The sequence below is a fragment of the Protomyctophum bolini genome (assembly GCF_963924005.1).
Source record: "Protomyctophum bolini genome assembly, chromosome: 5".
Lineage (NCBI taxonomy): Eukaryota > Metazoa > Chordata > Actinopteri > Myctophiformes > Myctophidae > Protomyctophum > Protomyctophum bolini.
In genome coordinates, this window is record NC_137866.1 from 11,030,153 (window position 1) to 11,091,100 (window position 60,948).

Genomic DNA, 60,948 nt, shown 5'->3' on the forward strand with positions numbered 1-60,948 from the left:
GGTTGATGTGGATGGTTCAGTTTAATTCATAATTGATTGATGACATTGATTCCCATTTATTTATTTGTATATGAAAAAAGGAAATTAATGACATATTTTTAGATATTATTTTGGCGTTTTTTGCTTTTATTGACAGGGTACAGTAACTAGACAGGAAAGGGGGAGAGAGATGGGGAGTGACACGCGGCAAACGCCATCGGGGCTCGGGAGTCGAGCCCGTAGCACACCGGTCCACAGTATGAGAGGCCTGCTCTGCCGGAAACAGCGAAAAAAAGTTATGGCCATTTTTGTATACCACACCATAGACAACGTATAAAGGCAAGATTTTCCAAATTTCATTATGCTTTAAGTAGCATGCATGTGACATGTCAAACTAGGGGGTTTTCATGACTTCTTACACGAAAAACACTCCTTGGCCTAAATTCGGCCATAGCCACTTTCGTGCAAAACTAATGCTTGGAATGGATTCAGAATCATGAAAAACCCCTAGTTTGACCTCAGACATGTGAGGCGTGATAATGTACTGATGAGTTAAATCTCACAGCTCTATGACCAGCAATCAATTCACTTCAAGAGCAATATTGTATTGAGCTGTGAGATTGAACTCATCAGTACATTATCACGCCTCACATGTCTGAGGGTTCAGTTGAGCTGACGATTGAGACGGTAGGTGGTAAGTTATTGTGAGGATAAACATTCTTTTTATTGTTTTCACACCCTGGTCACACTACACTCCCATGTGTCTCCGCCTGCCTTGACTGCTGGACTGTTTTTAAATATTGCAATAACTCTGACATAGTTTTGAGGTTGCATGTGGGCTTTAATGGAGCACACAATGAATATATTGTCTACTAAACTGCAGTGTGAACTTAATATCTGTGTCGAGTGGAGATTGGATACAGCATGTCCGTTAATTTCAAATGGCAATGGAAGTAGGCCTACTTCAAACCTGAAACCACCCATTTCCATGTTCTGCAGTATTCTCTGTGCAGGCAATAAACACATCAAAACTAAACTAAAGGAATTGGGAATTGGCTATACTAAATTGGGGAGAAAATGTTTTTCGTTTTTCTTTTGTCTTGATATAATTACGATATGTTTCAATATTGTTTGGGTAACAGGTAACTTATGTGTATACGTGTATGTAATAAGTTGAAAGTTGAAAGTACTATACTGTGGTCGGCTGGCTTTTTTATGTGCGTATGCTTGGTAGGTATATATACTGATGTTGATGGTGACATAATTAAGATATGTTTCAGTGTCGGGTGAATTAAAGGTAATGTCTGTGTATACATGTATGTAATCTGAAACCTATCTTCATTACGTCACCATCAAAAGCCAGTTATAACCGGGCATTGATACATATCTTAATTACGGGTGCATGGCGGTGCCTCAGGGGTAGAGTTGTTGGATGGTAACCGCAAGGTTGCCTGTTCAAACACTGGGCTCCCCCAGAGATGCGTGAGACCCGGGCATGACAAACCCCCCTCAGGGCCCCATGGAGACAAAAGAGTATAAGAGTAGAGTAGCAGGAGGACGGCGGCATACCGATATTGTTAGGGTTAGGTGAGTATTTATAGAGAAAAACAGAAGTGACTTAATTGAGGTGTGGTCCTGGCTCCTGAAATTAATATTAGGTCCAAATAATCACAGCAAAACAGAATGAAGAGGCTATTTTCCCACACAACATCTTTGTTATTGCTGCCTGGTGACAGACAGCCATGGGAAGATGAAGCTTTCATGTCTACGAAGTGTGTCTTAAGCTGCAGGAGTGCCATGTGACCGCCATGTATGGATTCCCTTCTCCAGTCCACATGGGAATCTCCAGGGATTTTGGACTGAGAAAGGAATGTAAATGTGGTGCATATCCAAGAAAGCAGGGATATCTATTTCCTTTTATAGTATGGAGATGGCATAGTAACCAGTATTTAAATAAATAAACACTGTACAATACAGTGCAAGTACACAAGGCATCTTAACTGGTGCAGGTCAACCCTGCAGGAATTTGACTTAATTGCATCGATATTTTCTGAATGTGACACCGAGCTTGAATGTCACATTCCAGAATCAACAAACCAACATCAAAGATGCTGAGGTTGAAGCAGATCATCCTCTCCCAGAGCGCTGAATCTCTGCACTTGACCCACTTTTCTTCCAGGTTCAAAATCCTATAACATAAAGCAGTGATTCTCAAGCCTTCTAATGTCAAGGACCCCCAGTTTGATATGCATTAGATTAGGCCACAAAGCCCCCTTTGATATGATTTTTCTTTTTATCTCTGGGAATGGCTGAAATGTCTTAGGGTTGACAACAGCTATACAGCAACTTACAATGGGCCTGGTCTACAAGATTTGTATGTACCTGTCAAAATACTTCTACAAACACAATATTTGCCAATCTCGCAATTTATTGGGTTTAATCCTTTTTACCTCCTTTGCCAACACGAGAGATCTCGTGTTTCTTTAATCTAATTGAATCCAGAATTAATAGTATTTTATTTACCGTTTTTAGCTTCCGGTGGCACCCATGTTGTGATGTGATATCCAGAGAAAAAGAATCCTGCACACTGTCTTCACTTGAGTTTAGATTTTATTGAGCAACGTTTCGGTCGTCAGACCTTCATGCCGTCATGCCTGATGAAGGTCTGACGACCGAAACGTTGCTCAATAAAGTCACAAAAAGCCAAATCTTTACAAGTTCCAACCCAGCTATTACCCATTCTACAAATCGTGAATACAAATTTCAATCAAACACCAATCTACACTGTAAAATCCTAACTCTAAGACTGTACAAATGGAACCAAATGTACACCCTGTACACTCTCAACATTGAGAGCAAAGCACCTTCATAGACCACGGTATGCAGCTACACTGTCATGACTTTATAGATGCAGTCTGAGGCAAAGAACAACTCAAGGATGGCCGAAATAAATCCTGTCTTTTGGTTTAGAATTGACTCTGGCCTTTACCAGACACGTGGTTCAGTCAGTGTCTTATCACCCATCCGTTTTTCTAGCTCTCCATCCCATTTCCCTCGATCTCCCCTCCCATCTAACCAGTCACAAAATTAATAATACTTTCCCCCACTCCACTCCCCTAATTATGTTCTGTATCTGCCTGGTTTCACTGATTCTCCACCAATTTCCTTGGAGCTTCCTGAAGGCTGAGCTGAAGAAAGGCTCTGTACAGCACAGGGAAATGAGAGCGGGTAGGAGGAAGCCACATTTAAAAGGGAAGCCCAAGTAATTATTGAGGATGGGTTTTATCTCTGCATTTGCAATCGCACTTGTGATCGGGAAGTGATGATACTGTAATTGCATAGCCTGATACTTTTGTTTTCAACAATAACAATTAGCACGTGTGCCAACACTGCATTGATCCAATTGATACATAGCCGATGTTTATAAATTAGCATTTACAAAGAACGAACGACACGATTTGGAACATCAATACTCTTTGCACATGCTACTAAGGGGGGTTCGAGGTGGGGGTAGGGTGGGGATTCGGGAGCGTTACATGCTGTTCAGCGTTGCTTCCAATTATTGTTAAGCTGAAGCAACAGGCTAGCATGCATAGAAAATGACATTCAGTGTTCCTCCTCATTATCCAGTAGCTTTTTCATAATGCTGTATGCAGTCACAGGGGAGAGAATTTAGGCAAATTGCACAGTTCGTCATCATTAACATGGGTTATATTGGTCTCCTGGTGGCACTGGCATCACAAATAGCCCTGAACTGCATCACATGGCGTAAATCCTTGACCATACCAAACCAGCCTAATTCTATTTTTTACAGGCTAACAATAACAGCTTTGCTCATAAGGGGGTGATCCATAATTGGTGAGTAGGCAGTTGAAGAGGTTGTTAAAACGGTCTGCGGGTGCGGTGCCTTGGACATGTATTCGCCCCTTATTGCTCATCAACATACAGTGTGGTGTCTAAAATGTCAACATGAGTTTGACCTTTCGAGAAATCTGAAAAACCTGATTATTTCTCCCTGTCCTTCATGGGCTCCCTCCCCTGCATGGATGGATCTATGAGCCATGTGTGATATACAGCGGAGCATTTGCGCGGGCCAGTATTAGGTACACTGTAATCTTATTTAGGACTGGTGTTGTATGACAGTAGGCTCACCCCTGAAAGCTGCAGCAGGAGGCCTGAGGCTAATGTCAGACATTACTCTCCTATAGTGGAGCTCCTTTCCAGCCCACAGACACGCACGCACAGCCTTTCTAATCGCCCTCGAATGAAGGGGGAACCGCCACAGAGAGTTGATGATGAAAACTAATCCTCCAACTACTACAGCCAGCATGAATGGAAAACACTGTGCTGCATATCTCCGGAACAAAGAGCACGTATAAGCAAAATATAAGCCAGCACTAGGAAGGCAGTAGCCTACTAAATGATGACCACACTGTACACATTACGGTTTGTAGAATACAGAAGCGTGCAAAATGTTATCGCAAGCTGAGGAGTTGAAAAGTGTATAACGTTTTTCATGTATAGTGTTGCATGCTGCATGCATAGCCGATACACAGCATGGTATGGTCTACTCCAGGTATTACAACAAGCCTAATCACTATATTTACAAATGCTTATGGCTCAGGAAGTAATAGGGGTCTTGTAAGTAAACTAATGGACGTATGTCGTTGAAAAAGGACTCTACAATATATGTGAAAGAGCGATGGGAAAAAGAGATGGGCATTGATATAAGTGATGAAGTATGGATGAATACATGGAAAACGCAATCAACGACCACTAATTCCTTGATTTGGAGAGACTTTTGTTGGAAAAACCAGATTCGCTTCTTTATTACTCCAAAACAGAAGTCCAAACAGACTGGCAACCATATGGACTGTTGGAGAGAATGTGGAGATGATCATGCACATGTCTTTTGGTCTTGTCCTGTAATTCAACCATTTTGGAAGGTGGTGACAACACTTATCTCAAACATTATGGGTTTTGGAATAGATGATTCATTCACATCATTGTACCTAGGGTTGGGATTTGTTAGGATTTTAACGGTTCCGGATCCTTACCGGATCCCTCTTAACGGTTCCGGTTCCTAACGGTTCCCTTAACGGTTCCTAATATTATTTCTTTCCCTGCTCTGTGGTGGTGACAAATGTTGTGTCTTTAATGTTCAGATTAATTTAATATGAAGGACCCCAGTTACCCTAATGGAAACAAGCCATAGTGCTTTCTTGGGTTATAAAATCCTCTTAGCAGACCTTGTATTGAACTGTAGGCTAAGTTCCTGTGCTTTTTTCTGCAAACTGTTTATAAAGTAATCAATGTATGGAGGTATATATGCACTTAAAGGCTGGGCTCTCAACACCCAGATTAATTTAGAGCCAAATAAAAAGCAGTTGAGTTGCTTATAAATTGTAAAAATAAGTGAAGACAAATTGATTAAATTAGAGTTAAAAAAAACAATGTAACTGTTTTCATCTCAGTCTACTATATCTGTTTTGTACTGTATCTGTTCTTTTAGTTTTGAGTACGTTCTGTCTTCTGATTGATATATTTGATATTGCTGTATTTAAATATATATATTATATTTTGTGTTTTGTATTTCGGCTACATTGAAAATGAGGGCCTGACCGTACTCCAAGTTTAGATGATGATGATGATGATGATGATGATGATGATGATGATGATGATAGCTTATAGATTGGATATTTTTGTACAGGGAAATACTAGATCTGACATAGAGCCCTGTGGGACACTGGTCAACCAATAAAGCAATGCAACAGCTACTAAAAATTGATCAAGGGCTGAATGTCTTAAATGTAAATTTAAATTGAAGATTTTAAATTGTCCGCATAGAGGAACAAAGAGAGCAATAGAATTATATTTTATTGTGTGTGTGTGTGTGTGTGTGTGTGTGTGTGTGTGTGTGTGTGTGTGTGTGTGTGTGTGTGTGTGTGTGTGTGTGTGTGAGTGTGTGAGAATTGTTTTAATTGTTTTTCTCCCTCTAACTTATGGTCTATAAGATAAAGGGTGAGAAACCTTAAACATGCAAAAGAAATGCAAAGCTGAGCGCAATGTGTTTAGTTTTTCTTTGAGGCACCACGTTCGGGTAGATTTCAATGTAAATTACCATGGGCCACACAATCTCAAGGTCTGCAATGGTGTACAAATGGTTCAAACACTCTTGTCTGATACAATGCCTGAGCGAGCGCTCTCATATTGCCTTCTGGGAGAGATTTTCATTGAAGGCTTGACTTGACATAACTCAAGTCATCCATCATTGCCTTTTCTAGAATGCCCCAATATCACTGCAATTCCAGTTAGTATTTCGGTAAATACGATAGTATCCCGAGCAGTGTTTCGTTTATGGCGAAAAATGTTCGTCGACTACCTTTTTTCACTGACAGTGTGTGTGTGTGTGTGTGTGTGTGTGTGTGTGTGTGTGTGTGTGTGTGTGTGTGTGTGTGTGTGTGTGCGTGCACCGTGCGTGTGTGCGTGAATTTGTGTGTTGTATTTCTACTATCAAAATGTGCGGTCCAAATTAACACTTGTCCTGAGACTGTGTCTGCTTTAATAATAATAATGTTAAAGGAGCAACTTGGACACTCAGGCATGAAGGAAGCATGAGTTCAAGTCCGTTGCTCTCCCCTTGTCCCCATATATGGGGACTTGGTTGGTGGAGGGTGTGTAGAGCCCAGGATCACATTAGATGATTGACACAGGGGTGAAATATATATAAAAATAATAATAATAATAATGTTACTACTGTCTGGTTTAGTGTCCCACTGAACTGCAGCAGTTCATTTCCTCGCCTTTGACTGATTGACTGAGCAAATATTGTTTTAGATCCCAGTAGGAGCTGAGCTAAGCAGACAACACAGTGGGGATGAGAATTGCCATTTGATCTCTGCCCATCACATTTGAATATAGATGGGGCTTAAAATGACGTTTTTTTACCCAAGACATTTCACTGGATGCGAGAGAGTTGAGCCAGAAAGCAAAGCTCTCTGTCTACCGAGCAATCTTCGTTCCTACTCTCACTTATGAAGTGTGGGTCATGACCGAAAGTATAAGATCGCGAATACAATCGGCCGAAATGATAGAGATAGGGTGAGAAGTTCAGTCACACGAGAGAGACTCGGAGTAGAACCGCTGCTCCTTCGCCTGTAAAGGAGCCAGCTTAGGTGGTTCGGGCATCTGGTTAGGATGCCTCTCGGGCGTCTCCCTAGGGAGGTCCTCGACGCACATCCCACTGGGAGGAGACCCCGGGCAGACCAAGGCGCAGTTGGAGGAAACACATCAACTCACTGGCCTTGGAATGTCTCGGAATCCCCCAGGAGGAAGTCACTAATGTTGCTCTGGAGAGGAAAGTCTGGAGCACTTATTTACGCATTTATTATGAAAACGTGTGTTTTCGCAAATACGTGTGTCATGTCACACCTCCATATATGGTCACGCCTTGTGACATCACGCCTCCATATATGGTCACGCCTTGTGACATCATGCCTCCATCTCCATATATGGAGCTGACCTGTTCTGACATTCCATATGTTGATCCTACCCCACCCGTCCTTCCTCTTTGATGTCTCTCTCTGGACTGATACCTGCATCCAATCAAACTCTGGGGGCCGCCCAAAAGTTATTAGTGCAGCCTCGCCCGGCAGCCAGTGAAAACTAGAGTTCTCAACAGGCAAGACACTGTACACTCGCCCCTCAGGGCGTCTTACTGGTAATAATGAAAAACAAAATGTAGGAAACAAAGGGACCCATAAAAATGAGTCGCGACCCACGAATGGGTCCCGACTCACTGTTAGGGAACCAGTGCCTTAAACGGTTTTGTCAGTTATACCACAGGTTGAAGGTCGACTTGGCAGCATGCTCTGTATGAACCCATTAGGGTCACTTTATGTTTAATTAATTACGTTTCGGTGCACAGTTCACCGCAGTTGACCTTGTGACTAAGCAGTTTTCTTTTCTGTTCCTAGAAGTTTGAGGGTTGAAACTGCATCGCTTATGGTAAAGGTGAAGTTGGTACCCCCTGCTATAATTGCTGAGACTTCATCTTTGATTCTATCAGTAACAGCGAGTGTGCACTGAACCGTTGCTACTGGGCGTCATTTTACATCCAATCATGAAATTCAAGTCACTGTGAAGTACTGAGTGTGAAGAACTGAGAGCGTACAAATGGAACCAAATGGAATTTACGGGTCCATTTTGTTCCGTTTACATAGTCTCAGAGTTAAATGAACACCCAGGATTTTACTGTGCATCCTCCTATACACTTGACTGGTCACACTTTTCCGAATGGGAAAATTGGACAGATTTCCAGTCTGTGCTGTATGACCGTGGTTGTTATAGTGTAATAGAATTGTCTGTCAGTGGCCCTTCCGACTTGAACAAAGTGAGTAATGTACACACCCTAACCAATCAAAAAGTGAGCAGAGAATATCGCCAAGCCATTCGAATAAGCCATTATGAGCCTCAGGGCCCTTTTCCCCTCATATAATCCCTCACAGACATGTCAAACAGACAATATGTCCTTAAGTGAGTGTTCTTGCTAGAATTCCCAAGCTTCAGTGATAGCAACTACCAGAACCATTATGAGTTCTCCATTTGCCAGGTTGAGCACAAATGTATTCTCTGCTCTGGGAATCCAAGCTGCTAAAAGAAGGAAGGGGGAAAAAAAAGAAAAAAAAGAAAACAATCAGAAATACTGTAACAATGTAAGCTTCTTCCCAGAGAGATGTCAAACAAGCCTTGATGTAGGCCTACACTTCAATACACAGTGCGTATAACACTATGTGTGCCATTTGTGATGTGATGTGAAAAGGTGTGACTCATGATGATCTATAATCTATATCCAAGGTGTAGTTTATAAATATTGATTTCTCATGCATTCCTCCCATCCGTTACCCTTAGGCATGCATCATGCTGTGACACATGGGCTTGCTGCCACCTCTGCTGGGTGACCATATGGTCCCCTTCCTGCAGCGGATATTATGGCTGACCATCAGATCATATCATATCTCACAACCTTCACCACCGTGTATCATCAGTGGTGGAAAAAGTACTCACATTTTGTACTTCAATACTGCAATAATAGAAATAAGTAAAAGTCCGCAATTAGTAAAAGTAAGTACTGGCTTAAAAATGTATTTAAAGTACCAAAAGTACAGTTTTCAAATGTGTACAAATGGAATGGAAATTGGAATTTGAAAATACTCGAGTAAAGTATACAAACACCTCATTTAAGTAAATGTACTTAGTTACTTTCCACCACTGCGTATCCTTGCATCGTGTGAGGAGAACGCTGTTGGATGCTGAACGCGGTTGTTCCCGTTGCACTTCCTGTCGTTCTGAATCACACTTCCACAGTTATAAAGCTAAAGTCCATCATCACACACGACACGAGCAGATGGGAAGTATAGTAGCCTTATACTGGCCTAGAGAGGTTGGAGCTGTGAACTTGTAGGTCAGAGTGTCAGCTGCAACATTATTGAGAAATGTGCTACCCTGCTGCTTCGGAAACTACTGCCAAGGTGTCCTTCTTTTCTCCGTGTCCACAATAAAACATTTGGCATTGGCACACAATGCACGCACACATGCGCGCGCAGCCACACGCATGCACGCACATGCGCACACGCACACACGCACACACGCACACACACACACACACACACACACACACACACACACACACACACACACACACACACACACACACACACACACACACACACACACGCACACACACAATGTAATTTTTCATTTTTTTTAATTACTTGTCTGCCAAGCTAACGGCCTACATCTTTCACTCATTACATAACTTATATAGTCAGTGCGAGTGCCATCTGGGTCCTTTCTGAAGCCAGCCCACACAGACACTCCCGCCTGATGGATGCCAGCGAATATATACAATCCCTGTTGGGGACAGAGCTCAGCTCAAGCAGCTGCCTGTCAATGACCTTTGAACCACAGCAGAATGAGCACTATATACCTATACCTGCAACAATGCAATGCATGTTCATGTGTAAAGAATTATCTGATCACATTGTTTGAGAATGGGTTGGTGGTCCCTTGCTACTGCAAGGTTATTGCCACGAGTATATAGGAAGAACATTGGATGGAGGAATATATTAGCCTCTTGTAAAGATTTTAGATGTTATACAAAGGCGTATTTAATCAATTACAGAGAACAAAGCTGTCCTATAATGGCCCACATGCTACAGAGTCTGGGAATTAGCCCATTATGGGCATTGTGTACAAATTCACATATGTAGTCTATAAACAATTGTATTTTTGATTGATTCATTATTGCATTGAATACTGCATTAACAATGTGCAATTAGCCATGTAATTGCAAATTGTTAATCATTATTAAAAGGATAACACAAAAAGCCCTATAGGGGATTGCTTCCATTGTGGTCCATGCAGTCAGTGTTCAGAATCAATTCATAAGAAAATCCACTATGTTTATTTTGTCTTTATCTCAATTGTTTTCTTAATTTTCATAGCTATGGTCTTGTGCACTGGCACCACTCGTTCAGCTCTAATATCGGAATGGTCAGACAGACGAGGGAGTATAGCCTATATAGCGGTCGTGTGTGCTATGTGTGAAGAGGAGCGCGTGTAGCCTAATAATGACGTGCTAAAACGTTTATAAAAAAATGCGAGTTCAAATAGCACCTATATGCGCCACAGCGCACGGACTTCTGTGGGACGGTCCTGCAGCACGAGGGTGTTGTCTTTTTTTCCCCTTTCCATTGGGTGATAAAATAACCTATGCAGTGCATGTTTTCACCAGATGGAGCACAGTCCATGCATGCACAGAAACTATACCGTAGCCTACACATACCGGGCGGTAATCATGTCATTCAAACAGAAAACGCTATGGTTCAGAGAGCAATTAGCACAGAGCTATTATAATAGGCTATAGGTCATAGCATTATTGCTATTTTATTCTAATCTAAAGCACAAATGACAACAGCACCCGCCTATATACGCGAGCCTGCGTCGTGTGCGCTCTTTTGTCCAACGCGTATTTATCTCTCTGACGGTTTCCCCCCCTCTTTTTTAACTTATTCTAAATGTTTTGAAAATGATCGAAAGCAGAAAGGACACTGGAGTACTCCGTTGTTGCAGGCTAAACACGTGCGTGAGTAAGGATGGTCCTGTTGGGAGCAGGTGTATTTCTCGGAGTGGATGAGGCGCAGCAGGGCACAGAACAAGGGCAGCGCACAGTAACGTGCACGCCGGGACGACCACAACACCTGCTCCAAAGGAGAACCATCATCTCCTAGATGTGCTGCCTAGCTACTGCTTCAGAAGACACTTCACCAAATGGATTTCTGACACAACTTCTGCATGGGGCAGCCCAATCAAAGGAATGTGAGCACAGGAGAACTATACTGATGGACGCGCACAGTCAATTCGACAAGACAGTAACATAATCAACTGCTTTGGCTCCAAAAACCTGCTTTTACCGGAATCAATCTTCTCTTGTCAGTTGTCAAGGACAAACAAATCATCTGCAAGGATGCCTGACACACACCAACTGCTCTATATAGGAATGGAAGTGATTATTGCCGTCTCGTCCGTACTCGGAAATGTGATGGTGGTTTGGGCTGTGAAAATTAATAAATCGTTGCGAGACACCACATTCTGTTTCATTGTTTCCCTGGCTTTGGCGGATATTGCGGTGGGAGCCCTCGTCATCCCCCTGGCTATTACTATCAGCATCGGACTCCAAACTCACTTTTACAGCTGCCTGCTGGTGGCGTGCACGGTGCTCGTGTTAACGCAAAGTTCCATCCTGGCCCTTCTGGCTATCGCCATCGACCGCTATCTCAGGGTCAAGATCCCAACCAGGTAATAAATAATGATGCTGTGCAGTGTGCAGGACAAGACTTTTTAAACATTCATAACAATGCAGACAGACATGTGCTGAGCTGATTGGGGCGGGATGGCACTGTCTATTGAAAAGGGCTGGTGCTGACATTGCAAACATGATGACGATGATGTGAATGATGATGTGCATGTCATTATAAATTATAATGTACAATACAGGAAACTGCTGCTGATAATGATGATGATGATGATGATGATGATTATGCTAAATTAAATAACTGATGATGATCCTAGTGTTTGAAGTTGTATGTTGGTACACTGTGGTTTTCAACCTTTTTCATATAAAAGGTCCATTATTTATTCTGCATTTGAGCCACGGACCACCATTTGATAAGATTTAGTCTCTCAGACCCAAAACTTTGAATACTTTGTTATCGTGGCAAGATTCTGTCCACTCAATTCCAATTCCATGCTGTATTGATGTGGTACCATATAGTCAAACCGTCAAACGTTGATCAATTCTTATACATTCTCTGATTGAGTATAGATGTTTGTTTAACAATAATTTAACTCTTAAACCAAATGGACACTTACGGGTCCATTAGTGTCATTTCATTTTATGCTCTCAAGAGTGACATCTGTAAGGTTCCATTTTGGCTACAATCATTTAGCTATATGGAGTATAGGGACCGCATGCAGGAACCCGGCCTCAAGGACCACTGGCGGGCCCCGGACCACGGGTTGAGAACCGCTGGTATAGAGTGTGTATATATGTGACATGATGAGGAGCCCAGTGGTTCCCAAAGTGGCTAAATGATAGTTTGGAATCAAATGGACCCTTATTGGTCTGTAACTCTGATAGTGTACAAAGTGTGTGTGTGTGTGTGTGTGTGTGTGTGTGTGTGTGTGTGTGTGTGTGTGTGTGTGTGTGTGTGTGTGTGTGTGTTCCATTTGTACACTCTCAGAGTGAAATTAACATTGATTTTATAATATAAATTGGGGTCCCAGATATAGAAATGCCATTAAATGGGGGTCCGTAGCCTATTGTATGTCAAACTCGGGGGCCTTGAAATTAACTGGGTTGAGAATCACTGCTAGACGTAAAAATCTTCTCTTATGGGGGTCCCTGGGCTGGCATGTCTCTTCGAATGGGGGTCCGCGGGCTAATAAGTGTCAATTTAGGCGTCCTTGACATGAAAATGTTTGGGAACCACTGGTTTAGCCTTATATGTGTTAGGTACAGACAGTGTTGATAATTTAGTTTGATCGTCCCCATAGCTGTTATACATCATGGCAACTTTACTCTTGCTTGGATCCACATCCACACGCAGAACACTATACAAAAATAGTTCAAATACTGAGCTGACTATTGGTAGGCTAATTCATAATATTGATTGACCTTTTCTGCGGGCACAATGTAGGTAAACCCCAGTTTCCTGTCATTGATTTCCCCCTAGGCTATACTGTAGGTCTTATTTCACTAGGTTGCCTACAGTTACAGTACATCCTGCTATAGGCCCCTATAGAGGTGGAGAATCTGACACTCCTGCATTGATGTGGCAGCTTTACCAGTGATTAACAATCAGCTTTAATTTGCACTTCTGTCCGCTGGATTGGAAGAGAAGAATCTCTGTGGTATAATGTCAAGTCGGATTGGCGTGTGTGTGTGTGTGTGTGTGTGTGTGTGTGTGTGTGTGTGTGTGTGTGTGTGTGTGTGTGTGTGTGTGTGTGTGTGTGTGTATATGCACTGACACAAAAAGACTGAAAAGAGAACACATTTCCAATCAATGCTGTTCAGTTTGCCACCTTTTGTATTTGATTTGTACACGCCCACCAGTACTTTATCATGCCAAGAGATGTAACAAAAGACTTGGAGAGCCAGTCTGAGAGAGAAGATAAGCTTACAAGAAAAGGGATGTTTTTCAATTGTCTAAGAATACTGTCACCAATAGCTTCACATTCAAGAAGCAGTTGAGTCTTTATTGGCTCATGAGATGTCCTTTCTTTTTCATCATTTCTGATTGAAATTTGTCACACATTTCAGCTTTTTGCTGCAAATGGAATTTCCTCAACATTGATGCTCTTATGTATTGTAAAATCATATTTTTTTGTCAATGACATCATGCCTGCCACCGGCATTACTATTATTTTAAATAATAATAATCTCAAACTTATATAGCACTTTTGATATATTATTATTATTTAAAAATGGCCGGTGGCAGGCATGATGTCATTGACATGTCATTTTACACTGCAATTCATGTAGCTAATTATCCTAGTACACTGTTAATCTCCAGATATTACTCAAATTCAGGACAATTTACAGAACTTTCTCTCATAGAGCTACGTTAGAAACAGAAATAATGATCATCTGCCTAGTGTTAAGTACGATTCATGTACAGCTGGGACTTGCCCACATTATAGATTTATTCAGATCAGGCACTCTGTGTAGTCATCCTGCCACTCTCACCCCACGCTTTAATCTCATTATCAGTACGGACAGAAGTCACAAACGTAAACAGTGGGACGTGTTTGGCATTTGTATTGTTTATCTGCCTATATAGGTTACTATAGAAACAGTATATAATCCGAAGCTACCTCATGTGTCACTGGGCGCACTCCTCTTTGTTTGATCTGCATCTGAAAACATCCAAGCCGACAGGCTTGGATGTAACGATGTGTAACCATCGCTCCTAAGAACTCGACTTATCATAACACTTTAATGTCTAATCAATAATTAAATTAAGCACATGCCTGTCACAGTCAGACTGAATTACAATGTTCTGGTTTGCTTGCAGGCTATGCTTCCAGTCCACACATTATTACACAATGCAACGTTTCCCCAACAATTGCTATGGACACAATTGTGTCCAATATTATCAATATCAAGCATGTTTATACATGAAGTAGACTATTCGACAGACAGCGTTTTCATCAGCGTTGGATCATGCTAAGAAGACTCTATGTATGTCACAAGTCCTGGTCACAAGTCAACAGCCCCGCTCTGGCGTGCTTTCAGAGATTTTTACATCATCACCTTCTATCTAATCCACTCACCTTACTGCAGGCTGTGGACCTGCCAGTAAAAAGCCAACCCATAAAACATGAATAACAATGAAAAAGGCCAATAACTAAACCCACACACTGAGCTGCAGTCAGTGTTCACTGTGCTGCTTTGATAAATTAGTAGATTATAATGAAGTCAAGAGACATAAATCCTATATTCCATGACAAAAGAGGCATTGAAAAGCAGGAGTGCTGAGAGTCATGAGGAATATTGATAAGGGTTTAGGGGAGACTTTGTGTCAAGTGGGAATATATACTGCAAGTGATATTGCAAGAACAGCAGCTATACTGAACATTTTTAATTGATTGCCAACTTTTTATTGTGACTCCAGCTATCTGTAAGCCAACAGATGGGCCTGCAAAATGAAATGATTTTGTAGGGAAAAATCTTTCACGCCCTGTTACTTCAATAAGTACTTACCCAGCAATCTTGTGTTTCTTCTACAGCTACAAGCGGGTGGTAACCCAAAGGCGGGCTGGGCTGGCAGTTGTGGTATGCTGGACAGTGGCCTTCATCGTGGGCTTTACCCCCATGCTGGGCTGGAACAACCTGTGGCGCCTCCAGCAGAACAACTCCATCAGCTCTGACCTCATCATCACCTGCCAATTTGAGAACGTGATTAGCATGGACTACATGGTCTACTTTAACTTCTTTGGCTGGGTGCTACCACCGCTGCTGTTCATGCTGGTCATCTACGCGGAGATCTTCTACATGATCCACAAACAGCTTAACAAGAAGAAGGTCACCACCAGCCACACAGACCCCAACAAGTACTATGACAAGGAGCTGAAGCTAGCTAAGTCTCTGGCCCTGGTTCTCTTTCTCTTTGCAATCAGTTGGCTACCCCTCCACATAATCAACTGCATTACACTCTTCTGCCCCAAGTGCCAGAAGCCCCTTTTCCTTATCTACATTGCCATCCTGCTCACTCATGGTAACTCCGCCGTCAACCCCATTATCTACGCCTTCCGCATCGAGAAGTTCCGCATGGCTTTCCTGAAGATCTGGGCGCAGTACTTCTGCTGCAAGGACACGCCAGCTCTGGAGTGGCAGCCCAGCGAGAGGAAGGAGATCACCAATGCAAACCCGCATCAAACTGAAGTAGCACCTCAAGATAATAAGGATCATAAGGAGAACCCTGACACAACCACAACAGTCAGGTCCACCTCAACTCAGAAGCTGGACTCGCAGCAAGAACAACCTAAAGAACAACCGCCCATGTTAGAGGCGGAGCAGAACGCCATCTAAAACCCGGCATAGAGCCAATTCTTTGGAAGTTAGTGAACATTATTGCATGAGCATTCTTTGCCCCCTCCTCATTTTGAAACTATTGAGGATTGTGACATGGTACAAAATGCCAGGATGCTGCTGTAGCGATCGAGGCGAGGCGTGGCGACTTGCAGCCTAAACCTCAAACACTGCGGGATCATGCATCTACACTCAGGAGATGTGCAGGAGTAGAAGGGTTTTCAGAACAGGAGTACAAAAGAATCACGGTAAAAAGGGTATTTATAAACTTGCAATAATATAAGTCTTTTTGAAAATAAGGCGTGTCTATCTTAGTAACTGACTAAAGATATTACATTTAAAATTTGGTTTTATTTATCATGGTAAAACATCATTGGTGTGGCCAATTCAAAATGTGCAATATACCGTATAGTGGTTTATCAGTATAAAATGAAATTATCAAATGTTAATGGAAGTATGTGACATTCTGTAGGATTAAGATGTTTGTACTGTCAATAGACCAGGTTTGTCTTACTACTGTAAAACCACTGGTTAATTTTAACTGACAGTGGATGAAAAATATGAATGTAATAACCGTGTATGTGACAAATTGTAGCAGCAAAGCTGTGAACACTCATCTCTTTTCAGGGTCTTCTTAAAGGCACAACTGTGGTAGAACAAGCACCAGACAACCTATTGGAACAAGAGGGTGTATGCCAAGTTTTCCAACACCAACCAAGCTTTTGTAATCGCTTCAATTGAATTCTTCATTTGGGGCTCAAGTGATTCAGCACTCCAATAGTGCTGATCCATTACTGAGAAGGCGGTGACCAGGAAAAAGAAAAGGGCAGCTTGAAGGAAAGGGAGGGTTTTGCATTCCAAATACCTTTTTGACAAGCTTCTGCCCTGTCAGTAGAAAATGTGTGCATCAGATCCATGGCTGAGAGGGAGACAGGAAGGAACTGTACTGTATACAGTCTACATGCCAGCTAGTGGTTGTAGTGATTTCATTTTTTTCCCTCCAACACACACTCTGAATAATGACTTGCCACTAAAGACAGTGGCTTTTATCGCCTTATTTTAACTGGTGTGGAATGGACTAATTGTCAAGGCCCAGAGAAGATGACCGTGAGATTGTGACTATCTTCACTACGGTGTTATCTCGACAATTTGCATAATGCCCTGCCTAGCGCAGCTCCATCCGTAGGTGGTAACTGGAGTATCATTGACGATGCATAATCTCACTGGCATAATATGATGCACTTTGTAATTCAGTTTATTGTAATTTACTGGACACCATGTTAAGACTGATACTCTGAAGTGGGTGACAATCTCTTGTGTATAGGGCTGAAATAATTTTCTCTGCTTTCTTGACAACTATCTCCAACTGGTTGTGACACAAAGTGAACATAATTATCCCTTGTATGATATAAATTGTACACTTGCTCCTCAGCAAGTTATGGCACTAGTGAGTTCCAAAATAAATCTAAATAACTTGGATTTGCTACTCTAAGAACAGACATTAAAAAATATATATTATATATATTCAGATATATAACTTCTTACAAAATCACACACATTTTTCAACGTTTACAAGTTGTAAGTTCTCAAGTTTGAAAGGAGCACGGAGTACGAGTTGACACCAGGAATCTTTAATGCAATCCCCACTACCTTTTATTTTAATGTGTCTATGAAGTATATACTTTAGGCCAGTTGTACTGTACACACCTAGGATAAAATGTGAATGAATTAATAAAGATATTATAGTATCATGTTTTTCTTTAGGTTGGTGTTCCTCAAGCATTTGAAATGCTAGTTTCAGTAGAAACATCTAAGGCTGTATGAAAATTGCAGTATGTCTGAGATTAGCTGTTCTCTGCTATGGGACTCAATAAGTAAAGCATTCTCTCTAGAGCGTGGTACTGTCAGAGTAAAGAGGTTAGGGTTTTGATGCAAACGGGGGCCATCCATGCTACTGTACCCCTAGCAACACCATTAAACCACTTAGACCCTTAGTTTTAGTTGACCCCAGTCCCCCAGGACTCCATAGGCTCCCTCATATTTTTGCTCTACACTAAATATAATCGCAGAATGTTAGTTCACCCCAGAATAAGGACACCGTAGCATTCAGTATAATGCCTGGGGATTATAACGTTGCAGATCATAATTATTGCAACAAAACACTCACTGTTCAAAAGAAACAGCACAATGGGCTGCTTAATTATTTAATATTGGTGTATTTTTACAGCATGGCTGAGAGAGACTGCATGTCCGGGGCCAACATTTGTATAGATGTATAAATGCTGGCAGTAAGCCACAGAAGAAATCCAAAAAAGAAATCCTATACTTTTATTGTTCTATGGTTAAGACATTCAAAGCCATCTTGCCAAGGCTGATGTTTCTTACACAGTCAGTCCAGCTCAGTAATTAAGTTTAACAGTTAACAAACAGACATTTTCCTGTCATTAAACTCACAAACGAATAAAAACAGAAGAGGGAAAAGGTTATTGATTAACAGAGGACAGTGCAGTAGCACACTAGTTCAGTAGCACATCTAGAATCCATAAAATATGGATGATGAAATAAATTGATAAGTCCTAAAACTTTTAACTGGTTAAATTTAACAAAAAATTAATAATTATAATGATAACCTAGCAAGTTAAAACTTTTGGGTATGACATGCATGTCGTTAACCCATTTCACACCCTGATACTGTATGTCACAGAAACACTGCAGGAAATTCTAGGGCTTGTTTCCTTCTGTTGCTGTTCATATTAAAAGTGTACATATTTATTAGTGAATGCTGATGACTTAATTTGCTATTTTTGTGTCATATTCTGAACTTGAAGACTTTTGAGTTGAGCATGCAGTTCACTTGTTTCTTGCTAAAACTGCACTCTCTCAGTGCAGATTTATGCTTCCTGGTGCTTTCAAGATCCTTAATAGAGATGTTTCCTCCCGAGGAAGAGAAATAAACTTTATTAAGTAGAACATAAAAATAACAAAGAAACAAGGGGGTCTGGGGTTGGCTGGAAAAAAAAAAGTTTGAAGAGGAGGGCCGTTTTGAAGGATGGGAGGATGTAGGCCTCTTTTATGTGGTTATGTGGTTACTGGATATGTGGCGTTTTTATGTGCAGTGCCTTCCTTCGGGAGGGGGCAGCAACTCAAAATGACCTATCACCCCCCAGGTTCAGCGCTTGGTCTTTGGGATTTCAAGGACCTGAAGAAGGAGTGAATGACAATGTGCAGTATATGCAAAATTAAGAGACTACAAATAAGAAAATGTATATATTTCTGTTAGCACATAGAGGAAGATAATGTATTGTACTCTAACGTACGCTTCCTAAGTTATATACATTTTTATCGTTCAAAACAATGGAATATTTTAATGCTAGACATTTCTAATGCTGCAATAGCACCTTCCGGCAGTCCAGTGAGTAGCTTTTCATTACCTACTTGGCTCGGAACAGTACAACAACGCAGTGCCTCTGACATAAGAGCCCAATTGTCACAGCGCTGACAGCACAATTATCCCCCACCGGATATTAATTCACTTGAGCTTTTGGGACATGCATGAAGTTCCTGGACAGATAACGGAATCTAAGTGCCAATTTCACTCGGTTTTTGTGACTGCTATGACTACACAATAAAATCCTGTTAATTTAACTCAACTGTAACTGACTTCCAGACGTTTGGTCTCAGTCAGAAGTCATGAACAGGGTAACTTGAGGCTAATCTTCCAGAAACTAACGTTACAAATCAATCTAACTGGAAAGACGCCAGACATGATCCTATAATTCCTTCATGTAATGTAGTGTTGATCAGATTGACCAATAGTCTGGTTCAATATTTTGTGTATTAGTTTAATGTTTAACATTTTCTTGTTACTTAATGTTATCATTGTAATATTCAATGCATTCTCACACCTGTGCTGTCAAATGGGCGACGGCAGTGCGGGCAGGACTATCAGGATGTTGTGAAATGTTGCAGGATGGTCAGATGTCCTGAGCCATTACTATAGTACTACTACGTGAGAATGAGAATATGCTGCACTATTGGCTGGACTTCTCGGTCAAAGGCAAAAAGTTCCAGGCTACCACTGGTATCAACTTTAAAGTAGACTTCAGATAAGGACCACAAATAAAGACGAGAGGAAAGCTTGGAGCACCGTATCTCTAGCAGAACAGTCAAGGTGACCTTTCACTGCACCAACCTCCTGTCCTGGGGGCAAATGTGTGGGTTAACCGCAGATCCCCTGTTATTCTCATTCCACCATTTCAAATTCACATTCTTCAGCAATATCTTCCTCTTCTTATTAAGACAATACCTCAGTCATATCACCATCTCTCTTTGTATGTGCAAGAATAATACAGTATTTCAATTGATGTAGCTCAAGTGATACTCACTATTGTCTGAGTATCTGTAAGGTGAGGTATAAGTTCAAATTCATCACCCTGGCCTTGGTACACAAAACAATCCAAGAAACAAATATAAATGCAAATATACGCACGCACGCGCACGCGCACACACACACACACACACACACACACACACACACACACACACACACACACACACACACACACACACACACACACACACACACACACACACACACACACACACACACACACACACACACACACACACACACACACACACACACACAGAGAACAATTCCCAACACCCATGCTCAAGCATATGCTGACACATGTTAAAATACGTCAGTGGGCTACATAACTCACTGCTAGAATGAGCTCCATATGTCAATTATTGCACACCCTGTGACCACGATACCATCAGATCCTCTTTAGTGCTGTCCCTCTCGTTTAATAGTTTAATAGATTGGAAGTACAAAGGACTTTCTAAACCTGCAAAGGAGGAGTTGGAGTTTCTTCCCATGCTTCTGTTGTGCTAAACCTGGCTGTTAATTATTCCCTTTGTGGCATAATAATAGTATCTGCTCAGGACACTTTGTGAAATGCTCCAGAGCAGTCTTTTTTAAACCATGTTTCAGGTCAATATTTCCCTCTGCCCATTAGCAGAGGATCAAACTGGCACTGAACATCCTGTCCCCAGAGGTCTCACTGGGCTGGACCAGGGCAGGCTGCGGGGGAAATGCATGGCATGGTATTTATGCTCCACTAAAGGGGGTTTCACATTAAAAATAGAGCAGCAGGCTGATCTACCTGAGCTCTGATCAGTAGTCATGAATAAAGCAGGCGTTCTGTGCCCCGAGGGGCTGCTCGCGCCGCACGAAATAGGGGGCCTTGTCAGAACATCTCCACAGGCCATCACCATGCATCCCTGGCTCAGGGAGTGTCATGCATAACTCCACCTACCTAAAAACCAACTACATGAAATGCTCCAGAGTGTTGTGTTATGATACAGTAATTGTATGTTTATTCATTTGAGTGGTTATTGTTGTTGCTGGTGTCACCTTGCAATGAGCAATATTCCACAATTACCACAAGATGCATTTTCCCTGTCCTCGAAAGAGCATTATGTGCCGTTCGCATCTGTGCTATGATAAAAGCTGTGGGAGAGACAAAATTCCCAGCACGCATGCACGCACGCACGCATACATGGTCTTGATTGATGTCCAGGAGATGGAAGTGTACACAGGCCATTATGATACAATGCAACACTGACTGTATAGTAGTAATAGCAGTTCCACATCAAAACTCATTCAAAGCCTTGAATCCGATTACACAATAGGATAGGTGTCTTGTAGGAACCTTTGGTGATCAATCATCTTCCTCTCCTGCTCAGAACAACCCAATCTGATCACTGTGAACACAACAAGGTCTCGCAGCATGTGATAATCCCATAATAAGAGCGAACAGTTGGATGTAAGAAATAAAACAAATTGATTTTCTCCCAACAATCAATTATTCACTGAACATGAGGTAGAAAATCAGGACAGCATCAATATTTAATCTCCTTTTTTATTTTTAACAAATCTCTGCCTCAGAGAATGTGGTGATAACATAGCCTTGGAGCAAAGGCTGGAAAATGTGGGAAGGGAATAAAGGGATGGGTGCTTCCACACACTCTCAAACTAAACGTTTCGTGCTTTGGTAAAGAGTGGGAGAGGGTAGGGGAGTTGCACCACTCAGTTCACACAGGTGTGATTTTAGAATGCACTATGCTTCTGCTTTTTCTCTGCCCAAGCCTACAGTATGTATAACTGAGGATCATATAGTAACACAGTGCCACCTGCTGGTATTTATTGACGTACAATGCCTGGAGATTTCACTGCCTGACTGTCTCTGAGATAGGGGACACGTGGTGTGGGTCACAGCAGGTTCCTTCATTAAGGTGTCCCGAGTCCCATAGGTCACATCTCCGTCCAAATATTTCTAGTCACGTCTCTCAATGGCAAATCGCAAAAGACCTGCTTGGTACTCCTTGACCGAAACTCATTAATGAGCAGAAAAATGGCATCTTTGAGACGCAGTTTGAATTTATTATATCACAGATCTGGGTCAAAACTATATGATATGATTATAATAAACTAGAGTTCTCTAATTCTGCCGGGCTGGCCCTAAAATATATGCAAATTAGTCGGGCCAGGCTAAAAAGAATATATATATACACTGTGATAGAGTTCTCACATTTTGCCCAAACCCGACCCTACCCGGCCTCGGGTCGGCACAGTTAGGGCCAGGCCTTCATTTTCAGGGCCGTTGAGAAATAAAGAAACTAAAGAAATAAACCACTCAAAATGTTTTGCCCATAAAATGGATGCCAGGTTGAAAGTGGTTAAGGGAAAAATCCTACCGCATTAACAGTTGAAAAAACGTTTATACACATCCCTTGTAAATCACACCACCTGTGGCCAGTTACTTGTAGTTTACTTATTGCTTCAATTCTTAATCAATGGCTATGGCACATTCACCTGTAGTGACTGCATGCTTCTAGCAATACAGAAATACAAATGGTTGGCCTGGGCCGTGGCCGTGGCTCAGCGGCACCTTGGCTGGTAAGCTAGCTTCACAGCGTGTTGCGGGTTGGACTCCTGATCCCGTAGAACGTTGCTGTGTAACCGTCCTCCCCCCATCTCTATCACCTCTCAAATAAAGGCAAAAAAAGCCCCTAAAAATATCCTAAAAAAAAAGAAAAAAAATACAAATGCTTTGTAGGAACAATCTATCTTACAGTATGCCTACAGTTGTGCCAACATCTGTCTTTGTGTTGGTATTTGTGTTGGTATTGTTCCACTGGCCTCGTCCTGACCTTCTGCTGTCAGGCGTCACACAGTAAACACACCATGATGAGGGATAATTACCCACCTCAACAAGTCGCAACAAGATGCTACGTGGAGGCTAGTGAACCACTGAGGCTGAATCACTTCCCGCATGCTATCAGCTGCTTGTCATTTTTTTCCCAGAAGGGGGGAATTCCCATCCTTCTTTTTCCCCATTTTCCGTAAGAGTGCATTTTAAAGCTTGTCAATTGGGATTTCAAACGAATTCAGAAAAACAGTGAAAAAAGAAAATGGTCACCGGTACTTAATTATACAATATACACTACCACTGTATACATACAGCATTTGTTTGGGTGAGGACTGACACAATGAGCCAAGAAACACATTCTAAGAACGGTTTCTGAGCTTGGTTTGGTTCAGCCTCTCGCGAACACACACTTTTGGAAAAACAGCTCTTTAAAAAAGGTTATGAAGGCGTTGTTCTATACACAAAAAGAGTTAAATAAGCAATAATAATATTTGGAGCAATCAAGCGCTCCCATCGTGGTCCATGCTGTCACAGCCTTGTGGCTGTCTCTGGCTGACAGAGATGGCACGCCCATAAAGGCCACTGCCTGGTAGTAATTAGCATGTAACTGCGGTGGCAAGAGATGGCTTTCCATAAAGACACCACAGCCATAGAGCACAGCCCAACTAGTCCTAAGCAGTACTGGCAACCATGGGCCTCAGCAGCCACAGTCTACACTATTAAATGGCCCTCAGTCAAATCCGTCTTCTGATTCTCAGTAATACTGTGGAATGGGGCCAGATCTAATCACCTGTGCCTCCATGATTGTCTGTCTATTTAACTGCTTGCCTGTGTGTGTGTGTGTGTGTGTGTGTGTGTGTGTGTGTGTGTGTGTGTGTGTGTGTGTGTGTGTGTGTGTGTGTGTGTGTGTGTGTGTGTGTGCATGCATGCGTGTAGTACAGTATATGACCTAAGTGTTGGGAATTGTACAGTACATGCACACAAAGTCATTCCATCACTCAAAGGCTTACATCACCTCCTGCTCGGTTCACAGGAACGCAAGTGAACTAATCCTGTACTGCACCTAGCTGGCAATAGAGGAAGTGTGTTTGCGTAGTATGTGATGTGAGTGATCGCCATTTAAGCCGGCATGTTGCTAGAGGGGCTGGACAACAAAAGAAAGATCATAATGAATGGTCCAAAACATTTCACGAAACTTGACTTGACGAAAATCTGTGCTTTGATCCCTGGCAACATGCTGGCACATCAGTTTCCATATCCAGGTGGACCAAGTGCTGACTCTAGGACTTAATCACTGAGCCACTTAACCACAAAACTGTTCTATATTATTTCGAAAATAGCAGATCTACAAGCTCACAACATGCTTGTACTGCTCCCCCTGCTTATAATGACCATGTTAGAACCAATAAAGGTCTATTTACTGTGCTATTATGTTCCTACAAATGATATCAATGTAAAAATGCAAAATAATTGTTTATATATTGAAATATGTTTTTAAGTCTCACTCACTCGAACGTACGCACGCACGCACGCACTCATTAATTACTTCAACCTTCATTTAAATATCAGGATCATATTTAAACTTAACTTAACTTATTTTCAACTAAATAAGAATGGCATTCCTTAAAATCAAATGCAGCTAATAAGATAATAAAAATAGCTGAAAAAAGTTCTGAAGTGCCTTAGTGGTAGTAATAAATCCATTTGCAAAGGTTTTTGCTATTCTTTTCAGGTTTGTGCGTCACAAACCCAAACGGACAATACTGTTTTTATGGCTCGGAGTATAGTAACAACTGGATTACATTATTATGTACAATCAGCACTAGCACAGAATACGTTAAAAATTTCCAATCATGACTAATTGTCTCGCGTTTCAGATACTGTATAGACTAGAACCTGCTGATAGAAGATTCAGCATAGCAGAAGTAACCACTCCTGTCTGTTGTGAGAACCATGAGTCAGTGTCTCTGTTCGCCATGCATGTTAGCTACAGTCTTGTTCAGATGACTGTAATTTATGGCAAGTGTCCAGAATCTGTTCTTGAAATTAAGGCTTATCCTATTTGACTCATTGGACAGCTAGGTGCTATATATGTGTGACGCCTTTGGACTTAACAAGCTAAAACTCTATATACTTTGTCTTTGTTTCAACCTTTGTTGGTTGGTTGTTGTTATTTCAGCGATCTTTGTATTGCTCGCCTGACCCAAAGATAATGCTCTTGAGAGAGAGAGAGAGAGAGAGAGAGAGAGAGAGAGAGAGAGAGAGAGAGAGAGAGAGAGAGAGAGAGAGAGAGAGAGAGAGAGATTCGGAATATTTAGAAACTGTGCAGAATAAACCACTACTCTGCTCATTAATGTTTCCTAAAATTACTGATTTAATTGTTGCAGCAATAATAATAGGGACAATAAAAATTGTGGTTCTTGCAAAAAGAGGAAACATAAAAGGGGAAACAAGCTTTTGGCAAGCTTGTATTAAATGATGCAAGGTCTAAGTGGGTTAAAACAACAAAACAATTTTCCCAGAACAACTTGCACAATACATCATGCTTAGCAAGGCTTGGTAAAGTACCTGGACATTAGTGAGGGGGGTAAGAATGCCTTCCACATCAAACACTTTGGGACTTGCGTGTTGCACAGTCGCCATGTCCCACCACAAAGTCAACAAACCAGCCACTACAAAACACAACTCAGCTAAAGGATTGTGAACAGCACAGCCAGCCAAGGAACCACATCATGGACTCAACTCAACTGTCAGACAGGAAGTGATTTGGGCATTTATGACCCCCACACTGAAAACATAGTGCAAGACATAAACAGTACTTTAACAAGGCAGCTTGAGACCAAACAGGCCATGTCACAAATTAAGCACCAAGGCCCAAAACTTATAGCAAAGTAAAAGTGTTGAATTATAAACATTCAAGATGCCAGGGTAACTATGCTGTAAGTGAAATCAGATATCAAAACATCTTTGTGGGGTTTTTCCCAGTAGATTCTTCTCAAATGCAAACTTCTAATACAATGACCCCAGGCTTTCACTGAAATATCAACATTGTGTGCACAGCAGCAAGATGTGTGAACACATGCGATAAAAGAAGGTGGAATACAACCACCCAATAACCATTGAGTTTCCAGAAGTATCTGTACAGAGTAGACCTCTAGACCTACTGAACATGCATACAAGTAAGACGCGCAAACGCGGGAAGCGAACGCAGTGTGTGTGTGTGTGTGTGTGTGTGTGTTTTGTGTGTGATACAGCTGCGCCCTCTGGTGGCGGGCAGGTGGTGTTACAGCGTGACAGACAGACAGACAGGTCTCATAGTTAGTGCTCACTGCATTCGCAATTAAGAGAACTGCTACCTTTACACAAAGTGACATAGCTCTGTTTAACACAATGCTGCCTGTACACCTTCCAACTGTATACAATATACAGTATAATTTCCCCATTTTCTTAAACTGTTCATATTATATTTTGACACTTTGACAATGTAAACATATATTCTCACGCCAAAAAGCATATCTTAACATTTTAGATGCATTTCCAAACTACAAGTTTTATAAAATTCTAGTTCTACTGAACAGAAAAAAATTATAAAATAAAGGTCTCAGCTTCAACAACTCAAGTAATAAAACATATCAGGCACAGAGTTCCTCAGGCAGTCTTTCCAAAGCTGTGGGAGCCCTGATGGTAAAAGCTTTGTCACCTCTGATCACAGTCAGTGAGGAGGACCTCAGGCTGCATGCTGGCTCACATCATAGCTGAACGGTAGAGATGCCGTCTGGGAAAGGTTTCAGTAGCCCCAGCTACTGTATGTCTCAAAGTGTCCCAAGATACTTAACCCCTAACTGCTCCCCCCCCTGAGCGCTCATCACGAGAAACTCAATTTCCCCTGCAGGACTAACAAAGGTCTCTCCATTTCCCTATAGACGAATCCACAGAGCGGCAATCATAACCGCGGTGTCAAGCTGCAATAATGAGAGCGCAACTACAGGTCATCGCTCTGTGAATTTGTCTATAGGCCCTATAGGGAAAGGGAGACCTTTGTCAAGAGATCAGAAAAATACTGTACTGCACTGCACTGCACTGCACTGCACTGCACTGTACTGCACTGCACTGCACTGCACTGCACTGCACTGCACTGCACTGTACTGTACTGTACTGTACTGTACTGTACTGTACTGTACTGTACTGTACTGTACTGAGTGTGTGTGTGTGTGTGTGTGTGTGTGTGTGTGTGTGTTAGGCTGCAGTGAAAACAGTGACACTTGGTCGTCAACAAACGCTATTTACGTACTCAGACATACAGACGGTACTCGGACACAGGGACAGACATATCATGGACACACATTGCTGTCTATAGGAGTGGATAGCACCACTCAATAACTTGGGGCCAGGCTATATGCAAAATCAATTCTGAAATGAACTGGCAGGCAATGATAGACTCTAAAACAGGGGAGATTTTATCCTGTTTATACATTTTTGTACTAGTTAAAAGCCCTGCAGCTGCATTCTCAACACACTGGATCCAATCCAATTCCTTTTTTGCGACCTCAGGTCGCATTTACTATTGTACATTTCCTGTCACCTCCAGGCATGACCGTGATGACATCACGTGACATCATCAGGGATGGAGAGCCCTGATGTCATCAATGTTAAGCCCATGGAGATCCCTGATGTCATTAATATTGGCCAGCAACTCTACATCTGACCTCAAACCTCAAAAACGTAGATCTCCATATATGGAGCTGACCTGTTCTAACCTTTCATATGATGTTCCTCCTGTATCATTATCTCACTCACTTCATGGCTTAGGGGCGTCATGGTGGATTATAATCAGGAACAATTAAATTGTACTATAGCAATATGTCTGAGAGGGAATGTCACAGTTAAGGTCACAAAAAAATCTTCTTCTTGCATTTGATTCTGGTGAGTGCTTAGTTTTAATCATTTTTATACGGTACCTTAGCTCTTCCCTTGACAGTATTGACCTGACCACAATATACTGTACTAATCAATCTGCTGGAAAATATGATTGCATCTGGGACTCAGCTAATTAATGGTTCTGCTAGTACCTCACACTCACAGGCAGAACATTCTCATTGTAGTACTGTAGGTTTCTTTCCAGTGTCTCATCACTTGTGAATGATGGATCACGTAATTTATGCAGACAACACTGTTACAGAACTTCCTCCAGCTGAACAAACATCAGAAATAGTTTTATTTGGGCCCCCAGAGACAGCTGCATTATTAAGGGTAATCTTGATAAGTTGTCCTCTAATGTTAAACATGCCGACAGCTGACTGCATGGAACTTGGGTGTGATTTACAACTCTGGGCGTTTGTTTTATTCTGTCTGTTTCCTTGAGCGAAGGAACATATCCTCTGCTGCTGACCTTGAGAAGGTCATCTCTAGTGATTGTTGCAATTCATTGTAGAATGACCTTCCTCAGAAAGCCAGGCTTGTGCACATGCACACATAGGAGCCAACTTGTGTCGGAGCACCAGCTCGATTGACTTCATATAGAGAAAGTGTCCTTGTATGCCTACATAATTTATTTCAGTTATATCTCTCTTGCTGAACCACAGTCCGCCCTGCTCTCATTTACTAGAAAGGCTATACTGTAGGTCGTTTTGTTTTCTCCACCTGGTTTTTAGTAAGACTTGTTTCTCAGAGGTTTCAGTAGCCCCAGCTACTGTATGTGTTGAAGGGTTGAAGTGTGTGAAACTCAAAAGTCTGATGAGTGCCAGGCGCCTACACAAATTAAGTCATTAGCGTTTCCACAGTATGTGGGTGTGAAGTCTGTTTGTAGGACATGGCTAGAACATCCATCTCATGCAGATCATGCCAAAAAATTGTGAACTTACTACAGTAGGTTCCGTTGATAGGCTTAATTATTAGGGCTTATGCATGAATCATAATTTATGATTCAGGAATTAATAGGCAATTTTATTCTTCTAAATTCTGTTATTATTCACTTTAAGTTTGATTTCGTTTTTTTAGGTAGGTGTGTGTGTGTGTGTGGGCGCGGTCCTGCAGAAAGCCATCTCACTCCAGTTTGTAGAGAATGCACCTGTTATTCTTTAAACTAACTCTAAGAGACATGACCACATTACACCCACCAGGACCTCTCCCCACAGGGTGCCTGTTTGTTTTTTTAAACTGCTTTAAAGATTTTACTGATAACGTTGAAAGCCTCTTACATGGTTGGCTCCCAGTTACATCTGACATGTTATTTTTTTATGAGCCAGAACACTGCCCAACCTCAGGCAGGGGTCTACTTTATGTTACAGGAGATCCTTTTAATGTATTTATTTTTCTGTCAGGGATCCCAGCCCTGGAACTCCCTGCCCGAATGTCTCAGACTAGTAAACTCAGTACCTTTTAAATGTCTGTTCAAAGCTTTTATGAGAAGGCCTTTTTTAATAAACCTTTAACCACTTATCCTTCTTGTTTTGTTATTTTCGGTTTATTGTTTTTACAATTGTATTTATTTTTGCTCTACTTTATTTCCAAATTCTGTTATCTATTGAATTTCCACTATTGTCTTATAGTCCTAAATGTCATGTTTCTTCCCCTTGTCTTGCTGCTTGTGTGTTGTTCACTTTGATTCCTGTTCTCTATTAACCACTTAGAAAAATTGTTTTTAAAAGCGCTACACAAATAATAACTATTATTATAATAAAGTTTTATTATCAAAATTATTAATTCTGTTCAAATCGAGTGTTACAGTAATTTAACTCAAGAGTGTGCAAATGGAACCAAATGACCCCATACTGTCCATTTGGTTCCACTTATACATTTTCAGAGTTCAATTAACATTCAGTATTTTACTGTGTACAGTACGCATGGTTAACCTAACCATACACGTCGTCCAGGCCATATTGTGTTGTGACATTCGTGCCACTCAACCGTGACATTATCCAGCTCTGAGTCCTTGGCGACGTCAGTTGGCCACGTCCACCTTTAGCTGCATGACCTCGGCAAACATGCTGACCGAAGCCAAATTATTTTCGGCTTTCGGGAGTGATGGCAAAATAAAAATGTGTATTTTTGTGAGGCCCTGTGCCAGACGTGATTTTGAAGGTAGTGTGGCAAAACAAAACGAAATGTGGCCTTTTCTAACATCCGTGGAGCCATATTCATTAAGCCTTTGACGCCACGTGAAATCAGTGGCAGATGTTTTCAAAGGAGGCCTGGGGATCCTTTGAAAAACATCCTCACGCACACACGTGCACATGCACGCACTCGCGCCCACACACACACACACACACACACACGTCACACACACACACACACACACACACACACACACACACACACACACACACACACACACACACACACACACACACACACACACACACACACACACACACACACACACACACACACACACACACACACACACACACACACACACACACACACACACACACACACACACACACACACACACACACACACACACACACACAATATGATTGTGTCTGAAAGCACTGCATGAAATGATCCCGTGCTGAGCACTCTCTTTGAAAATGTGCAGAGCCGTTTCAGTCTCAGTCTGGGTGAAACACAAGCTATGCAGCCCAAAATAAATTCAATATACAGTGCATGCAGAAGCTATAAATATATAGCAAACATTTTGCCTGTTAAAAGGGATTACTTCAGTAATGAATCTAACACGCTAGAAAATCAAAGCACTGCATTCAGATTACTTTTCTAATGCTTGCATCATTGGGAATTACAAATATGTTGCTTCTCTTATAACTATTAATATACCTTGAAGCAATATAATGGTTTTTACACTTTATACTGTAAAATGACACACTGCCCCAATAGGACACAGTGCTGCCAGTCTTTTCTTATAGACTACATGGGAAAGTCAATAAAAGTCATTTGGTTTTAAGAGGGATTCTATGGTTTTAATTTCCTTCGGTTTATAGTGCTTGTTACTCTTAGCTGACCTTAATTTTGAGTACACATTCCTCAAGAGATATTCTTAGCAAACATAATGCGTGGGTTAATATGCGAATTTGATGCATGTTCATGCTTTAATTTGTCAAGTGTTTTCCATTATGGAACATTGTCCAGCAAAATAACTAACTGTATTGTTGGTTTTATTTGAGAAATTCATCTCTTTATTGCGTTTGCTAAAATGCAAGGTTGCAATACTTTGAGAGGAGGATATGGAGACATTTCTCTGTCATATTCCGCGTTATCATACATCATGCATAAACAATGCACTGATGTATAATTGAGCAAGTCAATTATATTGCAGCACCCAAACTAACATACAACCTCATGAAACCACAGGTCTTTCACAATACTGTATTCACACCTCATCTTGTGTAAGGACATCATTTGGTATATTTCCTTTGGCTATTAAGGCAAGGCACATGGGAACCAATAAAAAAAGCAATTTCCTAAATTGCAACAGCCCTGCTAATTTCAAGCAGCGTCTTCTATCTGCCTTCCCAGAGGCTATGGCGAACACAAGCACTAAAATCCAGGAACGATGCAGGCCTTGTGCAGCTGTAGACAGCACGCAATCTACCTTGTTTGCTATGGTCTGTTTAAACTTGGCACAACTGTTGAAGAGCGAGTTGTGTTTTTTCTGCAGCCCAAATTTAGTACAGATACCAAGTAAACATGAGTGTGAGGGCAGATGGGACGTCAGCAGTGAGTTCATTGAAAAAAGTCCCTCTAGTGCAGCTTTGGTCATTTATGTGGGAGCCAAGTGAGTCACCAAATGCTGGCGTAGAGAAGATACACAAGAGACCTAGAGGACCACTTAACCACAGGAATCTTGTTGCTACTCACTAATAGTGTGCAATGCCTCAAATGCTGGAATAGAGAATATATAGAAGAGACATAGATAGTGCACGACTTAACCACAGGCATCTTGTCTCTACTCTACTACTAATAGTGTTACATGTCAAATAGTAGTAAATACTATATGTAGTACTTCACACCCCACTGACAGGCCATGTACTGTATGATTCTGTTTTGCTATTGAGATGCATTTTATCAGCCATTTTTATTCAATAGGCGATTGTATGACTACAGATTTGAGACAGTGGGGCAGAGAGAGAGAGAGAGAGGGTGACAAATTGGGCAATAACTAAGATCCTTTCCTTGAAGGAAAAACACAAAGGATTTGTAGTTAGTACTAGACTAATCACCAATGTGATTTGGTCATAGGGTGATTAATATATTGGGGACCTTGTGTCATTGGATTGTGATGATACACTGACATCTCATAGGCTACACTAAAATCTAGTTTTAGTGTTTTTGTCACTGTACATTTGCAAAGTGAAATTTGTTACAATTAATACAGTATAGTGCCTGGGAAGCAGTTAGGGCTTAACTGTCCTGCTCAGGGACACATAGACTGGCCGGACAAGGCGGTCAGCAATGGTGATGTACTTAAATTGAGAAATGAATTTGATTGTATTAAAGTCTCAGTCTGTCTTATAGGAGGGCTGTGGGCAGTTCAGAAACCCGTCCACATCATCGTTGGGCAGATTTTTTTTTAAACTATGTTTTTCCATAACGATGGCTTCCGTTTTTGCATAGCTAATTTTCGGGAATAGAAAGCCTGCCGTTTCTATTGGCTTGGATTCCCCCGTCGATGATGTCACTGGTGGACGGGTTTCTGAACTGCCCACAGCCCTCCTATGAAACACAGACAGAGTAGAAAATAATTGTGGCATTTTATCATGTACATTAGTGAGCACCAATTATATGAAGGCAGGTTTAAAAGTGGTCCTTTAACAATCCTATAATATGTATAATCCTACATTATATTATAGACTGTGGTACTGATAAAGCTGAGCACATATTCACTTATTACACTGCCAAAACATTGGTTTCTATTCCTCTATGTCCAATCCCGTACATAATAAAATATTGGCACTTTGGCTACTGGTGTGTGTGGGAAGCTTTATGCCTCTTGAACTTGAAGATGAGTCATTTGCACAAATTGCACATATTCACTGGGTGCACAAATCATTACCAGTTACTGACATTGGTTCGTACTCAGGCACTGGAAAAACTTTCTTCTTTAAATTGTGTCTGAATAATCCCATGAGGGATGCGCTGTGAAAGGCAGCCAGACACGAAAATACAATTATTAATTCATTAATTTGTTCATACAGAGTTGTTCTCTTTGTCTGTGTTGTTCTGGGTTTGACTCGACCCAGTTTGACATCTTACTCAGGATCCAACTTGGGATAAAGAGGAAACGGGTTTCTATGTATGGCCACAGACACGTGGAGCCAAGAGTAATATACTGCATGTTACTAACAAGACTGTGGGAATAATGGAAATGTCTGGCTAGGTCTTCTGATGAGTCTGACCATCCATGTACTATCCAATGACCTTAGATACGCACTCGCAGTCGCAGGTGTAATGAGTAAAACCCGTCTAGTAGTTTTCCCATAAAATAAAACGCTGATTCACCCAAAATGAGTCCAGCAAATTCTTTGTAATTTCCTGGTGACAATTTAAATGGTCAAGCATCTGGACATTATACTTTTGGAGCTTTTGGGTCACACTTACTATTAAAGGAAGTATATAATCTGAACATCCAGCATTAAGTCCCCAGTAGCTCAACATGGTAACATACGTAAGCAGACACTCTACATTTGTCCATAAAAGGAACAATTAACTAACCACTCATTAGGTCTTACAGTAGATATGGCTAAATGTAGCCGTTTTGGAATTCCCCCTCTACTTTCAACACACACATTCTGTCAAGTGGGAGGGATGAGGTTAGTTGCATGTGGGGGCGAGGTTAAGTGACTAAGACGTTATGTAGCATAAATACAGATTCCACCGCTCCACGGGTACAAAGGAGAACGACAACAAGTGTGACGAGTCAAAACAAAAAGCGGAGCCAACACTGCAGCGTGGAAACTTTGTTGACATTCATCAATCTTCACTTTAGAAGCAAGGATTTTTCCCCTCTCATCTAACTGAGATCTTGTTCGTGGATAGGTTTCTATTGCAACTTAACTTCACTATTGGTCTCAATATGAGATCCTGGGCTTCAGCTCTACTTGTTTTGGGGATGTGCTCAATGGATGGTTGGAGCCTTCCCCTCAAATCTGTGTTTGTCACCTTCCCGAACGATGTCAATAAAAACATGACTGATATGGAACTGGCAGAAGTGAGTAGTAGATGGTTTATTTTGCTTGGAGTTATTAGTGTTCTTAGAACATTGCGTGTTCTGTGAAGTGGAAAATGTGTCTAAATTACCTTTTTCTTCAAAAAAACAAATATACTTAGGATATTTCACCTCGTTGTACGGGTTTTGACGTGAGTTTTGACATGTTCCCCTGCAGAGTTACCTAAACAAATTTGGCTACATGAACACTATGCAACGCAGTGGCTTTCAGTCCATGGTGTCCACCTCCAAAGCCCTGAAGAGGATGCAGAGGCAGATGGGTTTAGAGGAAACTGGACAGCTGGACAAGCCCACATTGGAGGCCATGAGGCATCCTCGGTGTGGAGTTCCTGACGTACGCAGCTACAAGACATTCGAGGGTGACCTCAAATGGGACCATAATGACATCACTTACAGGTGAGAAGACTCTGTCAATATAATCATTGTCAAGATGACGACTTGTATGTCCAAAAAATAGTTCAATGTAGTTATTATTTAGTAACAACCTCTTGTTAATACCTTTCATTGGTTAAATATTTATAAAACCCACGACAGACCTAACCACTTTGACTTTCCACTATTTTCAACATCTTTCAGCTGATCTACTAGATTGTTTTTAGCTGATCTTTTCTACAAGCTCATAACCGACATAACACGTTGCATTGCATTTTTTTGCTGCTTTTGCGCGAAACTGTTAATGCTACATTATATTGGGTTATTAGTCATGCTCGTTAACTTTTACCTTTTCTTCTGTACGATTGAATGCAAATAGTGTGTAAACTGATTGTTGTGTTACTGTAATGCTCGTGGCATATGATTTTCACCATAAATCACCAAGAATATCCGACTGTGAACATATTGAAATGTTTCTTCTCATCATTAAGCTAAAATGAGTCCGTATATATCACTCTGCTATTCTCCAAAGGATCATAAACTACTCTCCAGACATGGAAAGCTCATTGATTGACGACGCCTTCGCCAGAGCCTTCAATGTATGGAGTGAGGTCACTCCACTGACCTTCACTCGACTTTTTGACGGGACTGCTGACATCATGATATCATTTGGAAAAGCCGGTAAGCGGTTAAGGTATCTAATTTAAGCAATTTAATTAAGTCTGTCTGAGATATAGCAGAATGCATCATTTAACACAAATGACAGGATATGTTAAAGTAAACTTTGTTAAATGAAGAAAATGTATAGCCGCACGCAGTATACCTGTCCGAAACGTTGGTTTCTCCTCTGTGTCCACAATAAATGTGTGTGGCTATACATATTTTCATTTACTATAGTATCTTTCCTATTGGCTGGCACCTCACAAGGACTGGTGTGCTGTGCTCCTTTTGCTTAAAGTACACGTTGTTGTTATTTTACATTGTATACATAATTTAAGCTACATAACTGAATTGTGGTATATCCATTCAGGATAAATTAAAAAAGTAGTGTAATATTATAATGCATGCGGTTTCATTGTTACTAGACCATGGAGATCCATATCCATTTGATGGTAAAGATGGCCTGCTGGCACATGCCTATCCACCTGGTGAGGGGATGCAGGGAGATGCTCACTTTGATGATGATGAGTACTGGACGTTGGGCAAAGGACCAGGTAAAGGCATTAAGGCAACCTACCTAGCTTCACAGTCATGGAACAACGTCTCCCCCTAGTGTTGCATTTATTAATTACAACCAAATGATGTGTAATGTCTGTTATTATCACTCAAGCTGTGAAGACTCGCTATGGCAATGCAGAGGGTGCCATGTGCCAATTCCCCTTCCTTTTTGAGGGCAAGTCCTACAGCAGCTGCACCGCAGATGGCCGTGATGACAACTTGCCATGGTGTGCCACCACAGCAGACTATGGAAAGGACAAGAAATTTGGCTTTTGCCCCAGTGAACGTAAGTTGGACAATTTATACTCTAGAGACAAATCATATAGGTCAGAAAGTTACATGCTGTCTTATTCAACTCCCAAACTCATCTCACGGCTTGAAACCCCCAACAGTTCTGTACACATTTGGAGGAAACAGCAACGAAGCCGAGTGTGTCTTTCCCTTTGTGTTTCTGGGAGAGACATATGACAAATGTACCACGGAGGGACGCAGCGATGAGTACCGCTGGTGTGCCACCACATCCAACTTTGACACGGACAAGAAATATGGATTCTGTCCTACTCGAGGTGAGTGCCAGTCATAGCTGTGCATGAAGAAGAATTATTGCGCCTTGCTGTAACAATGGCTTGATCCCTTATTGTCTTATCTGTTTGAACAGAGACTGCCACGCTTGGCGGAAATTCTGAAGGAGAGCCCTGCCACTTTCCATTTGTGTTCCTCGGGAAAAAGTATGACTCCTGTACCAGTGAGGGACGAGGAGACGGCAAGCTGTGGTGTGCTACTACAAATGACTATGATGATGACAAGAAATGGGGATTCTGTCCCGACAATGGTGAGTAAAGGCTAGTATATAGGTTGTTGCACAAAACAGGCTACCTAGGCTTAATATTAAAAGCATGTAGAGGAAGACTAAGTAGAATATATTATGCATTAATGTTGTTGCCCATTCCCACTGATTTTTAACACAATAATAATTGCTATACCTCACAGGTTACAGCCTTTTCCTGGTGGCAGCCCATGAGTTTGGACATGCCTTGGGCTTGGACCACTCCAACATCAGAGATGCACTCATGTACCCCATGTACAGCTATGTAGAGACGTTTTCCCTGAATCAAGATGATGTTGAAGGCATTCAGTATCTATATGGTATATATCAACACTTTACTATGCGTGCATATAATCACACTAATCTCAGAATGCAAAGAGGGAACACATTTTCAACTTCAATTCTAGTTTCTTACCAGTGATTTATTTTTCTACAGGACCTAAAACAGGCCCTGACCCCACTCCTCCTCAGCCCACTGCCCCCACCACCACCACCACCACTACCTTCTCCCCAGACACCAGTGATGAGCCTGACACTCCAGCTACCACAGAACCCACCACAACCGCCACCACAAGACCTGTTGATCCAACCAAAGATGCCTGCCAGGTGGCCTCATTCGACGCTATCACTGAGATCGAGAAAGAGTTGCATTTCTTCAAGGATGGGTAAGAAACTTTTCTCTTTCTTTTCCTTTTTTCGTAATTGTGTACAGTTGTGAGTTATTTATTTTGTGTATAGTGTATACTGTATTGTCTGTATATAATATGTTGGTGTGATGTAGGACGTTATTGTGTGAAAAGAAAATAAATAAATAAATGTTGTTTTATATTTGTTGACATATAGTAAACTGAGTTAAACTTTACTGGCAGATGAGTGTTTTTTTCACTATTCTGTTTCATAAAATAGTCTTTCTGGTTGATTAAAAAAGAAAAACATTCAAGTAACATATTGTGACCGTGTGCTTATTTGTGCATCGATCAAACAGACATTACTGGAAGATGTCCAGCAAGAACAACGGAGGGCTCAAGGGTCCGTTTTCTACATCTCAGAGATGGCCTGCTCTGCCAGCTGACATTGATACCGTCTTTGAGGATCTCCTGACCAAGAAACTGTACTTCTTCTCAGGTAACATACAAATACAGTATGTTTACTAATCGAAATATAGTCTTCAACATTTCCTTGACCCATTTAGGACTGAGGACGATTCTAAAAATGCCTTCTAAAGCCTGACCTACGTTTTCTGAAAAACATCTAATGTTAACAGGGGTTCCCGTCCAGAAGGGTTAAAACACCAAAAAGGGGTTCCCTTCCCGTCCTGAATGGGTTAATAGTGCTTTGTATTAAGTTATAATGAACTCACCTATATGATATTCTTTCCACCATAGGGTCTCGGTTCTGGGTATATACAGGAACAAAATTGCTGGGTCCCCGAGGCATAGAGAAGCTGGGCCTACCCAGTAGTGTTCAGAAGGTGGAAGGAGCACTGCAGAGAGGGAAAGGCAAAGTCCTGCTTTTCAGTGGGGAGAACTATTGGAGGTGAGATTCATTTGGAGTGCCCATATTGGGCATGCAGGTCTGTAACAAAAAAGGTTGCCAGTTATAATTTTCCTACTCTTTACAATCTGGCATCAGTAATAACTATTCTTTCCCTCAATACCGACCAAATTGTGCTTGAGCAAAAGACTGAATCATCTGCAACATCTCCCAGGCTGTTACTGCAATGTTTTAACTAGCTTGCGTGCTAATTAAGTCCATCTGAAAAAAGAAAGAAAACTAAAATCCTACAAACAGCGAACTTGTGTAGGCACACTGTATGAACAGAGACCCAGAAGGTGCTCTTCAGTAGTTGCAGATACCAGTACATTTTGCTACCGGAAGAGTTGCCTCGTTTTTCCCTTCGGTTATAAAGCCATATATATGCAAATAGAATTCCTAAAGAACATGGTACATTATGTGTAGTATGTTATATTTGTTTTTATATTTTTCTACTGCACTGTCTGACATGTCTGATCAAAACAGGCTTGATGTGAAGGCCCAGAAGATTGACAAAGGGTACCCCCGATACACAGATTTGGTCTTTGGTGGAGTCCCCAATGATGCTCATGATGTGTTCCAGTACAAAGGTAAAAGTATTATTTTTATTTAATCAAAACTATAAACTATCACTATACTATATATTGCTATGTATGAAGGAATCCATTGTTGTAATACATTTAATATCTCTATTCCAGGTCACATTTACTTCTGTCGGGATCGCTTCTACTGGCGTATGAACAGTCGCAGACAGGTGGACCGTGTGGGCTATGTGAAGTACGACCTTCTGAAGTGTACAGATTCCTCAAATTTTCGCTACTGAGGGAAAGATAAAGAAAACACCATGTGCTGGACAATCTGTGTCAGGGCATCCTTTTCTGTTCTCCTGTGTAGGACATTTGTGACATTCAAGTGGAATATGCTTGTGTACAGCCTGATTTGTGTGTGCTTTATGACATGGTGAACTCACTCAACTGGCCTTAATGCCTACAAGCAACGCAATGGCTCTCCGCTCAGGAAAGCCAAATATCACAAGCTCTCAATCGAATAATCTGTGAACGGATCAAGTGTGGTCTAAAAAGGTTAGACCTATAAACATAGTACCATAGTCCAAATACTCCAAAGCAGTATCTCTGCATCAGAGTGCCTTCCTTATTTGTTGATGAAAGATTTATATATGTCTGACAGGCTCAGACTGCAACAGTATTGATTTAAACTAGTTATTTATAGAATTTGTTGTGTTTATTTTTTTTGGTTTGTTTTGTAATTATGGGGATTTTATTTCTATAAAATGGCCTTGAAGGCCAGTTACTTGCACTGGGTGACATTGCATGTCTCCTTCACTGAAATTATTTATGACACGTTTTGTAATGAAGTTCAACTTTAAATGCAATAAAAAATATGTGGGAATGTACCTACTCCTGTCCACTTCATTATTATCGCCAAACAGATATAGATAAATACACAAAATGTAGTTATGTAATTTACATATACAGGTATATATAATGGATAGACCTATAGGCTACACAAAATAACAAATTTATGTTCATGTGCGTCCTCGCTAAATGTTAATTAATCAAAGAATGTTGTATGCTTGTTGCAAAATATTGAATCATTCCCTGTTCGGCCATTGAGCGCATATGGATATTACTCCGCAACAAATAGACTAATACGCCTTCCTCTAAAGACAATAGTCATAGAATGAAAATAAATATCTTCTTTACCAAGGATCTGTATTAAAATGTAACGTTTAAAATTCTGCCAATGTGCGCCTGTATATTTGTAGATTAAGCAACCCATGAAATAAACAACTCTACTGCTAAAAAACGATAAATAAGATCATCCGGTAGGGCGAAGAACAGGAAGCAAGAGAGATACTCGATCATGGCGCCCGACTAGAATGGAGCAAGAATTATAGCTTACAAAGTCATATTCCGTTCGGCGTGCCTACAGCGACGTTTACATTTCAACTCGCAAATAAACGGTAAGAGGAAATAACGCTGTATCTTTTGCCAGAGACAGAAAACATTTTCATTTTCTTCAGGGACAGAATCTGGGCGGACTGTTGTACCTTCAGGCCCTCGAGGTCCCCCAGTAGAGCCTCTCAGAATGCCTGAGTGGAAATAATGGCAATGGCGGTGCGGAGCAGGCAGAAAGACGGACAGCTAGGCCTGCTTAAATAGGGCTAACTATTAGCCTGCTTAGCGAATAGCGAACCGAACAGTAGTGTGTAAACTGTGATGTTGAGGTCGGAGGGTGAAGGTTTAACTTGTCAACAAGTTGACTTGTGTGACGCCGACGACCGTCTTCGTATAATCTAGAAATCGCACACTTCAAAACAATGCTGTAAAAATCGGAACATTTGTCTGTTTTCTTTTGCAACTTCATACATAAACAACATACTATAGGCACAGGTAGCTAACCTCATTAGCTTCCATCAGTATACCGACCAAGAGAGTTATTACTCTGTGATGCAGGCAATAATCAAAGTCAATGTAATCTCGGAAATAAAAAATAAAAACACGGCTTAAACGCGAGTTATGTCTGTCCAATTTACATTAGTTGCGGCAAGGTGAACTAATTTTAGATAGCAGATCATCGTTCGTTAGCCAAATGCAAATGGTGAATCCAATTCCAAAACAAATGTTACGTTAATACCACTTGCCACAGTTGTCCTCGTTTTCAGCATTACACATGGAGGAATATGACACAATAGTATATGTCAGGAGGTGTAATTATTCTGTTTATGATTTCTACTATTGATACAATGAATCTACCTGGTTAATTTGACTTGATATTGGACATGATCACATATTCAAAACTGTACCTACAGTACTTGAGTGAAGTCATCCTCGCCCACCACCCCATGGTTTAGAATCCATCTGCTAGAGGGAGACCTTTATATAGATATACATGGTCACCCAAATCACAATCACATGTTCAAAACTGTACCTACAGTACTTGAGTGAAGTCAGGTCAAGCCCAGTATGTACATTTAAAAATGCTTAGCCTTGGATCAAAACTAGACTATCATAGATTAGACAGTGACACATGTATCTTATCAATTTTGACATTTGCAAATCATAGATACACAGAATTGATGACTATGATAGATGTATTTTATTTATCATACTCTTGATCCAAGGCTAAGAAGTGCTGTAAGTCATGGTTTGTGTTAAGCTCTAGGTATATTCTCATCTGTAATATAACTGCTATAGAGTGTTTAGTAACAGGGGTCTCCCCCCTTTCTCCAGCTCTTTAGTAAACATGGATTTCAGGTTGGGATGGAATAATAAAGTTAAACCTGATAAATGGGTTAAACATAAAGTGACTTAGGCCTGGCTGGTAGTCCAGTCTGGCAGTGTAATGCGGGTTTGACTCCCAATATTCCCGACGGCCTTTACGGCATGTCACCGGTCACCCCCCCCATCTCTCTCCCCATTTCCTGTCAGCCTAATGTCTATCCCAGACTAAAAAATATAAAATAAAGGCAAAAGCCACAAAAGAACATAAATGAAGTGACTTAATAACAATACTTGAGTAAATATAATTAGTTATGTTCCACCACTGACCATTGCTTTTATGTGTTATTGTAGGCCTGCTAATAGAATAATTCAAGCATAGAATAATTCAACAATTTACTCATAAAACCAACAAAGAGAGGGGTGGCCACCTTTTTGCCCATCAAAAACCCCTGCTCTATGTAGTTGAAAGCTTAGGCTACGAAAAAACGAAGATTATGAGATGGAACAATCTTACATTGATTTTGAATACTGGCACATGGTCGTACTACAGAAATACATTTTAAAACGGGTAATTCGGTGCCGTTTCATCTTGAACTATATAAAAGTACTGAGTGTGTGGTTTGAGGACCAACACAATACTTCACAGTTAGCATATTATGCTCACAGTGATGTGGTGACTCATGTTGTTTTATGACCAGCTATGGATTGCGAGGAGATTGAGGTGGAGAGCAGCAGTGATGCGGGCCCCTCGGGGATGGAGGAACCGTCTGAGAGCGGCATGGGCATGGAGTCATCGGAGGCCATGTCTGCTGACAGCAGTGATGCTGCCTCCTCACAGACACAGGCCATAGTGTCTGACTGTCATGTGGGACAGAGCTCAGAAGGAATAGTGGTGAGCATTTGACCCTACCTGGGTATAGGAGAAAGCGAGGGGGGGGGGAAACAACGGAGGCTCTGATCCCCATAAGTTAATACAGTTGGTCAATCATCAGCATGTTTGAACACTAATGCTTTATTTCCTGTTGGTTCAGATTCTAACGCTAAATATTTCCTCTTTTTGCATGCTATGATTATTACACAATAAGCTGACCATTGCACAGACTTCATACTCTTTAAAGACCTCCGACATACTCCATTTGTCTTGTGGGAGAAAAGTGGCAACACTAATATATTACAGCGGAATGATCCGCTAAAGCACTGGGACATCCCTTCTCTGTGACTCAAGTCATTCCCTCTCTGCCCAGGTATTCATCCCAGAGACCAGCTCCAGCACAGATGTCAGAGTTTCGTCGGTCCACCTCCCTGACTCCTCCTCTGTGGCCCAGTCTACCAGTGTGTCCAGTGTGTCCACTGTGACCCAGTCGGTGCTGGTGTCTGAGTCAGCCCAGGTGCTGGTCCACTCCAGTGCCGCGTCTGATGGAGCCATGATGGTGTCCGACTCAACAGCCTCTACCTCCTCAGACCTGGGCTCTGCCATAGACAAGATCATAGAATCCACTATTGGTCCTGACATCATGAATGGTATGGGTGAAGAAGAAGGCAGAAGTATTCGTTTTGTGATTTTTCAGTCTGTAGCAACATAGACTTTCATTTTGATAAAAATGTCATAGGATTTCAGATGCGATATCTGTAGCGAATAGAGTAGAAATCTATTCAATATGACTGTTTTGTAGGATGCATAGCGGTTACCAGTGCAGAAGACGGGGGTGCAGAAACAACCCAGTATTTGATATTACAAAGACCAGATGATGGTAAGCTTCTCACTTTTTTTTTACCATCCATCCTTTTATTATGTAAGGCCCCACTATGCCTTTTGAAAATATTTAAACGTTTGTGGTTATTAGTACAGTACTATATATTTTTGCGTCTACTGCAGGTGCTCCTATGGTAGCCCACATGTCATCCTCAGCCCTGTCCAGCCGAATATCTATTGAGGCTCTTGGAGAGGGTCCTACCTCCACTAGTCTGGAGCAGGGAGACCTGCATGGCAGTCTGGACCAACCTGACGACCAGCCTGGGCACTCTGGTTATCCAGAGGACAGTAGCAGCAGTAGCCAACCTGACCAGCCCCAGCACTCGCACCCCTCCCAGTACATGGAGTGCAGTACTAATGGCCCAGACCAAACTGGTGAGTCATCTTCCTCTTATATGGATTGCTCCGGAGAGGAGCCCGACCAGACGCGCTCCCAGTCCGGGTTCCCCGACTACAGCGGGGGCAACTGTGACCAGGACCTGCCAGGTTATGTCGAATGCAGTGGAGCCGACTCCAACCCCACCAGCCGAGATCACTACATGGTGGAGTGCAGTGCAGGTTACCTCGAGTGTGCGGTGGATGACGAGGAGCGCCCGCATCACTCACGCAGCTACATCGACAGCAGCGCTGACCACCACTCACAAACAACTCGGCAGTATGGATCTCAGTATGGCGGGGAGTGCATGGGGGCTGCAGACTCTGAGCAGCCGGGCTGCTCTCAGTACCAGGCCGACGATCAGGATGACGATGACGAGGACGACGATGATGATGATGATCAAAATCAGGACCCAGATCAACCACAGCACTCCCAACAGCAGCCCCAGCACTCCTGTTACGCAGACAACAGCAATGGTCCCGAAGGCTCTCTCTATGCTGATGAGAGCTCCTCTTCAGACCACCCCCTTGCAGACACCGTTGGATCAGCAGGGCTTCCTGAGGGCCTGGAGTGCAGTGAGAGCCAGTCTGGGCCTTTCATCAGCAGCAGTGGAACTTACACTTCTCATCCAGAGACTGAGGCAGCTTCACAGTGCTCTCCCAGTCAAGAGGAGCCCCAGGGCTCCCAGGGGCCTCAGGATGAGGCCGGCCTGGTAGGTGAGTCAGGGACTTCAGCGCTGGCAGAAGGCAGTGGAAACCGACCCCCAAACCTGGCTGAGTTGGAGGAGATGATGGAGGTTGTAATAGTGCACCAGTTCAAGTGCAAGATGTGTCCATACAAAAGTTCCTCCAAAGACACCCTCATTAACCACATGAGAGACAGGCACTTCAGACCTGCAGGTAGGGTTACTATGGTGGCGCAAGGAACAAAGTACACATAATTTGGAATTTTGGATAATTAGGTAATTTCCTTATTGGTTGTGGTACTGTATTGGTCATTTCAGGGGATCCTTCAAAGAAGCGTGGGCGAGGACGGCCCCCTAAGAGTGAGACCCTGGCTCGCCGACAGGCAGAACTGAAGGCAGCAGAAGAGAGAAAGGCCGTAGTAGTGAAGACGGAGGCCCCTCAACAAGCAGAGGAAGAAGAAGACGATCTTGTGGATGCTGGGGCTATTGATGACCCTGAAGGTCTGTGATGAGAAGTTGAGCAATCAATCATTCACTTACTGTATATTAATGACTCAAGTTTATTGATCTCTCCCTCCATCCCCTCTGTTCATCCAGAGGACAGTGACTATAACCCAGCAGATGAGGATTGCAGAGCTAGACCACCGGCCATTCTGAAGAAGCCACCTCCTCCCATCTCCTCATCATCTCATGGACGTCCTCGACGCAAGGTGGGCCGTCCCAGGAAGTTTAGCCTTGTGGAAGAAGGCTACAATAGTAAAGGTGGGTTGTTCCAACAACATGTCTGAATATCTAATCTGCAGCACCATTGGACTAATCAGCGTGCCACTTGTGCACACTCCCAGTAGGCAGAGGAAGGCCCTCTGCCACACATTACACACTGCATTACAACCTTTGTCCAAAACTCACAAAAATCGGTAGACTGTATTTGAAGTCATGTGATCAAGATGTATTAATTAGATTTATCATATTCCCTTCTAATTGTCTGATATCTGCCTTCCAAATTTTGCAGGCCCTAGGCAGGCAACCCGGCCTGGCGGAGACACTTTTCTATTTGACATTATTCTTAATCTTATTAGCAATGTTTATGTGAAGTTATTATTAATTATATTATTATTATATAACTTGAACCTGGTGGTCCTGCATCCAAAAGAGAAAGGAAATGCAATGTGAGATACAAAATTCATGAACAATCTTCAAGTTAAATCAAACTACTGCCCTGTCCTGTAAGTCAGAAACAAACGGTAGTCAACATTAGCTTGCATGGGAGCTTTGAAAAGGCTAAGATTTGCATTTTTAGACAGACAACGTTTTCTGATATTTCCTACTTCACTCCATTCTTTATTTCTATATTTGTATGTGCTATAGAAGCAGAGAGTGCTGCTAAGAGGTTCAGGATTAGTGTGGAATCTGTGGATGCTGGTGTACCAGAGGAGGCCAGCTCATCTGCTACCTTGACCAATGGAGACATAATGGAGGTAGCAGTAAGCCAATCAGACTCTGAGAACAAAGACCCATCATCGAACACAGAGCCAAACGAGGAGTTCTTCCCCAGGAAACGAGGTCGACCATCTAAGAGGTTCCTTCGCAAGAAGTATAGGAAATATATTAATCGAAGGTAAGGATCCAGTTATATAATGAACAACATTTTACAACATGATATTAATAAACATCACAACAAGCTCACTGCGCCAGCATTTTCAGTGTGAATTTCAATGTATCCATTCGTAAATCTGAGAGAGTAACTCTCTCAGAGTTAAATTTACACCGAATTTTACTGTGTTGTCAACGGTTTTCCAGTCGATACTACAAATCCCTCAAACCCCTCATGAGGCCTCACAACTGCTGGATCTGTGGCTCACGGTTCCTCTCCCAAGATGACCTACGCTTCCACGTGGACTCTCACGAGGGCAACGATCCTGAGCTTTTCAAGTGCCTGCAATGCAACTACCGCTGCAAACGCTGGTCTTCACTCAAGGTCAGTTAAAATGTCTCTATAGGCTCGGGCCGGCCTAGTTGTCCGGGCATCTAGGCTGCTAATCCAGCCCGACAGTGTGTCGCAGGTTCGACTCCCGATCCCAACGACCTTTGCTCTGTCTATGTCTCTCTATAATTTGGGCCACCACTCACAGGTCATTTAAGGTCACAAGTAATTTGGATTATTTCTGTTTACTTATGGTCATGTCAAGTGTTTCTCTAATCTATATAAAACATTCTGGTCTGTATTCTTTTCAGGAGCATATGTTCAACCATGAGGGTTCCAAGCCATTCAAGTGTGATGAATGTGACTACAGTAGTGTCTACAAGAAAGATGTCCTCCGACATTCAGCAGTCCACAACAAAGAGAAGTGAGTGCCTCAAACTAATTTAACCGAAAACGGTAAATATGCTGGCTTGAATATGGAAAACAGTGCCCTCTAAAGGTTGTCAGATATTGATGCTAGCCTTCTTTTCTTCTATTCTCAGGAGAATAAAAACTGAGTTGGTAAGTCTGGAAGAAATTCTGTTTTGATTTCTAGTTAGAAACATCCATTCCATGATAACCAATGACTATCCGTTGTGAGACTTAATCCCACCTTTAAAGTAGTCAGCCATGTACCTGTCATGCTTTAGTAGGAGTGTCTGCTGTTTTCCAACTAGGTGCCCAAGGTCTCACAGTTCCCGTGCCCAGTGTGCCACAGGGTGTACCCCATGCAAAAGAGACTGACGCAGCACATGAAGACTCACAGCGCAGAGAAACCTCATATGTGTGATAAGGTTAGACATCAAACAATACTTTGTGCATTGCTAATAGATGGTTATAATAATAGATGCCTGTAGTTCCTCTCTTCTAATCTCATGTCTACATTGCTTTATTGTCTTTCCAGTGTGGCAAGTCCTTCAAGAAGCGGTACACATTCAAAATGCACCTGCTAACCCACATTCAATGTCTTGATGACAGCAAGTCAGTATTCATTAAACATTGTCAATGACTTAAAACTGTTGTGTTTTTAACCAATTGAATATGCAGTAAAATCCTCCTCCCTGTATTTACAGAGGACACTAATATTAACTCTTTGTAATTAACACTGAGTAATTAACCGTGTACAAATGTCTGGATGCCTATATTGCCAGGTTCAAGTGTGAATACTGCGACTACATGTGTGACAACAAGAAACTGCTCCTCAACCATCAGCTGTCCCACACCAATGACCGGCCCTTCAAGTGTGACTACTGTAAATATTCCACTTCCAAGGAAGAGTTCCTGGTCTCCCACCTAGCCATCAAACACACTGGTCAGTGATGCATAACATTGTTTCCTCTGGTGATGTTCAGTACAAACAGATCAATCCGTTTGTTGTGTCCTTGTTTTTGTTCATTTATGAATTGTTGGCAGGTATAAGTACCAGCATCTTCAGCTGTGACATCTTCAACAGTCCAAACTCATTCTCTTTGCTTTAGATTGGTGTAGATCCCTTGTAAACAAACCATGTTCAGCCACTTCAACAGCTTTGTTGTCATTTCCGATATCAATCCACGTAGTATAACTACAGCCAGTATATTCAACACGTTAGATGACAGACTGTCTCCAGATCTCCTGTACAGGTCGACTCTGTCCTCTTCCTGTAGTAGGGTGTTGTCGACTCCAAGGCCAAGCAGCAGAATTAAAACCACTTGTTGAATCCGTTTCATCCCAGACATTCTGATCTGAACTTTGTCTATTTTGGCGTCTCTGAGCTGTCTCCCCGGGCTGCCTCCCTCCCTGTCTCTGTAAATGTCTCGTTGAGCGGTCTCTCTATCTGTCTGTCTCTCTGAGCGGTCTCTCCGTCTGTGTGTTAGTCAGGCTGTCAGTGAGGTTGACTGGAAACCAGGCAGTAGTGTTGTGGTTGAAGTCAGTTCCTCAATCATTAGAATGACATGAGTGTTTGCTGTGAAAACCTTCAGTTCACTTGCAGAATAAACTTTAATGTCTCTGTATTTAGAGGCCTCAAAAAGAAAAAATCTATATGTAATAGACACAATGAGCTATATAAACATTGATGACTGAAAGTTCAGCCAATCAAAACATCACAAATGTGGTACACAGAAAGCTGGGCAGCCAGCTTTGTGTGTAACCAGAGTCGGACTCCATCCGCATGTATGGAAATGCGATTTCTTTGATGTGGCCAAAAAAAAGGCCAATCATATCATAACAATTTACTCAAGGAAAGGTCAGAGGTCTTTTGATGAATGAGTGTGAGCTTCAGTTCCTGAGGGATTCTCACAGCCCTCTACCATATTGCAGAATTTTGTGAAGAACGATGGCTCAGAACTGCCCAAACTTCTAAATGAGATCAACGCTAACACTGCCTCGTGTCATCATGCATGTGTTGTGTGCCCTCTCCCATACAGGAGAGAAGCCCTTCTCCTGTGACATGTGCCACTTCACGACCAAGCACCGGAAGAACCTGCGTCTGCATGTCCAGTGTCGCCACCCGGAGGCCTTTGAGGAATGGAGCGTCGCCCACCCCGAGGAGCCCGTCAGGAGACGCAGGAAACCCTTCTTCACGCTGCAGCAGATACAGGAGCTCAAGCAACAGCATGATGACACACAGGAGGGCCTCCAGAATACTATTGTGAGTCCATCAATGGCTTCAATGCATCGCGCTTTCGTGCGCGAGTACGTGTGCGCGCGAGCAGAGTCATTGGTCCAACATGCGGAAAACGACCAGATTAACGTTGGTGAACATGCGTTAAGGTTGGAGAACATGTGCTGCTCCGTGCTTACGGTTAGGGTTAGGTTAGGGTTTGAGGTAGGTTGTCGTTGTCGGACCAATGACTAGTCGATACTTAGTACTGAACCCGTGTCTGTGTGTGCGCACGCGGGGCTGTGCGTGCGTCTCTGTGTGGTCGTGTGGTGTGTGTGTTATTGCTGGTAGGTTAATATATCCTGCTACCCTAATAGACAGGGGTACATAAGCACATGGCCGTTTATCCAACAGCTTTCTCCGACCCAACCACACTTTCACCACACATCTCTATATGCAAAATAAATTCGACACACTCCCAGAATACATATAGGCTACATTTCATTGAAAGAAATGTCTTAATTACTGAATAAATATTACTTTTGTCAACCACGCCATTGTTGCTCAACATCAACAGCCTACGTCAGAATCGTCATGTTGGCGTCTACTACGCCAACTACGTTCACTTAATGGGGCCAGTCCTTCACAGTGACACACGCGTTAGATGAACCACGCGACCGGGATGGTTTCTACCCCTCAATGTCGTGCATTTGCTGCGCCCTTCTAATGCTGCGCCACGCCTACTCTATACTGCTCCATGCGACTCGAACAGCGTCAGCAGCAGCAGCTCCGAGCCTCCGTCAGAAAGGCTGCCCACAGCACTGCACATCCCCCACACCCAAATGAATCGAAATCGAATGAATGAATAAGGCGCTTATATCGCTTTTGCTCAGTGGATGGGACATTTACATTAAAAGCAATCGGATGGACGCGTGGATAACGGCATGGTTATGTGCAATCGGAGGGAAAGCTTCCATAATCCATATAGCTTCCATGCTAGCTGCTTCAGACACAGGGGAGGGGAGGGAGAAATAGTGCGAAATAGCGCTTATGCAACAATTACCCTAAAACACAAACACCTCAACTCGATGTCATTGTGAATAAGAATTTCGAGCGAAATAATAATTTTTGGAAGGACACATTCACCCAGTATGAAGCTAAATGTGGAAGCCGTGTGTGTCACACCAAAACGGGTGACCTATAGAAACCTGTAACCAGCCTCTCGCACTGCCTGCGAGTTGGCTCCGTCTAAGGCTCCGTCTTATGAGCAAATTTATAACTTCCGGTTTGAGAGCTAGCAGATTTAAGACATCCGGTTGCTTTCACAATAAAATAAGGTTATTTAATTCGTTAATTAAATAATTTTTACATTACAGTTATTGTAAAGACACACATTATGTTTCTGTGTAAAAATAAGTAATTAAATAACATAAAAAAGTTATCTAAATGGATAAATGCTATTCACTGGAGTGCATGGACTTTATAAAGTGGACACTGGACAAAAGACGGCTCCGCCAGGCAACTATCTGGACATACCCACGCGTTTGGGAAGATGTCCTCTACCACCCCACAGTCTCCGCTAAGCGGGAGAGGTGTAAAATTCACAGCAGCAGAGCTTCTACTGGGGTCAATGCAAAAAAATGTACCGTTTCCGGACCCAGAATGGACACTGGACAAAGAGGCCTCCGCGAGGCAACTATCTGGACATACCCACGCGTCCGGGGAGATGTCCTCTACCACCCCACAGTCTCCGCTAAGTGGGAGAGGTGTACAATTCAGAGCAGCAGACCTTCTATTGGGGTCAACACTCAAAAAAGTGCCGTTTCCAGACCCAGAATGGACACTGGACAAAGAGGCCTCCGCGAGGCAACTATCTGGACATACCCACGCGTCCGGGGAGATGTCCTCTACCACCCCACAGTCTCCGCTAAGCGGGAGAGGTGTAAAATTCACAGCAGCAGAGCTTCTACTGGGGTCAATGCAAAAAAATGTACCGTTTCCGGACCCAGAATGGACACTGGACAAAGAGGCCTCCGCGAGGCAACTATCTGGACATACCCACGCGTCCGGGGAGATGTCCTCTACCACCCCACAGTCTCCGCTAAGTGGGAGAGGTGTACAATTCAGAGCAGCAGACCTTCTATTGGGGTCAACACTCAAAAAAGTGCCGTTTCCAGACCCAGAATGGACACTGGACAAAGAGGCCTCCGCGAGGCAACTATCTGGACATACCCACGCGTCCGGGGAGATGTCCTCTACCACCCCACAGTCTCCGCTAAGCGAGAGAGGTGTAAAATTCAGAGCAGCAGAGCTTCTACTGGGGTCAATGCAAAAGAAATTACCGTTTCCGGACCCAGACTGGACACTGGACAAAAGACGGCTCCGCGAGCCAACTATCTGGACATACCCACGCGTCCGGGGAGATGTCCTCTACCACCCCACAGTCTCTGCTAAGCGGGAGAGGTGTAAAATTCAGAGCAGCAGACCTTCTATTGGGGTCAACACTCAAAAAAGTGCCGTTTCCAGACCCAGAATGGACACTGGACAAAGAGGCCTCCGCGAGGCAACTATCTGGACATACCCACGCGTCCGGGGACATGTCCTCTACCACCCCACAGTCTCCGCTAAGCGAGTAAATGGGTGCTTATATTTCTATGTGAAATGTGGTGATGCTGGCATCACAATAGATGCCAGCATCACGCTGCCTCCGTCTAATAAGCACATTTACAACTTCCTGTTTGGAAACCGAAACAGATGCTTCTGACATTTGCCTGTGCGTGCTTAATCGTTGTACTTCTGAACACATTTCCCAAATCTCAGTGATTTATCCACACATCGCTCTGTGTGTGTGTGTGTGTGTGTGTGTGTCGCGTCGCCCTCCAGCTGCAATTGCCAGTGTGCGCTGTGTGCAGGGCACACTACTGAGTTTAAAACCACAGCTGAAACATGAAGTGGAGTCTGTCAATTCCCGCAATTTCCTTCTTCCCATATTGCGCTGCAACGACACTAGGATTGAGCCCCCCGAAGGGGGGCGAAATTCTAGTATATATATATTGGGGAGATAAATGATAACTTTGTTTTGCAGTGTAGCAGTATTTCATTAGTATTAGTATTTCACTAGTATTTAATCTCATTGGGGTTATGTTTGCAACTGTTTACACCCCATTAGGTGGCAGTGGATGCAGTGACACTACAAGCCATGCAGGGCATGGAGAATGCCTCAGTCACCCAAGATGCACTAGGAAACACCACCATCATTTATGAGCATGGTTAGTGTCAGATCAGCTGCATACTGTATGTGATCGGCTGTAGAAAATGACACAAATATGGCATATTTTAATGAACAGCACCGTAATGTTGCCCCACTTATTATCATAACAAGAGTTAATAATGGAACTTCTCTCCGTGTTCTCCTCAAGCTGACTCTAGTGACCTGTCCGCCCAGAATGCACTTGATCTACTGCTAAATATGAGCAATGCTCGGGAGTTGGTGGGAAATTCACTACAGGTACGTAGTAGTACTACATTGCATTCTGTTGTAGGACGTCAGTCATTTAGGGGAAAACCCTATTTAACATTTTTGATTAAAGGTGGTTTAAGTTAATATAATAAATTATCTTTGTGGATCTTTCTCCTGCTTGGATAAAATTGGTTTCCCAACCTGACAATGACAGGGTGACCCCTGTTACTGAAGCAACACTATTGATTGTCAACAAAGCCCCAAGATTTTCTGCAGCCGAGGACTGCTTGTTGGTTCACTGTGAGCTCACACATTTACACGTCCCTAGGCAGGCCATCTGACAGTATTGAAGTCAGATGGCAAGCCCCTCGAGGAGGGTACCTGGAGCGGGCTGACCTCGACACCAGGCCAACCGCAGAAGGTCGTGACCTTCCACGTGTCGGAGAATGGCGAGACAGTCGTCCAGGAGGCCTATGAGGAGGCCCCACCTGAAACAGGCGAGCTCACCCAGATTGCTATGGAAGCCTACGAAGCTGGAGGGGAATTTAACGTGGTGGAGCAGGCAGCTGAAGAGATTCACAGCACTGACCCTGGCTACAGGTAATGTTTAATTTATACTTTGTCGAACGACTGTTTCGCATGCCGAAAATGGCTATTATATCGCTCACATAACCAGACAGACCTACATTTGTTTACATGCTATTTATCTCACTGTCACCTTCATGACAAATTGGCATTAACCAGTGTATGATTGCTGTGTTTTTCACAGCAACGATGAGAGCAGTCCATCTCAGCAGGTTGAGGTCTCTGAATCAGAAAGCCTGAAAAGTGAACAGTACTACGTGACCTCAGCGCTCACAGACGCTGGTGTTCTACAGCAGGTGGAGGTAAGTCTTGGAGCCTCCAACGCTTGGTAGGATCACAAGTTCCACAACTCACCTGTGAAACTCACATTTTTTTCATACATTTAGGTCACATTCACACATCACATTTGCTGCGATTAAAACGCATCCTGCTGCGCATTGTCAGAAAGTGCGCTTCGTTTGGCAGGTGTGAAGGCTCATTCGAATCCTAATGCGCAGCAAAGAACCGCATTTTACTCCGCCCAAAAACGGGGGTTTCGCTTCGCTTCCAATCGCACTTGACTACGATTCGGTGCAGGTGTGAATGAAATCCGCAGTAAATAAAGGAAATGAAGCAAAGAATGTGGCGCGTGAGGAGCTGAACACAGTTGGAGACGGAGAAGGCATATTTTACGCAGCGCAAATATGTCCCATTACCGTGGATAGACGTGGTCGAATGAGGAGACTGAAGCCCTGATCGAAATGTGGACGTGTACATTAATCAATTGCTTAAGAAAACACATAAAAACACTGCAGTGTAGCCTATTATAGCCTACATAATATTCTGTCTGTCTGTCTGTCTGTGCGTGCCGTAAACATGGAGTGCTGTCACTGTGTGGGGACTGGGGAGTTATATCAGTGCGCTCATGCAGCGCTGTGCCAAAAGAACAGTGCGTAGGCCTAGAGAGAGAGAGAGAAAGAGAGCGAGGGGGGGGGGGGGGGGGGTCCCAGCGCACGACACATGCATGTTATGAGTGTAATTTTATCACCATAGATTTCACTGTGTAGGCTAGTTTATGAATGGAACACATTAATAAAGGTTGCTGCGTTTCCAATGCTTGATATTAGTGGCAACCTCCCCCACCTACTGCCACTACATCTACGAGAAATCACATTGCTGTGTTCCAGTTGACCATCCCATGTGTTAAAACATGTACTTTGAGTGGAAAACTCAGAGCAGAATTTCAATATGCATGGATAAATTGGTTCCGTCCAAATGTTGGATTTCAAATGTTATTGTTATAGAGTTTTGCCCAACATTCACTCAATCAATGTCTCAGGTAAATACTATCCAATATCCAACAGAAATGTAGGCAAAAATGGTCCAGAGTCCTAAAACGCATTATTTCATACATTCGCAGCAGCGAATGACAGTGTGAAGGCAAACCGCAGGCAATTAAATATGCAAGAATCCCAAAATCCCCGCCCATACGCATTCGAGTCTACCGAAGTATTAGGTGAGAATGTGACCTTAGAGACCATCCATTTGCATGTTGAAAAGCTTTGGAGAAAACAATGAGTGGGTTATTAGTTATAGGTTATTCATTCTTGTAAACTATATGCTGCCCTTTACTTTCACTTAAATTGATATTTACTTACTTTACTACAAGCCATAAACATTTGTATTATAAAATCTCTTCTGCCCGTCAGCAGTTTCTTGGAGTCACTGGGTCTCACTCCATCTGGTGATAAACTTCCAAGCAATGTGTTTTCCACTCAAAGTACATGTTTTAACACATGGGATGGTCAACTGGAACACAGCAATGTGATTTCTCGTAGATGTAGTGGCAGTAGGTGGGGGAGGTTGCCACTAATATCAAGTTAAAAAAGTTCTTGTTTAAGTGTATGCCAGGCTCAATTACAAGTGCACAGTGTTTGACTGACAAGGCACACAAACTAGCTACTCTGTTTCTTGTTTACAAGTTCACTGCTGTAATTTCCAGCCAATTGTTGACCAATGATTGTTTTACTTGCCCAAGGTGAAAGTAATCCTCTGCATTTGAAACCGTGAGACATGGCCAAAGCATTTCCAGGGGTACCCAGCCAAAAACGTTGAGAACCCCTGCCCTAGAGTAGACTCCTCTACACACCGATTTGTCTTTTGGTGTGGAACATGTGGTCCTCCCCATGTGTGAACATGGGGACAAGATGCAAATTCTCCACAGAAAGGCCCCTTTCAGGTTTCAACCCGGGACATTGCAACAGTGCTAACCCACTGATCCAATGTGGCAATCCTCCACTATACTCCGGTTCTGCCCAGTGAATCACAACAAAGCAAAGCCGAATGTAGCCGTTGAGCAGAATTTCAATATGCATGGATAAATTGGTTCCGTCCAAATGTTGGATTTCAAAATGTTATTGTTATAGAGTTTTGCCCAACATTCACTCAATCAATGTCTCAGGTAAATACTATCCAATATCCAACAGAAATGTAGGCAAAAATGGTCCAGAGTCCTAAAACGCATTATTTCATACACTTTGGCTATTCAAAAATCTGTGCAAATCTTTGATTAGGCCGCCTATACAGTATATATTCTTTTAAAGCTAACAATTTTAACTAAAATCTTTGCTTCTGGGGGTCCCTGCTGGAACAAAGTATTTTGAGATGGGGGTCCACGGCCAATTACATATACTTTTGGGGGTTCCTTGACATGAAAAGGTGTGAGCACCACTGATATTGAAACATCAGTTTTCCATTTTGTAAAATCGACTTCAGGTCTTAATGGGTTAACAAAAGACCATCACCATTTCCTGCCTGTGTTTTGTCTGTGCCTTCAGCTGAGCAGTGAGGCTCCTACCTCTCCCTCCATGGGGAGCTCCCCCAGTGCAAAGAGGTTCTCCTGCCGGGTCTGCATGGAGTCTTTTCATGGCCGCTCTGACATGGAGAACCACAAGAGGGCGCATGTGGACATCAAAACCTTCAAGTGTAATGACTGTGACTTCGCAGCTTCCTCCTGGGCCGAGGTCAAGGTATGTCGCCACACAGCCCAACCTGCCCCTTAACAAAGGCTCGCACAACTTTACATAGTATCACGCATAGTAATCCCACGGGTTTAACCTGGTGTGGTAACTACTCATCAACCTAAGTCATATCATAACTAGTCAGATCTGGCCCAGAATAAGCTATATTATTTCAACTGTTGAAGACGTCCTGGAAATGACGTAATGATCATCCCCATATGGGCTGTGATCTGGCCTACTGTAGTCCTGAACGTCACGGGGGTCACTGGAGGACATCATCATGACGTAATTTGGCTCTCTGCAGTATTGTAGCCCAGCATGAGATTAAACAACTCATCACTTTTGCAATGGGGGCTGAAAGAGAAGGCACTCGCAGTATGTAAAAATGTTGAACCAAGATCTTGCTTTTAGGACCACATGGAGCTGCACTCCTATCTACGCCCTCACAAGTGCCCCGGCTGCAGCTTTGCCTCCAAGAACAAGAAAGACCTGCGTCGACACATGATGACCCACACCAATGAAAAGCCATTCTCCTGCGAAGTGTGTGGACAAAGGTGGGACACAATGTTATTCTAATACAGAACTGTCCTGCAAAGTAACCAATGGTGACAATACATTTTATGATAGGCCTTTGCTCTGGATAAAAAATACATACATGAATTATAGTAAACTTTGACATTTTTACCATTGAGCCAGGCCGGTTTGTAAAAATGTTTGTCAGACCCTGTGTCTTGTTGAGACATGACCTTTGACGTTATATATTGTATTAAAATACACGACATGCTTCTCACAATAAAATTGATTAATTACAATTACGTAATAGCCACATTAACGCCAAGAGGATGTCTCTTTTAGGTGTCATTGATTAGCCTCGTTGATGTCACAGTCGTGGTTTTCTGTCTCCTTTCTCAGGTTTAACCGTAACGGCCATTTGAAGTTCCACATGGAGCGTCTCCACAGCCAGGATCAGTCCACACGCAAGACCCGTACCCCTACCTCTCAGCAGACCATCATAGTCAACAGTGATGAGGAGGCCCTGGCCACACTACAGTGTAAGGAGGACACTCATAAGATTATATATATTGTTGAACTTTCTAACTTAAAGACATGGATTGTAGGTTATGAATGAACATTAAAGAACATAAAGTTGACTATTTTACTTTATTTTATGCGATTGCGTATTCTTTTGTTTGTGCATTACAGCCCTGCAAGCTGGTCAGGCAATAATCAGCCCAGAGCGATTGCAGGCCCTCGGCCAAGAGCACATCATTGTAGCCCAGGAACAGGCACTGTCAGACCAGGTGAGACAGTATAGTGCATCATGGCACCCAGTGTGTAGTCTTCCTAGTGAAGGGGAAAACAAAAATTAAAACGAAACCCTCACTATTTGCAAAGAATTTCCTCGTAAAATTTGATATATGTGGGAACTGGGAAATCATGTGTTTGAATTCATATGTACTCCTTGTTTTGGTCAGGAGGATGGCCCGTACATTCAGCAGATAACCACTTCAGACGGACAAACGATCCAGCATCTAATGACAGGGGACAATCAGGTGGCCGAGGTACATTACAGGCCGATTTGGACTCTGAGCTGATGCCACCCTTACTGTTAAATTGTCATACCGGCTCCTTATTCTCTGCCTGTCTGTCTGTCTCTGATCCCATCCCAGGTCCAGTATATCATCTCTCAGGACGGCGTGCAACACTTATTACCACAGGAGTATGTTGTGTTATCTGACGGCAACCACCTACAGGTGAGGCTAGCGTGGCATGTAAGAAGGCCTTTCAAACAAGGAAAGAAATGTGTGTGAAACTTACGTAACAATGCTACATTTTAAAGTGTCCTTCTGCCCACCAGCTGCCAGATGGACAGATCATACAATATGAGCATGACGGGGCATTTTTGCAAGAGCAACAGGTGAGCCGGGTTTAAACTCCATTCAGTCAGTATAGATGGTTTGTTCTGAAAATAACTTTAACTTTAATAACTTTGTCTTGAACGTTCAGCCTTTGTGAACATCCTGTTTGTCACATTTGCCCTGGGAAACACCATTATCAGAGATAAAAAGCTTTCACTAAGCCAAATAGATTCCAGAGATTTTTTTGGAATCACCAGTAGATGGCGCAGAGGCAGCGCTGCCGACATATGTGTCTAAAATATGCACAGTATATGAACCTAACCTACACAGACAAAATGACAGAAGCCCGAGTGCAATGTTGTGCAATCCTCTATCTTGCCTTTGCTCTGTTGATCTCCCATTCTGTTTTGTTTCCTTCAACTGACTGTCCTGTGTATTTTGCATCAATATAATGTTATTTAAATATCCAGATGTCTAGTCTACTCTAATCTACCTGTCAGCAGAGACTGTGGATTACTTACTGCACTGTAGTAACAGTTTTGTTATGTAATTTGTCTTCAAGTAAAGTCAAATTTATTTGATTTTACAGCATGACCTTTTAATCTGTTTTTCTTAAGCAACCAAATGTCGCAACACTCCAATATGGTGGAGACTCTGCTAATGTGTGCTGGTTGTTGTTCTTGTCTCTTGACTTAGCTAGTCTACAAAACATATCTGTAAGATATAAAAAAAATTGCTAGGGCAGGGGTTCCCAAACTGTGGTGCATGCACCCCTAGTGGTGCGTGAATGCCCTCTATGCGTGACACAAGGATAATGGCAGTTCTTGGTGTTATTTAACACAAACAGCAAAATCTAGTAAACCAGAGAGATGGAAGCTGTATATAGAGCAGCTGCAGGAGAATACAGCAGCTGCATGTCTCAGTGCAGTGACATTCTGTGATTATTTGCCATAAACCAAAAAATGTATCATTTTTGCCCAAATGCAACGAGACTTATCGTTAGACTCAACTAGGTCAGGAGGTAATAGGGGGTGCACGGCCAAAAGAGTTTGGGGACCGCTGTGCTAGGGAGCTGAAAGCAGGCTGACATTGCTTTTATGCCTCATACAGAATGTTGTAACCTATAGAATGCAATGGAGGGGGAAAAAGGAATGCATTTGAAGGCTGACTTTGCTCCATGTCACTCTGTTGATGTTTCAGATCGCTGTAAGCCATGATGGTCAGATCCAGTACTTGCCTATCAGCACGGAACAGCAGATAGTCAGCCCTGAGGACCTGGAGGCTGCTGCTCACTCTGCTGTCACAGGTTGGTTCTCTCACTCAGATACATTTTAAATGTAGAATTATCCCCCGCCACAACTACTGTACAGTAGCCTACATAAGTTTTGCTCATGTTACATTAAGTTATGTGTTACGTTATGTGCTATGTTATATGGGGGGGGGGGGGGGAGGGAACCTTGTTCGGGTGTATTGATGTAGGAGAAAAGTGGATTCAATAGTATCATACGCTCGAATCCCTAGCACCGATTTATGCAACCAACACTGTGCCAACCAACAGTCATTTGTATCCGTAATATTGAGTGAAGTGCCCGTTGGAAAGAATACCCACAGCATCAGTGTTTTAAAGTGTTTCTTGTCATTTAGTTCACTGACCTGGTCCATTCATTGCCTGTCCTACAGCAGTAGCAGATGCAGCCATGGCTCAGACGCAGACCGTCTACACTGAGGCTACACCTGAACAACTGGAGCAGCTACAGCAACAGGGCATCCGCTATGATATCATCACGTTATAGATGGAACTCGACTGGGATCAAGTTGCTGGTCTGGTCTGGTCTGGGTCTAGGGTGGTTATGGAAACGGTGCATGCATGTGTGCGCGCAAATTATACCGGTATAAGGAAGGCAGGCTCTAAACCGTATCACACTGGTTGATTCGGAATGAAATCCTTGATTTCAGGTACTGTGGAAAGCCTGGTGACACGAGGTTAGATGATGGAACAGATTCTAGAGCTTCTCTGCTTTTGGCTACCTGGTTACTGCATAGCAGGATGAATCACAGCTTAAGAACCTCTGAGCCGATAAAGTATCAGTGATCTCTGCTTTGGCCTTCAGCTACCTTACGCGACGATGATCGTTTGGATGGTATCATCCATTTGGGTATTGTTTAAACAAACAGCTTTTTTGTATATTTAGATTATTGCACCCATTGCTTCTAATTTAATATGGGCTGTGCATTAAAGAGTTAAATTAAAGAAAGATTGGTATACTGTATAAATATTGAAGGTGATCATATGCATTGGCTGCTTTGACTTGCAAGACAGTTGTTTAAGAAAATGACATGGCAAATGTTACATTTTGGAGGAGGAAAAGGATATTCAAATGCAAGGCAATGCAAAAGTGAATGTTTATTTTTGAGCTGTAAAAAGAAACTTGTCAGTTATAGAATGCTGCAGCATAATTTAGAAACTTGTACATAACTTTTTCAGTTGTCTCCTGTTCCATGATTGAGTATGTTTGACTTGGTTGGTGAATGCATTTGAATAAGCTAAACGCTTACACCAAATAAATCGCTATTAGTTTGTTTACATATGTATTTAATGGTTGTAAACTTGATGAGACAATAATTGATATACATCCGTATATCTAAGAGTATAATATATTTTATAAATACCTTGATTATGCAGACCTTTGTTTGAAGTAGATGCTGTAATAGTCTGGCAGAGTTCTCGGGTGGGAAATGGGGTCTAAATTGGTTGTATTTATCATTTTCTTATTGGTCAAAAACATGTAGATTCATGAAATTGCCAGCTAACGACCATTCAGCATTGGGCAATTTGACCATACCTCTGCTCTCATTATAAAAGTAGACTGGAAATGTCTTGACACCGTTTTTATAAATTGAAATCTATGCCTAGTATGAGTGAATGAGTTTTTCTAAAGGTGGTTTTAGGTCATTC

At 42.4% G+C, this 60,948-nt stretch overlaps 3 protein-coding genes across 3 annotated transcripts; all 3 read left to right on the forward strand.

The window, feature by feature from the left end:
• Nucleotides 1–11,506: 11,506 nt before the first annotated feature.
• On the forward strand, nucleotides 11,507–16,132 carry adora1b (adenosine A1 receptor b; the record flags this gene model as incomplete). The annotated part of the gene is made up of 2 exons (XM_080762755.1): nucleotides 11,507–11,838; nucleotides 15,331–16,132. The coding sequence occupies 2 exons, from the start codon at nucleotides 11,507–11,509 to the stop codon at nucleotides 16,130–16,132; spliced, it is 1,134 nt and encodes a 377-aa protein (XP_080618881.1).
• An 18,079-nt stretch (nucleotides 16,133–34,211) lies between these two features.
• mmp9 (matrix metallopeptidase 9) lies at nucleotides 34,212–39,897 on the forward strand. Its single transcript, XM_080764255.1, has 13 exons — nucleotides 34,212–34,516; nucleotides 34,692–34,930; nucleotides 35,439–35,587; nucleotides 35,992–36,120; nucleotides 36,237–36,410; nucleotides 36,517–36,690; nucleotides 36,783–36,956; nucleotides 37,115–37,270; nucleotides 37,387–37,615; nucleotides 37,936–38,075; nucleotides 38,336–38,486; nucleotides 38,970–39,073; nucleotides 39,182–39,897. The coding sequence occupies exons 1-13, from the start codon at nucleotides 34,382–34,384 to the stop codon at nucleotides 39,304–39,306; spliced, it is 2,079 nt and encodes a 692-aa protein (XP_080620381.1). The 5' UTR covers nucleotides 34,212–34,381; the 3' UTR covers nucleotides 39,307–39,897.
• Nucleotides 39,898–40,352: 455 nt separating this feature from the next.
• znf335 (zinc finger protein 335) lies at nucleotides 40,353–60,576 on the forward strand. The gene is made up of 28 exons (XM_080763634.1): nucleotides 40,353–40,467; nucleotides 42,427–42,620; nucleotides 42,973–43,249; nucleotides 43,402–43,479; nucleotides 43,605–44,756; nucleotides 44,861–45,043; nucleotides 45,140–45,304; nucleotides 45,911–46,160; nucleotides 46,343–46,520; nucleotides 46,778–46,890; nucleotides 47,009–47,027; nucleotides 47,183–47,299; nucleotides 47,410–47,486; nucleotides 47,657–47,817; nucleotides 48,914–49,137; nucleotides 52,259–52,358; nucleotides 52,509–52,597; nucleotides 52,878–53,149; nucleotides 53,319–53,436; nucleotides 55,951–56,142; nucleotides 56,545–56,687; nucleotides 57,046–57,185; nucleotides 57,337–57,434; nucleotides 57,609–57,695; nucleotides 57,804–57,887; nucleotides 57,992–58,051; nucleotides 59,193–59,298; nucleotides 59,673–60,576. Exons 2-28 carry the CDS (start codon nucleotides 42,429–42,431, stop codon nucleotides 59,783–59,785), a joined length of 4,788 nt encoding a protein of 1,595 aa, XP_080619760.1. The 5' UTR covers nucleotides 40,353–40,467; nucleotides 42,427–42,428; the 3' UTR covers nucleotides 59,786–60,576.
• The last annotated feature ends 372 nt before the right edge of the window (nucleotides 60,577–60,948 follow it).

What these genes read in the sequence shown, in the direction of transcription:
- mmp9 (XM_080764255.1), top strand. Translation starts at nt 34,382, where the DNA reads ATGAGATCCTGGGCTTCAGCTCTACTTGTTTTGGGGATGTGCTCAATG. An exon ending in GATATCATTTGGAAAAGCCG is followed by an intron (nt 35,588 to 35,991) that starts GTAAGCGGTTAA and finishes CATTGTTACTAG; the next exon opens with ACCATGGAGATCCATATCCA. An exon ending in TGGATTCTGTCCTACTCGAG is followed by an intron (nt 36,691 to 36,782) that starts GTGAGTGCCAGT and finishes CTGTTTGAACAG; the next exon opens with AGACTGCCACGCTTGGCGGA.
- znf335 (XM_080763634.1), top strand. Translation starts at nt 42,429, where the DNA reads ATGGATTGCGAGGAGATTGAGGTGGAGAGCAGCAGTGATGCGGGCCCC. An exon ending in CACCATCATTTATGAGCATG is followed by an intron (nt 52,359 to 52,508) that starts GTTAGTGTCAGA and finishes GTTCTCCTCAAG; the next exon opens with CTGACTCTAGTGACCTGTCC. An exon ending in CCTCCTGGGCCGAGGTCAAG is followed by an intron (nt 56,143 to 56,544) that starts GTATGTCGCCAC and finishes TCTTGCTTTTAG; the next exon opens with GACCACATGGAGCTGCACTC.